This window comes from Nicotiana tabacum, chromosome 19 (genome assembly GCF_000715075.1).
Source record: "Nicotiana tabacum cultivar K326 chromosome 19, ASM71507v2, whole genome shotgun sequence".
Classification (NCBI taxonomy): domain Eukaryota; kingdom Viridiplantae; phylum Streptophyta; class Magnoliopsida; order Solanales; family Solanaceae; genus Nicotiana; species Nicotiana tabacum.
Window position 1 is genome coordinate 96,972,021 of NC_134098.1, and position 71,821 is coordinate 97,043,841.

Genomic DNA, 71,821 nt, shown 5'->3' on the forward strand with positions numbered 1-71,821 from the left:
CTTAGCATAATTTGAACCTTTAGGTTTTCACCTGTTTGGTATTAGGCATTTGTGCATGATAATCTTTGTCAATCCTGCAAACATGTTCTTTCCTTAACTCTGCCAATATGTGACTGCCTATGTGCTAAGTGTCGAACCTGCTTCTAAATCTTTACTAAACTTGCTTTTAAATCCTGTGACCTGTTCGATTATCTACTCTATATGCTCAACTTGGCCATGCCTACTTTAAGTTATAATTGTATCCCTCAATTCATGTCTCTCAACCTTGGTCCACTCTCCTTCACTTGTTACCTATGCTCTCTTAAATTTCTCATTCTTAGTCGGCCGAAAGCCAAGGCTACCTAGGCTTATCGCTGACCTCCCTAGTGTGAGCACTGCTCGGGGTCCATTTGAGGCCCTTGTGAACTCTGACACACTAGGATTTGGGTCCTTAGTAATTTCCTGAAACTTAAACTACCCCTCATTCAACCCCTTTCTTCCTATTATCTGTTGTACATCTAAGTCGGTTGGTTTAAATTATGCAATGCTTGGCAATATGGTTATATGAATTGACTTTGGGCTCCTCTATGGATTCAGGGGTTGTGTTGATGAATACGACTCCTTGTTAGAAGTCTGGGTATGCTGTGTGAGAATTGCTGAAGGCCCAGACAGTGCTGGGTATTTCATTTGGGCCGGATGTGGGCCTATTGTTATTATTTGTATAACATTTGTATCTTACTCATTAATAGGCTTGTAGTAACTTTGTATAAACGATTGGAGTGTTAGTAAAATGGGGAATGGGTAGATTTCTAATATATGCATACCAAATGGGTAGATAATATGCCTATAGGACTCAGTGATTTACTTGCTATATATATTCTATTCCATCACTATGTGCACTATAGAAATCATGCCATTAGGGGAAACACACACACAGAGTCTGCTAGCAAACATGAATTCAAAGTGCTGCAAATTATGCTTACTGCTACGTGCTACTAGAAAACCTGCATATAGGAATAAATGTCATTGATTTCAATTCGCATCAGCATTCACTAGAAATCATGCCTACGGTATTCTGACTATTCCGTTTGCCATTGTCACATAGAAAATATTCCTATAGGATTAAGGTATGACGATAAAATCAGCTCTAAGTGCTGAACGTTAGAGATCCTGCCTATAGGATATAATTACTCGCCATAATTTATTAATGTTAAATCGCTCAAACATTGTTTCACGTATGCTATTGTTAGAAAGCATGGATAATTCTGGGCTTTCCTCCAATAGATTTCATTGTCACTTAGTGATTCACACCTAGACACAGTATCTATAGGTTAAATAACTCGAAATCTGCAATCTCAAATCAGCATGCAATAATAGTATAATTATTTGGAGATAAGCATCGCCTAGCCTTTGAAACCTCTTGTATGTTTTAATGCATAGTTACATAGAAATCATGTCTGTAGGGCTTAAGGTTCTTAATTCTGAAACGGCCTAACATGAAAACCTGTTTCGCGTGGATTTGTTGCTTAAGTGTGGATGTTAACTTGAGCCCTTAACTGCCATATTTGAAGTCCAATATGTGTTTTGTTTGTCGCCTAGTTTTGCATTTTTGAGCAGCCTAAATAAGGTCTAGAACCATCCAAATAGAGGTCCAAAACCTCCTGAACCATAGGTATGGGATGGGTAGTGCACGCGTAGGGTACGGCTTAGAGTTGAATTAGAGTGCTCTTAGGTAAATAACTTTAACATAGTAATCGGGTAGCAGGAGATGATAGTCTGTGCTCGCTGGATAATATGAGTAACACCCTATCTCAAGGGAGTTATGAAATATTATATATGTTGCACGGGGTGATCCTTTAGGCTAAAAAACTTAGGACTCCCCCCCCCCCTTTTTTTCTTTCTTTTCCATTAGAATGAAAAAATAGTTGCACCTCCCTATTCAAGATCTCTTTGTAATAAATTTCATAGATTTTGTACTCTCTTTGCTTACTTGATCACATAGACTAACCCATATAATTTAAGTTCGGCCGGGATCCACAGTTGTGGACCTCGAGGAGTGCCTAACACCTTATCTTTGAGTTAACTTGAGCCCTTACCTAATCTTTGGTGCCATTGACTAGTTAAAACAGAGTTATTTGCAAATAGGTGCCCTAACGTACCTTAAAAATCGTTAGGTGACGACTCTCATATTTTAATACCTCATTTAAAAGAGTTGTCACACGTCGAGGCCCGATTTCGCGAGAAAAAAAGGGCGCGAGAGAGATCTCGATACTTGCCACGATACTCAAAGTACTTATCCTTCAACTTCACAAAGGTGTCTTTACACCTCTTCTCCCTCCGGCGCTCTCGATCTCCAAGATCAACGTCTGCAATCATAAAGAGGAAAGAGAAGAAAGAAGTCAGAACCAAAGACGCCCTGAAAAATAAAAACAAAAAAGAGGTTGAAACACCAACATTCACCTTGAGAGCAAGGCCAACAATGCTCCTCGACAAAGCACCATCGATTATCTCTTTGAGGATCTTACCCTCTATTTCGGAACAAAGAAGGCCAAGGGCAGGGACTACATCCTCGGTGTTCACCAACAAGTCACGATTCTTGGGAATCGTGATAGTCCTCGTAGACCCCTCCAAACTTACCTCAAGCTAGGTAAGCCCCCCTTCCATCATCCTCAGGTCGTCCGCATCAACGTTGGAACCCGATTCATCGCCCTCCTCAATAATGCTTTTGCCCCTCTCATTGGTCGGCAAGGAGATATCTACAGTTGTTCAAGAAGTTGATGCCTCCTCTCGCCGCAAGTGTTAAGAACATCAGCAGCCATCTCTTCAGTTTCCATCACCGTAGAAGGGAGAGACACATCCACATCATCTCTCATCGACCTCAGAACCTCGGGACTCAGCTCAATATCATCTCCCACAATAATGGTCGCCATCTCACACAAAGCCAAAGTCCCCCTCCCCCTCCCCCCCCCCCCACCCGGCGCATCAACGGTCCGGGTGACTCCGTCGCCAACATCCACAGACATCCTCTTTCGAGGCAGGAGATCTCCATCACTAGACAAAGGTTCATCGTCCTCATCAATGAGAAATTATATAGGAGAAGCTGAAGTCTCCACGGCTGAAGCAGGAACAAATTCGGACACGGTGACAGAGGAAACTGGAACGAAGATAGGATCAATCGCGATCGAAACAGGGGCAGAAATTGAGGGCGTATTAGCCTTCCTCTTTTGGAACGAGGGTGTGTGAGCTCTCGACTTCCTCGTAGACCCCCTGGTCGAAGCGAGAGAAAAAAAGGAAAAGGGAAAATCAGCGAAGGAAAATGAGCAAAGAAATCAAGATGCTAATAGTGAAAAGGAAATTACCAGTCGAAGGGAGAGCATGCCCGAATTTCTTGAAAAAACTTGTCCATTCACGAATCCCGACGAAGTGAGGGAGTATCCGCTCGACCCAGTCAGAAATATGAGCGTCCAAAGGATGAGGCGAAGTCTTGGTTCTAAAAGAAGAAGGTGAGAAGTCAAAATTTAGGACCGAACATGGGGGGAAAACCAAAGTATTTACGAGTGTAATTCCAAGCCTCAGGAAAACCGCTGACATTGGCCACAACGTCCTCGGGTCTGACAAAAAAGAAGTTAAACGAGAATTGACGACTTGCATTGTCATCCATCTTCACCACTAAGCATTTTCCCCCTCGGTGGCGAAGGTTTAACATCGTTCCTCTATAAAAGCTATGAGCGAATAGATGAATTAAGTGTCGCAGTGTCAGTTCGACCCCAGTCAACTCAGCAAACTTAGTAAGAATCTTTATAGCTTTATAAACGTACGACGTGAGCTGAGCAGGACAAACGCCATAGTGACGACAGAACTCTTCCACCAGCGGAAGGAGGGGAAAGAAATAGACGACTTGGAATGGGTAGGCGTAGAGGGCGCAATACCCAGGACGGTGGACATGTATCGTATCCCCCTTGGCCGGGATCAACTCGATATGATTGGGAAGGCCTAATTTAGCCTTAAGATCCGCCAATTCCTTCACCGTCATTACTGACCGAAAATCTCTAGGTATGGCCTTTGGTGATTTGGTGAAATCTGATTTGGAATCAGGGTTGCGTGGGATTATCTCCTCAGCCGACGGGAAATTTTCCTCCTCAATGGTGGCAGGAACGCTCTCCCCAAGAGAGAAGAACACCACTGCCAAGAGAGAAACACGACTCCCCTCTCCCATCTCAGAAGGTACGTTAGACATGATTCAACATAAGGAAGGAGAATAACAAACGAGAGGGAATGAAGAACAATGTAAGTCGCCGAAATAGAGAAGAGAAATTTAGAGAAGAAGAGAGCAAGAGAAAAGTATGGGATTTTGAAGCGTTAGAAGATTTAAAACTCCAAAATTGTGTTCAAAGACCTCTATTTATAAAGGTCATGGCACCGAAACCGAAAATGGTTCATCGTGATTGGCACCGGAACAGAAGTGGCAGGTCTAATCAAAGGTCACACATGAAATAAAATGACACATCGGGAATATGCGGCATAATAACGCATGACATCATGATGGCATCCTAACTCATGGACGGCCTAACTCCAGCAAATCGCTCGGGAAATTCGAAGCAGTTGAAATATGTGGACCACAGAGGGCCACGTTTTGTGCTTGCCGCAATAACCACGACCTACGTAGTCTGCTTGATTAATTCGACCACCAACAACACGATCCGCTCATCGAACTCGTCCGCGAAGCCGGCCTCAATAAGCGGAGGGACTAACTGCATGGGTTAAAATATATCTCTAGAATACAAGTCAAAATGATATCGGTAAAGCATCTCAAGTCGAAGTGATCAAATCAACAATGAAGGTCGTAGTCGAAGAGGGAGCAAAGATCGACGTCGAGGAGTTGTCAATAATCGATGCCGAGATCGCATGCCCTTGATAGAGTTATAATGGTTGGCTTTAAGATAGGACCTGAAGGAGAACATTCTCTGCACTTGTACTATTAGGGTTTCTAGAAACATGTTCCCTATAAAAAGAAAGAGACACAATGATAGGGGGACATATGACATTTATTTGTAAAATACACTTTAAAAGAGAGAATCAGATTTTATTGCACGCATACAAAAATAACCTTTACACTAAGATTCTTGTCCACACTTTTCCACTGGATCCGGGAATAGCTCAGATATTCAAAGGCTCATCCATCACACATCATTGTCAGAAAGAACATTCACTGATTCCATCCTTTCTTGTGTGACTCATTCATTCTATTTACATAAGTGTCATTTATTGTTGTTCATCACTATTTGATGTTTCATTATTTCCTTTGACTTCTTAAATGTTGATTGTGTGCCGCCGTTGCTATTGAAGAATATATATATATATATATATATATATATACATATGTTTATTGCACTTGCGAGAATTTTATTTTTGGGATATTATTGTTAACTAAGATTAACCTTTATTTGTATAAATTTAATTAGTTGAACCAAGATCTATATTTTTTTGTCAAACATATATGTGTTATGAATGCCTCACCGTTGCCATTATTTCCTTGCCTAACTTTATTTAGTTTTATAATTACTACGACCTTATTAGTTAATTATAGAGGCTGTATGTCTAGTTTTAAGTGGATATTTATTCAGTTAAATATTCGATTCAATGCGATCAACACTCTGTCCGTCCAAAATTATTTGACATTGTTTGCTTATTGATGTCAAGTGTCAATTTGATCAAATTTTGAAGCTAAATTATTATTGAATATTTTAATTCTTGCATCCTTTCCTTATTGAAATCTCCTTTGATACAATGGAGTGTACTTAATGTCATGGCTTGACTCCTTATGTCAGTGTCAAACAAAATAACTCGTACAATGCTCGCAGTCTCACCTAATTACAAATCAACCTTCTCTTATCTGATATTTCATGGCACGACCATGTGCTCATGGTGAAGCTGCCGCCGAGATTTTAACTTCAATTATGTCGCCCCTTTCATTTTAAGGCTTCAACTTTAATTAATTACATAGCATACTCTTGTAGCTCATTTCTTATGTTGTGTCTTGTCTATGGCACACAAGGGCAAGGCCGGCTCTAACAATATGGTGGGTAAGGCATGTGCCTTGGGCCCCCAATTTTGAGGAGGCCCATTTTTCAGAAATAATATATATTTTATAGGTATTTAAAAAAATAATATATAATAATACTTTGTGTTTTCCATGTAAATGGAAAGAAAACCTTTTAGAGTAAATAAAATAAAAATTTGACTTACTTAAAAATGATAGATGAATAATTTTCAATTTGAGTTGGTTTAATAATTCTATTTTTTACTCCTTTTCCAATGTTTCAATCTTAATCTTCATATTTCAGAACCTACATATGTTCTTCCTTTCTCTTTATTCTTGCTGTCCTTCTTGAATTCTTTCTCCAATATTTTTTTCTTTCTCCAAAATTTTATTTTTCACCTTCTTTCTCCAAAAATTTATTAGTTCAAGTGTTCAATAATATTTTTAAGATTCCAATAGTTCTATACTTCTATTACTTTATAAAAAATGTAGTATAGTTTTCAAGATTTACAGCAAGAATTTTTAAGTAGACAAGCAACAACTAGATATTTTGGACTCAAAGTGTTCATTCTTCAAACTTCCTGAATCAATAATCGGATAATATTTTTCTAGTATTATTTTTATTTGGTATTTTGTATTTCATTAATTTTACTTCATACATATCATTTAAGTTTTTTTTTTTAAATTTAAATACTTAGGCCTCACATTTGAATTTGGCCTTAGACCTCAAATGCCCCGGAGCCGCCCCTGCACAAGGGATAGTTAAGGACATGCTTATCCCTTACCTGGCATTGAGTATTGCTCTCGCGCTCACTAATTCGATGCTCAAGCTTGATATTTGCCTTGTGCATATCATAGTGCGCGTTACTTATACTTTCCGGGAGTAAGGCAACTGTTAAGCTTTATATCATCATGTGCATCTTTCATATGATGCCCACAAGTGTCTTGTGACATTACCCTCACAAAACATGCTTTCGCTCCACACAATGTAGCACCCAACATTAGGTCAAAGGGCCTTGCTTGATATGTCAAAATTCAAGTCATGCTCAAAGTAAGGCATGGGGTTTCTCAAAATTCCTTTAAGAAATAGCATACTAAAGTGTCTATTCATAAGAAAATAAAGCTGATTTATAGCCTGTTTGGCCAAACTTTTTTTGTCAAAAATATTTTTTTGCCAAAAGTACTCTTGGTCAAAAATTGAGGTGTTTGGCTAAACTTTTAGAAGGAAAAAAAAGAGCTTTTTGAGGAGAAACAGAAGCATATTTTGAGAAGCAGAAAAATATAGCTTATCTCCAAAAGCACTTTTGAGAAAAATACATTTAGAAGCAGTTTACAAAACTTGATCAACTGCTCAAAAATATTTTTTAAATTAATTAGCCAATCACAAACTAATTATTACCTAAAGTACTTTTTAAAAAAATACTTTTGAAAAAACACTTTTCAAAATAAACATATTTTAGAATCTTTATTAATTATAATCCTTGAAGCACGAAAATGCAAAAAAATCGAAAAAGGAAAAAAGAATGCCAAAAAGAGAGGAAACGGCATCCAATTGCCTTTGAAAACCCTATAATATAATGCACAAGCAAGAAGTGAAACGGAAATTGAAGAAACAAAGTCATGGATTACTCCGCTCAATACCAGTACCAACAGCCGGGGGTTTCTCAATCTACCGATCCTCCTCAAATCCAAGCATATGCATATGATCAATCAACATATGGTCAATACCAACAGGGAGCATCTCGATCTGCAGACCCTTCTCAATTTCATCAAGCATATGATCAATCAACAACACAAGCTTCTTACTATGCATCATATCAATACAATCAAGATTACAATCAACAACAATACCCATACTCCTATTATCCTCAACAAGACTATTATTCAAATGCTGCCTATCAACAACAACAGCCTGAACCCGAACCCGAACCCACTTCAATTCACCCACCTGGGGTTCCAATTCCACCACCGTCTTCTTCGGATCCTTATGCCTCCACACAGCAGCAGCAGCAACCCCAACCGCAGTATTCGTATTATCCTCAACAACAGCAACAAGGAATTAACTACGGCGAGGTCGCTACTGTGTCAATGCCCATTGTGTCCTACACACCTGCGGTATGAAATTTCTTTTAATGCAATCTGAGTATATTTGATTTTAGGTTTTTCTTATTTTGATTGGTAAACTTTCAATTTAAGTATAGCAAAAAAATAGCCAGATGCCACTTGTGGGATTCCACTGGGTTGTTGTTGTTGTAGCCAGAAAAAAAGGTGTAAGATTGTGCTTGATATGTACAAAAGCTGATTACAATTATATATGAGTCATGTTGCTAGTCCAGTGGTACTTAAAAAATCTAGCATTTTATCAACTTTACAAGATCCAAATGATGCCAAAACGATAATCACGATTTGCTGCTTTTACTAGACATTGACATTGTTTGATCAAATATCAATTAATCGCGCTAGGATAAAACGGTGTTAAGTGTTAATTATGAAAATTGTTTCTTTTGTTGCTTTCTATATGCAAAGAGCCTCTGGAGTTAATTGTATGTATTATCATTTTCAGAGCATGAATTTTCGTTTTAAAATGACTACACTTTGCTGGAGCTCAAGCGCAATACTTTTTGGTCCTGAAATTGGTTCAGAATGTTCATATTTCAAATTAGGAGGTTATATCACTGCTATTTATGTAACAGTTTCAGTTTTGGTTTCATTTGAGTCATTTCATAGTCAGCATAAGGTAATTCTCTTATGCCCCATTTAGAATTTACGCCATAGAAAATGTTATTCAAAAAATTAGGAATTGTTCGAACAAGATAAGGCTAAACAAAACCATGCAGACAGTTGAGTGATGTTACTGATCAATAATTTTTTTCTTGCCAAAATTTTAAATGAAATCACTGCTAATTGAACAAAAAGATTTAATCCCTAGAATTCAAGAAAGAAATTTGAAAATATCACTGCTATTTATGTAACAGTTTCAGTTTTGGTTTCATTTGAGTCATTTCATAGTCAGCATAAGGTAATTCTCTTATGCCCCGTTTAGAATTTACGCCATAGAAAATGTTATTCAAAAAATTAGGAATTGTTCGAACAAGATAAGGCTAAACAAAACCATGCAGACAGTTGAGTGATGTTACTGATCAATAATTTTTTTCTTGCCAAAATTTTAAATGAAATCACTGCTAATTGAACAAAAAGATTTAATCCCTAGAATTCAAGAAAGAAATTTGAAAATATCACTTATGAGAATGGGAACCTTAAGATTTATTGCAAATACATAAATTTTCACGCACCATTGATGACGCTTAAATTACTAATTTTTAAAGTGTTCTTAGCGAATTTGAGGACTATATCGATGAAAGCATTGGCGGCATCATTAACTGGTAAAATTTTCCTTTTCAGTTGGTATGATTGGTTGTCTTTCGAGTTCATTTCTCACCATTAATGTCAAACCCATAGAAGATCTCTAGTACTATGTACGGTACAAGTACTATTGTGGCCGTCATCGTCTAATGTCTATGCACTTGAAAATTCATTTCGTGACTAAGAATCCATCGAAGTGTAAATTGATTGAAGGACTAAAGTTTGTAAGTGATTTATAAGAGGTTGTTGCCTTTATCTCATCATGCAGTTGAGTCAATAAAGTCAACTAATACCTTAAAGGCTTAAACTCCATGAAAAAATAGAATTGTTTACATGAATTAGTACGGAGGGAGCACCTTAACATTGTCTTAAATTTGATATGTCGTTTTTTTTTGCAATTTCCACATTGTCTAATTATTGTTCGCTTATAGCTCGATCAAACTCTGATGTAATAGCTCATCTGGCCTGTTCTCTTTCATTTATATGAATAGTCAACTTGATTGATTAATTTGGGATGATCGGAGTAGTTTACTTGTTGAAATTGTAGCTCTTTTATTTTTATCAAAAAGACAGGGACCGAAGGACAGTAAATCTATATGTGAATTTTCCTCTGTAACATAGTAAACTTCATTTTGTTACTACATTTTTTTGGGTAAAACACAAGCTATACTACGATTCTCTAAGCATTTTTCCCTGCAAGTTTTGCTTAGACCTTCATAGCACCAGCTATTTGGTTACAAATGAAAACACTCTGATTATTTAACTGAACTGCTTGAGCTTGGTATATTTGAAATTGATAACAAGGCTAAGCTTCCTGCCAGAAGAAGCGGAGTGTGAGCAGGTCTGCAATGACTTTCTGCTCAGCTAATTATACATGATCTCTATTGTACTTCACCTGCTTTATACCAGCTTTGTTTAGGAAATGGGTAAGATCATCTCTTGATTGAGAAACAACAGTTTCCTGTCAAAGACTGTATAAACCAGCATCTTTAAAGGATATAATTAGCTGAGCAAACAGCCTGGTCACACTCACCTTCTTTATTAAAAAAAGGTGACCTTGAGCTTCAACTACATGTCATGGAATTAGCTCAAGGTTGCATTTGAGCTCAAACCAGCTTACGGATTGTTACAATGTCAATCAAACCAAGCTCGAACAGCCTGTTATGATGGCTCAATTTAACATGGATCTATCTTTCTACTTAAAGTTACTTTTCTCCTTTGCAGAAATGCTTAGTCACAAGAGTTGGGATCCCCTGAAGATTTTGCTGGTTTTGATATGGTACAAGATCTCTCTAATTCGAGAGAAGTACACATCTCTTTTATTCCTTTGATATTTCCTCCTCCCCAACTCACAATTTTGTTGGGTGCTTTGTGTTTTTGGGTGATTTTCACCTCTAGTTAGATCACTCCTGAACGAGTAAGAGGAGATTTCATTAGGTTAGCCCCTGGATCTTAAAACTTTTAAACTATAATAAAATTTATCATATCTAATATCAAGCACTCTCATAATTTTTATTGCCACCTTTAAATCCATGACAATGAGAAGTTTTAATAACCCTGAACAGTTGATAAAGTACTTTTGGCTTTTCGGTGCAACATACAAGATGTGAAGGATGAAGACAATAACTTAAAGCTCATTAGCTCGCTATAGAAAACGGGGATTTTTGTACAGATGAGGTCCCTTCTTTTTGTTTTTTTATAGGAGGATCAACCTATGTAATTGACAAGCACCACCTTTTTTTGGTTGTTTGTATTAATAATAAAATCCTTACTTACCATTTTAAAAAAAATGTATATCAAACTAATGTACCTGCCTAACTGTATCTATGTTTTCGAAAAGTTGATGCAGCATTTCATAGACAGTTTTCATCTATTTTAACATTTAATAGGCCACAATTCCCTCCAATATAATTATTTTCCACTAGTCAAATGTGACCATCTAGTTTAACAGATCACTTTCTCCTTCCGAAATTGATTGTCGACTGCTCAAAATTTTCTTTCAACTGGTCCCAAGTTTTTGTCCCAAAGTGAAAGGTAAGTTCTATAGAATAATTATAAGATTAACAATATTATATGGGATTGAATGTTGGCGGCTAAATTCTATTTCTAACACAGAGTGTTGCAGAGATGTGGATGCTAAGATTGATGTGTGGTCATACAAGATTAGTAAGATTAAAAATGTCCATATTCGGCAGAAGGTGCAAGTATCACACATTAGGATAAAATAAGAGAAGGTTTCTTGAGATGAGCTGGTCATGTCCTACGTTGACCTTCAGATAAATTGGTGGTAGGTGCGAAACCATGGTTAATAAAGGTGTTTACCATTGCAACTATCCGGTTCAATTCTATCAATAACATCTTTATCTATCATTCCATTTTCTTGAAACAACGAGCCTAGATATCTAAGTTGTTTGTATTTTGGCACCACAATCTGGTCTAATCTCACTTCAACTTTGCTCTTCTCATGCTGACTAAACTTGCGGTGTATGTATTCAGTCTTACTTCTACTTATCTTAAAATCCTTACTCTCTAAAGTGTTTCTCCATAGTTCAGCTTTTGATCGACACCCTTGCTGGTTTTGTCAGTTTATTAGCAGACGTGTTAATTAGTATGGTGGGGAAAATATGCTAACTATTTTTAAGCTCTTAAGAGATTGCCATTTGATATGTTCGTAAACGTATTCTTTTTGGGTCTTTTATCATTTGCAATATGGAGTTAGATATTGTACTTCCACATTCCGTTCACAGAGCAGACGATTTTTTGGGGTGAAATTTAAAAGATTATTCTGATAAAGAGTTGCTTGTTGGTGTAGCCTTAAGTTTTCAATGGATGCTAGTGATGGCTGCTGGAATATGATATGCATATTATATATTAGAGGAATAAGAAAATGGAAGAGAATGTTGCTCTCCATCCTTTACCATGGCGAAATTATCTTGCAATTGCTGGAGATGGCTAGCATTTGGGATCTGGTTTCTGTTTTCTGCTTCCCTTGGCCTTTTAACTCTCATTAGTGATTAGAAACACTTATAGCTATGTTAAATTCCTTTAACTGCAAGTTAGTCCATCATTATCTCTGGATCAGTATTTCATTTTTGTTCATTTTTTTTTTCTGGGGGGCTGGGAAAAAGAAGATGCATGCACAAGCTCATATATTATCAAGGCTCTCTTTGCTTATGCACAACACTATGTCAAGCGTGTAACATCTAGAAATGGTATCTCTCCGGTCGGTCTCATGATCGGGTCAGTCAAAACTTTGTTTGTAATTCCAATGAATTTATACTTTCCATTATTATAGACTTCTTTTTCTGTTCCAGTAATCCACTTGTATTAATTGGTTTTACATCATGGCAGGGCTTGCCTTCTGAGATACTGATTCCAAATATTTATTTTGTCAATTTCTCTACCATTCCTTCAAACAGCTCTTCTTGGTTACTTCATGTCTTCTGCTGCTCATATAATATCATGCTTTTCAATTTGCTTTCGTCTAATTTTGGTGTTTTCTTATTTGAGATGATGAAACTGGTTCTTTTGGTGTATAATGACTGTTTTAACTTACAATCGGCATTGAGCTCTCCATCTGATCCATTGATGTGAAGATACCAAATCTTTGAACATTATTTGTATTCTGCAGATTGTACAATCCCCATATAGAGGTAGAGGTAAAAGGGGTGGCAGATCATATAGAGGAGGTGCCCATGGCCATCTTGGTGGTGGGCAGCTACAACCTAGCTATGACCAACCAAATTCTTTTCAAGGAGCATCACAGATCCAAGGAGACCCATCCCAAGTTAAACCTTCATCATCTGCCTCAGGTAATTCAGGTTCTGTTCAGCCACCTCCACGTATGGCTGTTTGCGAACTCTGTAGGGTAGAATGCAACACGCCTGAAGTTCTTGAACAACATAAGAATGGAAAGAAACATAAAAAGAACCTAAAAGCCAATGGAGGGCAAGGTCACCAGACAGCAAATTTCGACTTTAAGCCAAATGTTTATTACCAGCCTGAAGTTGGGGGGGCTGGGCAGCTGCCACAGGGGCATTTGCCTTCTGAGGTAGTAACTGGAAACAGACAGTCGCAGCCCCAAGAGAATTTTCCGTCTCATGCTGCTATAGAAGATGGTAGTATAACAGGGAAGCAAAAGGTTGAAGAGGCAGCTCTGGTGGAAGAATTAGCAAGAGATTTGGGGATGGATCGTGTTCAAGGTCAAGGGCGTGGACTCAAGCGCATGCTAAAAGGCGGGCGAGACGGTAAATTGATGAAATTGCATAATGGCTCAAGAAAACCTGTTGTGCCTCCTAAGCCCAAAAAAATGGTTCCTTTAATATGTGAACTCTGTAATGTGACGTGTGAATCAGTAGTTGTTTTCCAAAGCCATCTGGCAGGAAAGAAACACCTTTCAAATGTGAAGGACTTCCAAGGCCAACAAGCAATGGTTGGCCAAGCTGCTCTCCAAGCACTATATCCTGCTTTGCAAGCTCTTTACCCAGCACTTCAGGCACTATACCAACCTAATACTGGTGCATCAACTTCCACGGCTCCTCAAGGTCATCAGCCCAACCTTCTTGAAATACTGGGGATGTTGACTCAACAAGCCCTTTCTGCTATACCTCAAGATCAAGTATTAGGTATTGGATTGCCTCCATCTTCAGATTTAGAGGCTCAAGACCACCAAGGTTCCATATTACAAGGTTCAGTATCAGAAGAAACGAGAGAGAATGTTGCTGCGGAGGATGGAAGAAATTGTGACCTTTCTGTTTTACAGAACTCTGGGTCTAAACCAGAAGAGAACACTGATATCAAACATGAAAATGTGAACTTACATTTTGATACAAAAAGTCATGTCGGTTGAAGAACCATTAAGGAATGCTGCTAGCTAGACTGTGCTTTCTACACCAGGAGAAGTGGTTGCATCTGTGTCAGTTTCAAATAGTGAATTAGTGTGATCAGACTGCGCTGCCCATTCTTGTTTAGATGTGAAATTGGTTGACCAGAATCGTTAATTCTTCAATAAGCTAATGAAGGCGGGCAAGACTGCAAGAGAGCTTAATAGATGTAGTTTAAGTTTCTCTTTTGGAGAAAGTGAACAACATTGTGAAACAAATAAGAAATACTGCTTCTGGTGAGGCAGGAGGAGTATCCTAGAATAATATAGTTGAAGCGGTGTTGTTCATTCCTTTTCCTGACTCTTGCCATAAATGAAGATCTAAAAACATTCTGAACCTTTTCAGCCAACCATTACATTTCGTATGATGGCTTTGGATTCGTAACTAGGGCGTGAAGTCTTGCATTTCTTGTTTTTCTATTGATTTTGGGATGTTGATTTATAGTTTCATGTCATCAGGATCTCCATTCTTTAGAAGTCACTTGCACTTTCTCCCAGTTCATCCCTTACCAAATAACACCACTTTCATATTGAGAAGGTAACACTTGCTATGCATGGCTACTTTGTCGAATAACAGTTACTCTTATTTCTTTTTCTTTTTATCGATAACCATGGTGTTGCACATATATGAGTAACTCTACCCACCCATGCTTAGGTTTGGAAAAAAATCACCAAGCGACTGTCTGGATCTGAATCTTGATCTCCTATGGCTTTCACATATTTCATTAACGATACTCCATATCCGCGAGTGCAACTCCTTTTTTTTTCATTGATTAATTGCAGCTGCTCCAGTCAATTGCCAGTTCTGTAAGGTAACACTCATCAGATTGACAATATTCTGGATCAAAGATTTTGGGATTAGGCCAATGGACCAACTCTAGGACATGGAGAAGCTATAATACATTCAAGAATAAAAGCCAGAAGTATCGAGACATTGAAGGTTTATCTTAGGGACTAAAGCAATAAAATACTCTTCCATCTAGTTGATAGGATGGACGTAGATGATGTCCGAAAAGCTGGTCAAGTTTTTGTCATTGGTCTTTTGATTTCCAAATTTTTTTATCGTCAGTAAATTGAGGACATGCAAATTTGGTGGGGGTGGGGGTGGGCCGGGGGGTGACGAGTTTATCCTTCTCTAGTTTGTTCCATTTTTCTGTCTTTTAGTTTCGATTTCCAATACTCAAACATATTGCATCGGTAGTGAGGTAAAAACAGTATTTGTGAATATTGAACTTAAGTATTTCTCTAAGGATTCGTGAAGTTTTTCTATGCAATTGCGGGTCTATTATTAGCTCTTATTTGTGATGCACAACTTTTCGGAATATAGACCGCGATAATGATAATAGTTTCGGATAGAAATGAGGGAGTAATATGTATTTCTCAATCGAGCTTTCAAAGACAAAATCGTTGCATATTCTGCAAATTAACTTCAGTATTTGAAATATTGTTGAAATATTGAAAAACTTGTTTGATGAGTATTTTAAGTAAAATAAATAATTTTCAATCATAAATTTTTAATTTTTTTTCAATTTAAACTTTCAAATGCTATATCTCCAACGTTATCTTCAAATATTCATTTTTTTCTTCAATCTCAAGCAAGTATTTTCCAAACACTTATAAATGCCTAGCTGTTACCTGTTATCCCCTATTATATTTCTTTTAGTTTGCAATGTTCTAGTATATTTGTCATGTATTACAAATATTATATCCTACATAATCTCGCTTTTTTATAAGCTGAATTTCTTTTATAATTTCAATAACATAAAATAATACTGTAATGTTCCTAAGCCGAGGGTCTTACGAAAATAACTTTTTTGCCTTCTTGAATGTAGGGGTAAGGTCTGCGTACATTTAGCCTCCCCAGATCTCACTTGTGAGATTATATTGGGTGTGTTGTTGTTTGTTGAAAATTATACTGTAATGTATTACTAGATTTTTTGACTTTTTCCCACCTAAGGGGATGACTAAGTGATTTGGTCATAAGAGTAACAATCTCAAGATTTTGAGTTTGAATGTTAACTTCAACACAGTGTAAACTAATATATTTCTTTGGATTGATAAATTACTTATTGTGGACTATAGTAGGCTACCTATAAATAAAATGAGGAAGTACAAGTTGATCTAGCCATCAATATCAAAAAAAAAAATTCAACTATCATTCATTAACTTTTCATTTAAATTAAATTTATCTTCACGTAATTAAGAAAAATAAATTTAAAGAATTTTCTTCGTTTGGCTATAACTAATATTATAGTATTTGCAAATACTAGTTTAGTTACTAAACCTTTGTATTCGAAATATTGGAATTATTTAGAAAAAATTAAAAGTATTTCAAGTAAAATAATATTTTTTAGTTAAAATCTTTAACTTCTTGTCAAGTTGAAGTAATTTGTTTTAAATTTCAATATAAAAAAGAAAAGAAAAGCCAGCAAATAAGGAAAAATCTCTTACAGGAACCGCAATTGTTTCCGCTGTGGTCGTCGTCTCTCTCTCTCTCTCTCTCTCCCCCCATGATCACCGCTGCAACTACTACTGCAACCATCTGAGAGAAACTTCACAGAAAAACTCATCTTTTTAAAATAATGATGCACAAATCAAACTATAATTTCCCTTTTCCTCAAAAATCCATCGACAGTTCAAAACAGCAGCTAATTGATTCCCTCACATCCCACATTTCTCTCTACAATTCACAAACCCCTCCATCTCCAAATCATAACCCTAACCCTAGATCATCTATCCTCAAATGGTTCTCTTCCCTTTCAATTCCTCAACGGCAAGCTCATCTCACAATCGTTCACTCCAATTTCCTCCAAGTCCTTCTTCAAATGCTTACTAAAATCCAATCCAACGGTCACGGTTCCTTCATCATCCTCCCCGATATGCCCTCCTCCGACGGCTGTGATCTTCCGAGCATTTGCTTCCGCAAGTCTCACGGGTTATTAGCTCGAGTTGCTGAGTCGAACGAGTCAGAACGGCGAGTTCGTCACTCGGTTCGGCTCTTCAGCTCGAAAGAAGGGGAAAATGGGGTTTCGGGTTTATTGGATTTTGTTGATTCTTTGACTGTAAGTGAGGAATTTGTGGAGAATGTGGATAGTTTTGCGAATGCAATGGATGGCGTTACAAATGGGATGTTTTTGAGGGGGGAAGAAAGTGGTGGGTTGAGCTCAGAATGGGTGGAATTGGGGTGGTTGAAAGCCAAAGGGTATTATAGTATCGAGGCTTTCGTGGCAAATAGGTTGGAGGTGGCATTACGACTGGCGTGGTTGAATCATAATAATAATAATGGGAAGAAGAGAGGTGTGAAATTGAAAGATAAGGTGAATGCTGTAGGTATAGGAGCCAATGCGTTTTGGAGGAAGAAAGGGTGTGTAGATTGGTGGGGAAAGTTGGATGAGACAATGAGGGTGAAGATTTTTCGTCTCGGCTTAGGAAAGGCTGCAAAATCACTGGTACTACTTTTATGTTGAGCCTTTATTTTTCACCTAGCAATTTAGTCTTTGTTTGTTCTTTGGTGCTACATTGTTGTATTCAATGTGCTACGAGTTCATTTAGTGAAATTACAATTTGTTTGAATTTGTATATGTGGTGGCATTTCCATTCATGGATGTCAAAAAGCTGAATTTTCCTCTCCATTCATGGATGTCAAAAAGCTGAATTTTCCTCTCTAATAGGAAAGAGATAATGGCATGGACTTTGGAATAGTATATAGCTTGTTAAATGGAAAGTACGCATTTCAGAGTCCGCAAGAATCTATCTGAACAGTAAGTAGGCTAAGATCTGTATCAAGAAATAAGCTGAGATGTAAAAAAGAAATTCAAAGTAATGCCGGGTATCCCTCTTTGATTTGGAAAAGCAAAAGAGTATAAAAGGCAGGCATTTGTGAGCGAAGAATTAACTAAACTATCAAATCATGCAACTTTTAAACTAAGATGCTTCTCTGTATTTCCATAGAATAGAGTAGGGGTTTATATATGTCCACATCTAAGCATTAGCTTTGGTTCTTTTTTTTTTTTGACAAGAATAAAAAAAATTACTTTTTTGCTGTGTATTTTTTTGCTCGAAAGGACAATTATTTTATATTATCTCAAAGCTGAAGAAGTACAAGGATTTGTTGTACAAGTAGTAGTAGTAGCATCAGTACATGTATATGCTTCTAACAAAAGTAGTTCTTAGTTCGTCTGATCTAGTGTTTTTGAGACAATAAAGGAGGAACTGCAATAACTATTGAACTGCTATATGTCCTTCGTTGCAAGCTGCTTCCATACTTGGCCAGTGCCTCTGGCTACCTTATTTTGTTCTCTATAGCCGTGGTATCTCTGGTTCACGTAGCGCTCAGCGTAGGCAAAATGTATAATATTAGAAAATAATGCATTATAGCTGCAAGTAATTTAATATAACATACCAGTCATATTTGTTTGATTTTGGTTTGATATACTTCCATAAATCATATTTTTTCACAAATGGCAACTATTACATTAATGGTATATCCTTCTAAGTATGTTTCTCATAGCACTCCTATCCTTCCTGACATAGTCAATTAAATGATTGATATGTTAGCAGTTTAGCTATTTAAGCTTCTGATTGTTGGAAGGGTCGTCTATTCTTCCTGCATAGTTTACAGGTGGTCTTCAGAATTTGACACAGGCTTAAGCTGTCCAATCTCCAATTATGTCTTTCAGATTGCTGATACTTTGAAGGGGGCAAGAGGTGTTTCAGCGGATAAAGCTTGCCTATGCAGTTCGGTGCTACAACAACCTCTGGGTAACACTAGTTTGTCTAAACGAAGGAACTTTGTGAATTTCAGAGGGTCAGATGCAGGAGTTTCACAGAACATGTTTCATGCATCAGTGTTTGGAGTTTCATGTTCATTCAACCAGCTACTTGATTGTCTGTTTATGCTTCAGGATTTCTCCACTGTGCTGTTGGCATGTCCGGGTACTGTTGGCGAGTCTCCTGACAGTGGAAAACTATTTTTTAGTTCATTAGAATCTGTTAATACTCTTTCTGATAGTATATTAAGAAAATTACGGGGGTTACTCATGATTATTTCTCTTGACTGTACAAAGTATGAGCTGCTAGAGGACGAAAACTTGAATTCCTTACCAAAGCCAAACAAGGAAATACTTGGTGCTTCTAACCGTAAGAAAAAAGGGAAGAACCGTAAAGTGAAGAAATCAAATCCTTTGCCAAAACCTACTACAGGTGTAAGTCCTGTTAAAAATAGTGAGGTACACTCTGATCTTGAGGACTTTCCATATAAATTCCTTTTAGTAAGAAAAAATTCCTATACCATTTGGTTCTTTACTTTCTTTTAAAAATATATGCAGGATAATGGAGACACATCTGTGTGTGGTGATAATGTGCATAATAGTTCGTCTACTGGTTTGGTAGATAAATTTCGTGGTGATAATGTACATTGTAGTTTGCCTAGTGGATCGGTCGATAGAGTACAACAGAAGGATCTTGATAACGTGAGTCTGCCATCTTTGGTTGATATGGTTGTAATTATCTTTCTACTATGGATCAGATGTCCAATTTATGTTATAAATAGTTTGTAACTGACTGTCTGTCTGTCTGCAGGGACATGGTGAAGGACCAGACAGTCAAACTGTTAGAAGTGCTTCAAGGAAGAAAAGGAAAGAAAGAAACAAGACTAAAAACCCTAGCTTGATAACTTCTGGGGAAGATGGTAAATGTCAGAAAAGAAATTCTCAAAAGTCCTTTGTTTCTGTCAACTCCCAAGATGGGGATCCAAGGTCTGATTGTGTCACTGTAGATTCAGTTGTTCAAAGTGGATCAAAAGATTCTTCTGTTGGCAATGAGGGACGTGAACTGGAAATAAGCATTCTGAGTCGAAACGGTGGGGATTGTGGCTCTGCTGGTTCTTTTGAAGGTTGCAGGAATCCTTGTTTGACAGTCCATTCGCCCACAGAGGGGGTGATCGGAAACGGAATGGTAGCTGTTGCAGTGGAAACTACTAATAGTGATGGCAATTCTGGTGTTTCTTCTAGAATGCCTTTGATTGAATCTGAGCTCACTCATTCAAACTGCAAGGAGTTTAAAACATTGAATAACAGATCAAATTTTCTTGAGAAACAAACTAAAGGTAGTGATTCCAACAAAAAACTTACCTCTTTAAAGGAGCAAGGAAGTGTTGATGTTTATGATACAGGGCCTATGAATTCACCATCTTATGTTTCGTATGAGTGGCCCAGTGTAGCTCCCGTTCATCTTCCATACAGTGATTCACATCTCCCACCTGCTACTGAGAGACTGCACCTTGATGTCAGTCACAACTGGCAAAGTCATTTTCGTCATTCTTTTCTACGCAATGTACGTCATGTGAGAACTTCTTCAATTGAAACAGGGTGCCCTGGAATTATATCTAGACCTTTGTCAATGAGTTTAGATTGGCCCCCAATGGTTCGCAGTATCAATAGACTAGCTCCATCGGTTACATGCAATTATGATGCTGGGTTTATCTCTAGACGAACTTCTTTCCAGCAGGATATAGCACCCCAAAGCATTCACTGCAATGCGGTTAGTACTGAGGATGAAAGGGTGTATTCTGGTGACTTTATTGACTTCTCTGATCTTTCAAATTCACATGAAGTGGGTGAAGACCATGATTATCACTGGATGTCTGAAGAAGAGTTAGAGGTACATGCCGTTCCTGGGGTGGACTATAATCAGTACTTTGGAGGTGGTGTTATGTACTGGAATCCTTCTGATCATCTCGGTACTAATTTTTCACGCCCTCCCTCTCTTAGCTCGGATGATAGCTCATGGGCGTGCAGGGAAGCAGATATGAACAGGGCAGTTGATGATATGGTTGCCTTCTCTTCTTCTTACAGTACAAATGGTTTGACTTCTCCATCTACTGCTTCCTTTTGCTCACCATTCGATCCTTTAGGTTCAGGACATCAGGCTCTTGGTTATGTTATACCAGGAAGTGAGATTACCAGCAAGGTTTTACAGTCCTCATCATCAGCAGATCTAGTGACAATAGAGAATGCTTCAGGATCCTTGTCCAATATTTCTGCTGATGGTGAAGCAAAGTCTGTGGATTCACTTCCATACCCCATTCTACGACCCATTGTCATTCCCAGTATATCTAGGGAGAGATCAAGATCAGATTTTAAGCGAAGTCATGATCATAAAAGTCCTTGTGTTCCTCCCAGCAGGAGGGAGCAACCTAGGATCAAGAGACCTCCATCGCCTGTGGTCCTCTGTGTTCCACGTGCCCCTCGTCCACCTCCTCCTTCTCCCGTTAGTGATTCTAGAAGGCACAGAGGTTTCCCAACTGTTCGGTCTGGTAGCTCCAGCCCCAGGCAATGGGGTGTCAAAGGTTGGTTCCATGATGGAATTAATTTTGAAGAAGCATGTATACGCGTGGATGGTAGTGAAGTAGTTTGGCCTGCTTGGAGAAGTAAAAGTTTCTCAGCCCATCAGTTAACACAACCTCTACCTGGAGCTTTGCTGCAGGATCGCCTCATCGCAATTTCACAGTTAACTCGCGATCAAGAACATGTAAATATACAAATCTGAGAATCCGGTTTACAGTTTCATAACTCCCCTTATTCTCAAGTTTCTGTCTTTCTGGGTGGAAAATATACAAATCCCATTTGTTTTTCTTTCCAGCCAGATGTTGCATTCCCACTTCAACCTACCGAAATGCTGAACTGTACTGCAAAGAAGGCCTGTCTTTCAATGATCCATAGTTGCATTCATGACGAAATCGAGAGCTTCTGCAAACAGGTAGAGTCCCAAGAGAGTAGTAACTTCTCCAGTATCACTTCAGTAATTTAACCAGAGTTTCAGGAAAAACAATTTGGGCAGATAGATATAACCTGATGTTTATTGTTGGTGATCTATGATGATTCTCAAGGTTGCCTCCGAGAATGTGATCAGGAAGCCTTACATTAATTGGGCTGTGAAGCGTGTTGCACGTTCTCTGCAAGTATTATGGCCTAGGTCTCGTACAAACATTTTTGGTTCAAATGCTACTGGGTTGTCACTCCCATCAAGTGATGTGGACCTTGTGGTTTGTCTTCCTCCTGTGAGGAATCTGGTAAGCATGTCTTAGCTAACATGTCTCTTACTTTATATATTTTGGGTAAGGAGAAAAAGAGTTTTGGAGAAAGGAGCACATTATATGCTTTCCTTTTTTTCCCGTAGGAACCAATTAAAGAAGCTGGGATCTTGGAGGGGCGAAATGGGATCAAAGAAACATGCCTTCAGGTATCCAGGATTACATGGAATATTCTTCTCTAATAGTTGGAGGAAATGCTGTGTTTGCTTTGAAAGTGATCTTTTTGTAACTTAAAGCTTTTCATACAACATCAACCTTCTTGCTGATTTAATCAATAACCAATACTTTCCTCATGACCCCTCATACCTCATGACCCCTCATTAACCCGCCCACCAAAAAAAAACCCAAATATAAGAGCAACCTTTTCCTGACTTGTATGTGAATTGACAATTGAGACCCAGACTTGTAGAGTGATTTCTTGTACTCAACATTGAAATTTAGCTCCGACTTACTGAGAGATACCACTATATTTCAAATACAGTAAATATAGATGGTGTGACTTTGCATTGCTAAATATAATTTAATTCTAGAGTTCTCTTTGCGGCCAAACTTTTGCATAGAACTTGAAACTAGTGAAAAACTAAGTTATTCTGGCACTGGGTATTTGGTACAATTGTTTATGCTATGGTCCTTGTTTTGCACGTGAAGACCTAATTAAATTAATAAAGGTATCCACTTGCTAACAACTCAAACTTTTGAAATTGATGGGGACACAATTCAATGTTGATATAAGAGCTGGCACAGGTCTTAGATTCCACTCAAATTTATTGTGGCAGCTGCCCTAAGAAAAATGTGTAATTCATTTTCTGCAAGGGAGAAAATTAAATCTAATTGGGTGCCATTTGTAAGGAATCAAATTCACAAGTTTTTCACTTGTATAATGGAAGCTTTTCCAGATAAATAAAATAAAATGAGTCAGTCAACTATACCTCATTTTTAAATCAACTAGACCTCATTTTAAAATCAACTAGCTACAAAAAGTTGCTCCATCTGTCCCATTTTATGTGAAGGTGTCCGACTAGGTACAAAGTTTTGAGAAATTAAAGAAGACTTTTCACTTGTAAACCAAATATATGCAAAGTACCAGAATTGTCCTTTTAAATGTGGTGGTGAAAGTACCACGTCTTTTTAGTTTCTATCTCCTCATAAAAGAATGAATCTTTATATCAAGTGAGTCCTAGTCATTAAGGGTAATATCAGGATGCAAATATTAAATAGTTTCCACAAGGAGAAATATGTCATTCTTTTTGGAACAAACAAAAGGAAAGTGTGTCAATAAGACGGGACAGAGGGAGTACTGTTTTATTTTTTAAAAAAAGAAAAAGAACTACACAAGAAAATTGTATTTGTTCCCCCCTTGGTAGTCCAATTTGATACAAATATAGCTTATGTTAAATGGAGCTCCTTGTTGCTGACATAGAGAACTTTGCAGCATGCAGCTAGATATCTGGCTAACCAGGAATGGGTAAAAAATGATTCTCTGAAGATCGTGGAAAATACTGCTGTAATGTCTCTGCAATCCAAATTCATTTCCTTCTGGGTTCTCATCAGCTTTGTTTTTTCCTTTATGTTAGCCATGACACCTTTTGCCTTCTTTGACCTCCTTAGTCATGTTATTTCATGCTATGTTGCTGCCATTTCTCTACAGATACCAATTATAATGCTTGTGGTAGAAGTTCCACATGATCTCATTTTGTCGTCTCTATCAAATTTACAAACACCAAAAGCAGAACCAACTCAGTTGACTGTAGAAGAAGGCAATGCAGTATTTCAGGCTGATTCAACTTGTTCAGAGTCCTCATCTTCACCACAGTGGTCCAAGATGAATGAATGTAGAAAGGATGTAAAAGCAGTTCGACTTGATATTAGTTTCAAATCGCCTTCGCATACAGGATTACAGACCACTGAGCTGGTAAGTCTTGAAGAGATGACATCTGAGTACTTGTGGGATCAAATCAGAACTATATTCTCTTAATCTTCATCACTTTGATTTTTTGTTATCTCGAGCCTGTCAGCCGGTTATGATGTAGATTTATCTTATCACGTTTTTCCTTTGTTGATGATAGGTAAAAGAGCTCACTGAACAGTTTCCTGCTTCCACACCTCTTGCTTTGGTGCTAAAACAGTTCCTAGCAGATCGCAGTCTTGACCAGTCATATTCAGGCGGTTTAAGCTCATATTGTCTAGTAAGCTTTTCTATCATCAATATTTCCTAGAGAATTCAGTTTAAGTTTGAAAGGAAGTATTCTGTTTAAAGTGAATGAAGCAATGATTAGTTTAACTTACCTAAAAGTGTTTCGCTTATGTACTTGTGACCTCCCTTCATATTCAAGCGCTCTTCTCTTGGTTATGCTTAAATATATCACTCCTCCACACTGCTCTGTGTTCTTGTTTCAACCCAAACCAAGCAAAGGATGGAGGTTGGCCGGCTACTTTTATGTTTGCTTGGAAGTAGAGGAAGGAAGAGAAGGAAAGGGACAGCTTAAAGAGTTTTCAGGCCTCTTGCTTTGGTGCTGTAACAATTAGGGGATTAAAATAAGAGAGTATCATTTTCTTATTTGCCCAAAACTTAAATCAGTGACAATGAAAAGTCAAACTATTTGCCTTTCCATTCTTGTTTTCAACCCAAACCAAGCATAAAAGAAGATAATTCTGCTTAACTTTCTCCTCTATTTTCACTACCATTTTCCCTTGTTTCTATTCCTTTTCCTATTTTCCCAGCATAGGGTAAATATCTGCTCACATTGATTCATTCTAATAGTTAGATCGTTCAAGGAATGTCCTTTCCTTGATTTTACATGTAATGTTCTCACGGTCCAATTATAAATTTGGGATGGATATTGTGATGTTATCCATTTAGAGATAAGTGACTTTTGCTAACTTCCAGTTTGATGAAGTTCTAGATTATGTTGAACAAAGTACTGAATGGAGTTACCCTAGAGTTCCCATCTTGATTCATTATTTTTCGGTTGTTGAATGATGTCACATTGCGTATCAGTTCCTCCTTTTCAATTCTCCTGCAGTATGTCGCGGAAGACCAGAACAAGTAGGCATCAAGTAAAAGCTGGGTCCTTCATTCAGGCTGCAGAAAACTTTTTACTTCTTTGACTACCATTTGAGCCTCCAAGCACCTTATAATAATGGGGCAAAAAGTGGAAATTAGATAGAGGTCTCCAAGTCTAACACAAGTTTGAGCAGAAATTTTGTGGTTTGTTGGGAAGTGGAAATATCTGGAATGTGGCCATTATCTATTAAAACATTTTTATTTAAAAAACTTTTCACACATTCGTTTCAAGCAAAAGTGAAATAGTTAAGCCTTTTCAGTTCTTGTCTTCCAATTCTTGGCATCCTTATATTAGGTGTTTCGCTCCCTTGATTTCATTCTCTCTTTATGTTAATATGTGTTTGAATGGCTCTTAAATGTCTACATCATTTAATAGGTACTATTGATCACACGATTTTTGCAGCACGAACATCATCACGGTCGACTAATTGACCAAGTATGATTGAATTCTTCCCTTATTAATTTTCAGTTTATTTTTTTGGCGATTTACCCCTGTTTTATGGTTAAATATTATCATCAGTTTCAACGCCCATTGCATGTTCAACGTAGATTGTGATGATGTTTCCAATATTTTTATTATTGGGTTGCACATATTGTGATGACAACATTTATAGGACCTTTCACAGTATAAAGAAGAACCTGCTGAATAACATAGCCTGGATAAACACCAACAACTAAGAATGGAGTAGAGTGAGACATTTCTCAGCATCAGGACAACCTAGCCAGCTGAGTTTCTCATATGAGGGTTTTAGCTTGAAAAGCTTAATTATTTGATATAGTGTGACCGGGTGAATTCCATGTTCTATTTTTTCTGTTTGTGTTTTTTTTCTCTTTAACAATTAGATCATGTAGCTAAGTAAAAAGGTTGACCTTTTTAACTTCAATGAAATACAATGGCATTACTGAAACTGAAAGGGTGGAAATCACACTTAAAGATGTTATCTCCCAGTAAGCATGAGATAAGGATGAGTTTTGGTGCTACATGGTTTCCCTTTTGTGAACTTGGGGCCATAGTTTCAAATAGCAGAAACTACAGGTGCATGTCTGATGCACTACGAGAACCTTGTTGAAGTGACCACCTTCCTAAGTTAGTACATGGAGGTTTTCATCATCTTTGAGCTGGTTGTCTCATTTTAAATCTCTTTCCTTAAAAATCGCATATCAGTGCTTTTGTCTTATTTCAGAAATTAGATGTTAGAGAAAGATGAATGTATGAGCAAGCCTATCTGTTGGCTTACCTATATAACTGTAAAATAATGCATCACATTGTACCTGACAGAACAAGCCCGATCTTTCTTTCAAAAGATGTAGAACTTGATTGCTAGTATACTCAACATAAGATAGAAAAATCCAATCTCATCCTGCTCAATGCTTGTACAGCACTGCTGCAATGCAGGCTTAGCCGGAAGTCTCGCACAGAGGCTCATGCCTTTCCAACTTCATAGCAATATGATAGGTGCCCCTACAATATTATACTTGACAAGCTTGTTAAACGCTGTAGTGCCTCTATGGAAGAAGCTAACTTTGTTTCAATTCATTAAAAGTTAAGCTTCGTTTTCATTTCCTTCTGATGCATCAGAGTTATTGACTGTAACTTTCATTGATCTAATTTTGTAGAACTTGGGGAGCCTCCTGATGGATTTTTTCTACTTCTTTGGGTGAGTTTGATCTGCTTAAAAGACACATTTCCTTGGTTAATTTTTATCTCATGTTTCCCTCCTTACAATTGTAGTTAACTTATACATCTGAAGTCCCAACCACTATGACACCCCTGCTCCCCTCAAAAGGAAAAGGTGCAAAAAGGGTACCATAGAACCTCGGATGTAAAGCTTTTTTTTTTTGTCCCCAGGAATGTGTTTGATCCTCGTCAAATGCGTGTTTCAATACAGGGAAGCGGCTTATACATAAATAGAGAACGAGGGTGCAGGTATGGCTAATTGTTGAACCTCCTGATTTTGTTTGTTGCGAACCTCTTTCTGTTTTTTCATTTTCCCTCCCTTTTTATTCCCTGGTTTTATTTTTGTAGCATTGATCCAATTTGCATTGATGATCCTCTGTACCCAACCAATAATGTGGGGCGGAATTGCTTTCGCATACACCAATGCATCAAGGTTAGTTGGAATGCCTTGTGTTAAATTTTTGAGAAAATATTGGTGTTAGTAGAACTAGGAAAACTTACAAGTCGATAAAAAATGGAAAACATGTGATACTTTAGGTTTCTTACCTTTAAGTTCAATAGCATGCCATGTGTTGAAAGTATCTGAATCTTTTAAGAGGTTGAAAGCAAAGGATTTCTTCCAAGCTGGCTAGCAGACTGGGGGTGTGTTGGTTAATGAATTAACCAGACATATCCCTCAATCACCCCAAGATTTGAGGATAATTTGCTTATGTAAAGACTTGCATGAGAAAGCTCTTGGTACTTCTCTGAAATGGCATGGAATATACAACACCAACATACCTGTGTAAAGCCCACATAGTGGGGTTTGGGGAGGGTAGTGTGTACGCAGATCTTATCACTACCTTGTGGAGGTAGAGAGGCTGTTTCTAATAGACCCTCGGAAGAAATGGCATGGAATATGTTTCTATTAAAAATGTAGCATGTGTTTGTTAAACATGAAAAGTATTATATCCTCTTATGCCCGCCTTCAATGTGTAAAGTTCAGCTCTCTGTTCTTTATAAGTGACAGTGGCTGCTTTTCATTTAGTAATATATAGCTTAAAATAACAACCTTTTGGTATTCTACTATTCTCTAAATTTTTATTGCACCTTGTTTTGACGTATGGAATGAAGTTGGTTCCTAAGTCGCAATTTGTTATTTTGGGACTGAAGGTGCTACTGAATAAATTATGCTTCTCATTAAAAATTATAATCATTGAGTATTGGACTCATATAACTATTATTCTAATAAAAGTTACTTTCTGTAGGCATTTGCAGATGCTTATTCTACTTTGGAAAATGAGATACCTTCTCTTCCTAGCAACGATGAATCAAATTCAGTACCTCAAGTTAAGCTGCTCCCAAGAATTATCCCAAGCATTGGGCTTTCTGTGGGATCTTAATATCAGAAGTTTTGAATCTTGAAGGTATGTTAAGCTCTTATATTTTCTTCAGGTCAACCATAAGATGAAATGATATATGGGTTTTAAGATGGGTTTTAAGATGCCGTTGGTATCTATTTGTATCTTTTTCTATCCTCTTAGATTGAAATGATTGTTTGCATAAAATTAAAGTTTTTAACTGATAATGGCTTGGTTGTATAATAAAAAGCTTTTAAAAAGAATGTTTGTTCATTAAAGTGGTGTTTCATTATCTCCGCGGAAGTATCAAAAGGTAGTAGTAGTTCTTCCTGTATACGGGAAATCTTTGCCTTTTCTTAGTGAAATCTGATTATTTTATGAGAACAAAAGCCATTATGCTAAAAATTGAAGTTTAGTCTGTAATTCTAAATATTACATGGTATTTTGTTTGCTATTGTGCTCTTTACTTTAAAGTATCTCCATTTAATCTTTTCTGTCCTTCTTCAACTTCTTGTTAATATTTATAACTATCAAAGACTTGAAGGTCAGTCTCAATCATTTGTGTCCTCTATTTGATATCAGCTTATTGTTATCACTATCAAAGACTCAAAGGTCAATCTCAACGTGCAACTGCCTCTACCGAGTTGGACTTAATTCTACAGCCGCTGATTCTGGCGTGATTGAGTAGGATCTTCTTCTTTTTACCAACACGTTGCTTGCATTTAAAATTTTTGCATTTGCATTTTGGTATTAAAATTTATGTTGCTATCTTCTAGCAAATTGGGATTAAATGGTTTGGCATTATGAATATAGGTTGGGGTTCTGCCTTTAGAAACTGGAACTTACTTCCACTGGATGTCAGAACAAAGGAATATCTTAAGAGCTCCTCGATTCAATAGAATCAAATCTTCTCTGAACTCGACCATCAGTGTAGCATGACCGCATTGGCATGTTGGAGACAATTTACCATTACCTGGTTCATCTTGAAAGTAATTCCAAGGTTCGAAGTCTCCACTCAGTACAATTTTGATTTTCACCAATCTGGATTTATATATGAAGAACTTCTGATGCCTTGTTGAAATGAAATTGTACATATCATCATTGTGGTATCGAACTGTGCACAGCTAGAGTGAATGAAACTAAATTTGCTATTTAGAAGAGACTTTTGAATACAGAGTAATGGGGAGATCAACGAGGATGTCGCACACCGTATAGGAGCGGGGTGGTTGAAATGGAGGCTTGCTTCTGGTGTTTTGTGTGACTGGAATGTGCCACCTAAACTTAAGGGCAAGTTCTACAAAGCAGTAGTTAGACCGGCCATGTTGTATGAAGCCGAGTGTTGGCCAGTCAAGAAATCCCATGCCCAGAAGATGAAAGTAGCAGAAATGAGGATGTTGCGATGGATGTGTGGGCATACCAGAAAAGATAAGATTAGGAATGAATATATTAGGGACAAAGTGGGTGTGGCCCCTGTGGAAGAGAAGTTGAGGGAATCGAGGCTGAGATGGTTTGGTCATGTGAAGAGGAGAGACGTTGATGCCCCGGTTAGGAGGTACGAGAGTTTGCCAGTGGCGAGTCAGAGGAGCGGTAGAGGGAGGTCTAAGAAGAACTGGGGTGAGGTGATTAGGCAGGACATGGCTTTGCTCCAGCTTACCGAGGACATGTCCCTCGATAGAAAGGTGTAGAGGTCGAAAATTAGGGCGGTGGGTTGATAGACAGTCTAGAGTTTTCCTTGTCTTACTAGTAGTAGTTGTACTAGTCGGGTACCTTCCTATTCCTAGTCCCTTGTTTATTCGTTGTATTATTTGCTTACACTGTCTTATTATATTGTTGTTGCTATTGTTTCTCTATTGCTCCATTATTTTTTAAGTTCTTGAGCCGAGGGTCTTTCGGAAACAGCCTCTCTACCTTCATAGGTAGGGGTAAGGTCTGCGTACACACTAACCTCCCTAGACCCCACTTGTGGGATTTCACTGGGTTGTTGTAGAAGAGACTTTTGAAAAGTCTAGTAACTGTTCTTTCTATTTGCTTTTCTAACAACTTTGTTTCTTCTTTACTTGACGAAATCATGGATCATAAGATTTTGAACTGAAATAACACTGTCATCCTGACTTGCTCATCGAGAATCCCATGGTTCTGAGATGTTTCTATTTTCATGCATCTTTCGAGTGCTGTCTAGATTTGAATGGACAAAACATTCTGAGGCTCTATGCCATTTCTCACACAACTTCCACTTGCAGTTTCTTATCGAATCTCAATTCTTTCTTTGTCCTACTGGTTCCAGGTATCTTCACTTCACTTGCTAGAGTGTAAAGGGCCCCAAACCTTTTGTCATTTGTAGCAGGCCATTACAGGTTCTTCCGGCTTATTTGAGCTTTTAACTTGATTGACCCTGTAATCTAAAAATTCGCAGTAGCCAATTCCTTTTCCTTATTTTCATGTGACTGGAGTTGCAGCCTCAACATAAACATCCTAGAACTCTACAGTGAACTCATGGAGAAGATGGTGGAAGGAAGGGTACACTCAGAGGATCCGATGTAAGAAATACAAGAAGAGAAAAGAAGAGGAGGTATTGCCATATCCCACTTATTATTCGTTCATAACACTTTAATCTTTTGTGAACCTGAGATTCAACAGCTGTAATACCTTTTTAAGACATTTGTTTAGTCTGAAATCATGTCGTGATTGTGTACTAATATGCACAAGTCACAATTGGTGCCAGTGGGGGAGGTAGGTACAGGATGCATATTCACAGATTAGGACAAATATGTGGGTGTAAGATGGATTGCATCGGATAACAAAATGCAGATTTTCCTTGGGGATAAAGTTCAAAGGCAATGAACTATGGCAGCTTATGATTGAGAATTTTGAAAGAAAGTGTAATGGGTAGAAAATCAGTATTTGTCCAAGGGAGGAAAAATTACATTGTTGAAGTCCATTTTCTACTTTCCTAGTATTATGTCTTTATTCTTGTATACCTTCAAATGTGGCAAACAGATAAGGAATAAGTCATGAGATTTTTGCAGGAAAGAAGTAATAAATTCCATTTGGTAGATTAGAGAAAAAAGATGCTCGCACTGGGGAGGGAATGCAAAATTTACCATTCTTCAACATAATGCTTTTGGAGAGTTGCTTGTAGAGATTCAATCAAGAAACTATGCACTGTGGTCAAGGGTATTGGTTTATATATAGAGCTTGAAACAATGTATAACTTTCGGGAGACGTGACATTTTCGCATGGGGTGAGCCTATGGAAGGGATTCTGAAGTGAAGGATGGATTCACTACGTACTGGCTACACTATCGAAAGTGGAGACAGTATGCTTTTGTAAGAATTTGTGGTACGACGGAAAAACTGATTTATATATGCTGCATATGCAGAATTGTAAGACTAGGGTTAAGAATGGAGGACAAGGGAATTATGTGGGACATGAGTGTTTAAAGGAGACTTACTAGATTGCAAGCGAGATGAAGTGGAGGAGTTTCTATGAAAAGATCTGCAGTTATGGGAAATGATGGAGGACAGAGATTGTGTGAAGGAGATTATGGATGACAACATTCATGGTGAAATCACACTCTACCTAGAGCTATTAGAAGGAAGGGAAAGAGGAGATTTGGGAAAAAGCCTTGAAGATGAGGGTACCAAAATAATAAGTTTGTTTTTCAAAAAAAAAAATAGCACGCAATTTGTGATGCATTATATATAGCGGATAAGCTTAAATAGATGAGACAAATAGCTGGCTTTACCTCTCTTCTATGGACCTTGGTCTACTCTGGTGAATAATCTTGATTATCGCTAAGGATGTTCAATGAGACATTGTCAACTGGAGATTAGAGAATATCGGCATTGAGAAGTATGTGATTTGGAGCACAACACTGTTATGTCTCTTCTGGCTTGCGTGGAATGACAGTAGGAGATTGTTCCATAATAGCAGGAACGACGCAAGAAGTGTGAAATGTTCTTTCCTTTTCATGTATATTATTGTTGTAAAAGGAGAGGTCCTTTCTATGTAGGAAGTTGGGCCAACTCAAGGCTTCAGATAATTGTGTTCAACCACAAAATCAGTATGTAAATACTTTAAAGACTAGCTTAATGTACTTAAAATGAGATTTACTTGACTTAAAGGATTCCGAGCCCATAAAGGGGGTCTTACTCCTGAATTGTTCTAATGCACTCTTTTGGTTACTAGATTGGTACTTGTATTAGATCAACACTCATGGGGCTGTAGGCTGAAGTGCTGGGACCATGTCATATGATTTCATCCTATCTAAAGTACTTTGCATAGCCATGTTAAGGTGACTCGATCATAATCGATGTCAGTCATGGTACTCTCCTAGTTTAGACCAGCGGTATAATTAAGGCTTATGTTAACTAATAATCATGTTGATTGATGTTGAACAGAATCTGCAGCGGAGACTGGTGATCCACTTTATTGGAAAGAAAGAGATTTGCATAAACCCATTATACAGATTCTGAGCTTGCAAAGACAACTTGGCCTTCTGATTTATGGGTAGGAACGCATTGTCTGCTCGCTCCATAGAGTAGAGTATTCTCTCTTTCACTGTTTTATTCTTTTCCTCTTGTCTTCGTTTTTTGTTTTCCTCCCTCTCTCCTCCTGGGGCCACCTCCCTGTGTGTTGATATTAAGAGTCCATTTCCTAATTTTCCTTCTTGTTTTTGTTTCACATATGTTTCAGTTTAGAAGATCACAAATAATAGGGTTTTAAAGTGATCTCACTTTGTGGCAATGCAGGTGCAAGAAGGGGATCCTTCATTTATGCATATGATCGGATTAAATATAAATGAAGGGAAAAAAGGAGAGAAATTTCTGTATATACCCATTAATTTTATTGTCTTTATCAGTTTGTGATGATCAGGGGCGGAGCTAGAGTGCCGAAAGCGGGTTCGACCGAACACTTGATGACTGAGCTATATGTCACAATATTCGGGCATATCCCTTTGCGTCTCATACTCCTTAATTTATCAAGTAATAACTCTGGCTTATGAGCCAGACTATAGACATGAAGGAGTACAGAATAATTGGTCACATCCCAGTAGCTTTAGTTCGAACCTTGTATTTGTCTTAAAAATTCTATTGAATACGTATAAATTATTAATTTAAAACTCAGTAACTTCAAACGATTAGAATTCCGAACTCATAAGTTTGAAATCCTGGCTCCGCCTCCGGTGGTAATGATAACAATTAAGCTGAGCTGGTCCTCTTAAAGCTTAAGAGTGGAATTCTTGGTATTCTGTTTGGACTAAGATGAGTCCAACTTGAAGGGAATAGACTTAAAAGATTTATATACCGAGCTCAACTAGTTTGACATTGAGGCAATTGTACTTTTGTTGTGTATTCTCTTCAGTGACAAATAATGTAATAATTGCTTGGTGACTATTAATTACCAGTACTCGTTCAAATCAATAGGATAAAACAATAATTAGATATTTTAACTCTTTTAGGTATGCGATGTTCATCTTATATTTGTGTCCATTTTTCTCACTCGCCTTGAGCTCATTTTCCTATTTGATTTCTTATTATCTATTTGTCTTTCCAAGAATTGAACAGCCACGTTATGCGTAGATTTATTAATATTGCAGGAATTTCATCAACTCCAAAGTTTCTAACTTACATGAATTATCAAAAAAATCTAATTCCTCTAAAATTATTTGATTTTGCACTAAATGATGCGTTTGAAATTTTATCAGATACATTCTTTCAAAAGTTTTTAAAGCCTACAACTCCAGATTGCATTCCTATTTGTCCACTTTTACTTTATTTAAATATTTCATCTCAGATAGTGGAAATTCCTCAACAAGGAAAGCAAGATACATGGCTTCCTTTCTCTCGAATATGATTTACAGGAGGAAGATATTTATCAAACAAAAAAGGGTAAATCATCCATGTCTTCTAAAGGTACAAGTACTATTCTAGTGGCTAGAGTTATGTATAGATCCATTCAACCTTTCCTACGGAAGTTGTGGTTGGGGTTTTGGACATTAACACCTAATCAGATTCATCTGTAAAATAATCAGTACACCTCTTCTTTAGCTTCTCTTGGAGATCCAACTGCTTGGGTAACACTAGCTCGATTCTCCGACCTGACTCTGAAAAGTATCTCTCAAGCACCATCTGCAATACAATAAAGCTCAAATCCTACTTTCAATCTATGTAAAAAAACATGTAAGGGAGAAGTACAAAAAAAGACAGATGAATTCAACTGTATACATACAGCAGCAGCATAGGCATCCTGTTTCCCTTCACGAGCAGATTTTCCGAGGCCCCTAAAACATTGTCACGCTATTCATTTTGGATAACTTCTTATAACAGACTGTATGAAGGATTACCCTATCTTCTCATATGCACTTGACAATCAATTTATTAGCAAGACAGGTGGACAAACACTATTCATTCATTCTGTTACTCACATAACAGAACGAATTGAAAGAGAATTACTTGCTTCTTGATAACTCATTTGATAAATACAGAGACAAGTCGAGAGGAAACCATTACCTATCAACCATGTAGCTCATGGCCTCTATTGTTGTCCCATACTCTTCCTGCAGATATACTCTCCAACCCCTAATCACAAGTAAGGTTCTTATGAACAAAAAAAAGGTCTCCAACACAGCGTAGAATCTCCCTCCCTCACCACTTATAAAATGAATTTAAACATGACACAAGAGAAATGACTATAACAGATGAATTTAGTATCAATAATTTGTAATACAAAAGCATACTAGCTCAAAGGTTTCTGAAAATAGGAAGTCAACTAGTAGTCTAGAGTGTAAAGCATAACAAGCGTTCAACCATTAATCTCCCGCAAGAATTCTTTTGAATATTCATTTTCATGCTCCCTGCCTGAACGCGGGATACTTTGTGCACCGGACTGCCCTTTTTTTTTCTTTTTTTTTTTTCATTTCACGCAACTTGACACATAATCTTCAGGATTTCCATAAGATTACAGTTGATAAAAAGTAAAGGCAGTGACAATAGTAGTGTTTCTGAGATGAATTGGAATAGGTAAAAAGCATATTAAAAATCCTACATAAATTAGTAGTACCTCTCAGCAGCTCGAACAGCAAGCCTACCAGCAACACTTCGAACTTTGTTAGATTGTGGAGTTTCCCTTCCATCACTTGACAAAGGAAGCCCAATTATAAACTCATCCACTTCCTAACTTCCCAAATAGAACCACACTCTCATGAAACTCCAAAATGCTGGGATTAATTCTTAAAAAATTAAAAATGAAAGAAATACTAAACATATATTCAAGAATCACATCAATTATCAATACCCAGTTGATAAATTACCATAAAAATTAAATCTTTCTACATTAGACATAAAAGAGCTGTGTCTTTACCTGTTTTAGGGCAATATCAAGAATTCGAAGTTCAAGCTTTTGTCCTCTCAATTCAAGAACCTAAAAATTCAATCCAAATAAAAATTCCAGTATGTGTTTTTTTTGCTTTGCGGATGAAAGTTGGGGTTGTTACCGTTAAAGGTCGAAAGTTGAAGCCTTTACTAATGGCAAGGCCAGTACGGGCAAGCCCCAAATCCACTCCAAGACTGAAACCTCCTCTCCATGTTGAATCTCGCTTTCGCCGTATCGCATTTGGGGGAATTTCCTCCACCGATAATGCCTGAAATCTTGAAGTTAACCGCACAGAGTTACCGGCGGTCGGCCGAAATGCCACCGGCGGCGAGGCTAATAGATGTCCCATTCGAAGATGTTCTTATTTTCGGGTGGGAAAAAGAAAGATTGTCTACAGCTTATTTTTCTTATTGGGGACTGTATGCTAAGAAATTAATTAAAGTAAAATAAAAATGAAAAAAGAAAATTACTTAAGTAAGGTGCCACATGTTTCTCCCTTTCTTTTTCTCTGGAAAATTACTTAAGGCGCCACATGTTTCTCCCATCTTTTCTCTTAATAATAATGTAGCTAAGGGATAAATTATTGAGATTTTGTTTGGCCAAAGCCAACAATATGTATCATGAGTTAGTGATAATAAACTTCGATATACGACATCTCAACTTAGAAAAATCTCATAAAAATCTCTTTAAAATTTCAAGATACAACTATAAAAAAAAGTGGCAACGTCTATTTAAGTTAAATTAATACTTTAAAATTTAACAGATAGTTTGTAGAAGAATATCTTTTTTATACACCATTCAAGACTCAAACTAAGCATAAAGTCCAACTCTCAATCAAATACAAGCTAGTTAATTCTTCAAAAAAAATCTTCCAAGTTCAATTCAAGTATCAAATTTAATAAATTATAAAACTTGGGCATAAACACCCACAAAATAGTCAATAAGTCAAATAATTCACTAAGATTAAGTTACCAAAATAATAGTGTCATGATTCATATGATACACTTAGATATGCACTCTTGAATTATTAAGTTTATTTCTCACATATAATATCCCAAGACTCTAGTTTTCCAGATACCATCCCAATACAAAAATGATAGAGAAGAGAACCACTTTATTTATAAAAAATGACCATGAATGTTTATTTTATGCATTGTTTGGGTGGTTGTTACATATCGTTTCATAATGTATCGTATTGTATTGTATTATATTGTATTGTATCATTTAATGAATATAATGTTTGGATAGATTGTGTCGTTTGACTTCGTTTTATGATATCATAAACTTGCAATATTCTAAAGAAAAATTATGATGAAAGGTAAAATTACTATATAAAAAGATAGGGTAAATGATAAAATAAAATAATTTAATAATAATAAAGGGTGAGATTGAGAGAAAAAGACAAGGTAACGACGCGACCACACCAAATCGGTCATTACATAAAGTGGCACATTTCGTCGTTATGTAACGACGGATTTAACGATACGATACAATAAAATTTAAGTAGCAATCAAAACAAACATTGTATTTAAAATAATAATACGATATGATACAATGTGTAACGACCATGACTGTTTATTTTAGTCTCGCCATCTTTCATTGTGTATCTTATAGGAGTAATATTTTTCTTTTCTTTTTTGTTTGTATCATTGCGAGAAATTGTTTTTGAAAAGATATCTAATGGCACCAAGTGTGCAGCGGTTAATGAAGTCTACAAAAATCATGTGAAACACGAAATTAGTACCAATAAAGATAAAAGGATTACCCGAATTAAAATATTTCTAAGTTTAATAGGGACGTGAATTTATTTTCTACTTTGTGTTTAATCGCAAATTTTTTCGAAAAGTTTTTATGCGAAAAATGAATTAAAATGTGAATTAGAGCTTTAAATTTAACTGAGTTGACCTTGGTCAATATTTTTAGCAAATGGACTCGGATCACTATTTTGATAATTTTAGTAGGTCCGTATCGTGATTTGGGACTTGGACGTATGCCCGAAATCAAATTTCGAGATCCCTAGCCCGAGATATGGAATTTTGAAGAAAATTTAAAAGTTTAAATTCAAATAGTGACCGGATGTCGAATTATGTGCAAACGACCCCGAAATAAAATTTTGATGATTCCAACATCTCCGTATAGTGATTTCGAACTTAGGAGCGTGATCAGAATTTTATTTGAAAATCCGTAGTGAAATTAGGCTTGAAATGGCTAAAATAGGAATGTAAGTTGGGAAGTTTGACCGAGGAGTTGACTTTTTGATATCGGGGTCGAAATCTACTTCTGAAAATTGTAACAGCTCTGTTATGTCATTTATGACTTGTGTACAAAATTTGAGGTCAATCGGACTTGATTTGATAGGTTTCGACATTGAATGTAGAAGTTGGAAATTTTTAAGATTTATTAGGTTTGAATCTATGTGTGATTCGTGTTTTTAGTATTTTTGGATGTGATTTGAAGACTTGACTAAGTTCGTATGATGATTTAGGACTTGTTGGTATTTTCGGACGGGGTCCCGAGTACCCCGAGTGCGATCCGAATCGAAATCGGATCAATTTTTGGACTTAGGCAAATTCTGAAATTTGCAGCTTCTGATGTCATCGCATCTGCGAAGGGACTGACCGCAGGTGCAGACTCGCACAAGCGAGCTGTGGCTCGCAGAAGCGGATGAAGGGCTGCCCAGTTGGAGCCGCAGATGCGGCTCATGTTGTGCAGAAGTGCTTGCGCAGAAGCGAGAGGAAGGGCGCAGGTACGGGCAGGTCTACAGGTGCGATGGAATTTTCCGCACCTGCGAAGGCGCAGATGCGGTTCAAAGCTCGCAGAAGCGAAGGCAGCTGGGCTAAGCAATTTACGCATATACGATATTTCACCGCAGGTGCGAGTATTTTGTCCGCAGGTGCGAAAGCGCTGACCAGATTACAAAAACAGAGGGGTTCCGATATTTTTGTCATTTGGACATTTTCAACACGGTTTTGGGCAATTTTTCAGAGAGAATTCACGGAAAAACTTGAGGTAAGTCACATGTGATCATTGTTAGTCAATTATATTGGATTATCATTGAATATTTCGAATTTATTACATATTTTTGAGGTGAAATTAGAGGATTTGGGCCTAGGGATTTCAAAATGAGAATTTGAGATTTGGAGGTCAAGTTGATGTCGGATTTTTGTGAAAATGGTATGGTTGGACTCGTAGTTGAATGGGCGTTCATATTTCGTAACTTTCGCCGGATTTCGAGACGTGGGCCCCACTGGCCATTTTTGAGTCAATTTCGGATTTTATTAAAAAATATAATATTTTCTTATGGAATTGATTCTATAATTTTTGTTGACTGTATCGAATTAATTATGACTAGATACGAGTCGATCGGAATAGAAAAATCGAGGAAAAAGCATACTACTTGGTTAAATTGGAGCAAGTCGAGGTAAGTGACTTGTCTAATCTTGTGTGAGGGAAATTTCGCCTAGAATTGATATTAATGTGATTATTGAAATGTGTTGAAAGTCGTGTATACGAGGTGACGAGTGTATACACGGGCTAAATGTGAAAGATTATATTTTTAAATTGTGTAGATCATTGTTGCGCATTTATTAAATTATTTTATCTTGTTATATTCTTCATCATTGATCTGAGATATATACCTTAAATTTGTTTGACCTTTTCCTGCTAATTGTTATACCTGTTTAGTTGAAACTTGATTTCTTTTATTCTGTGCATTATTTGAAGGGTGATTTTCTTTAAATTAAACATTATGAATATGAAGTATTTGACATTTTAAATTTGATATTGAAGAAACATATTAAAGATTTTAAAATATTATTTTTCTGAATTATTTATTCTTGAATATTTTGTAAGATTTTTATACTCATTGTGATCGAGCCGTGAGCTCTTTATTGTGGAAAAATATTGTTGTTGAATTATTTTGGCAAGTTACATTATTTGAGCACTTGAGGTGCAAATTGTGATATATTGTGATATTGATACGCATGCAGTGGTATAAAGTCTAGTTATTGAAACGCATGCGTTGAGATAAGGGTGGCTTGATACGCGTGGCTAGTAGGGAGAACTACTAGAAGTCATGCAGTGTGCTAAGGATGGCTTAAACGCGGGATGCTATTTCGAAAAAAATATTTTCTTTCAAATAAATTGTGAAGGCTCCCGCGGTGAGATAAGGAAATGAGATATTGTGAATTTGTTTATGATTTGGGACTACGAGGCGGTACCTCGAGAGTGCCCTTGTTGATATTGATTTATGGCCGCAGTTGCCTTGATTATTTCTTGTGATTTTCTTAAAGTTGAAAGGAAATTCGGTTTTGTTTCCACGAGATATTATTTGAAATTCTGTTTTGTTTCCACGAGATATTATTTGCCATTATTTTGCTTAATTAAATGGTGACACACTACTTGATTCATTTCCAATGTCATTTTATTTTACTATATTGTTAAACATTTTACCATGCCATTATTATATTCCAGTAGGGCCTCACCTGACCTCGTCACTACTCTACCGAGGTTAGGCTTGGCACTTACTGGGTACCGCTGTGGTGTACTCATACTACGCTTCTGCACATCTTTTTGTGCAGATCCAGGTACATCTTACCAGTCTAGACGTCAGTGAGTTACCTGCGCACGGAGACTTCGAGGTATATCTGCCAGCGTCCGCAGACTTCCGGAGTCCCCTTCTATCATTTTTATGTTGCTTTCTTATTTTTCTTTAGACCTTGATAAATAGAGATATTGAGAATAAATTTTTAGAAACTTGTAACTTATTTCTACCTGGTTTTGGGAGTTGTAATTATTTGAATTGTAGTTTATTTATTTCAGATATTTATGATTATTCCGCATTGATAGGCTTACCTAGTCTTAGAGACTAGGTGCCATCACGACCTCCTACGGAGGGAATTTGGAATCGTGACAGGTACCAATAAAGATAAAAGGATTACCCGAATTAAAATACTTCTAAGTTTAATAGGGACGTGAATTTAATTTCTACTATGTGTTTAATCGTAAATTGCAAACATATGCACAAAAGAGATTTTTGAAAAGAGGAAAAGATCAAGACTTCAACTTCAAGAGAATCAGTTAGGAAGTACGACACACACCAACCTAGCCACCTAAAAATAAATCAAATCAAGTAAGTCGGTTTTAAATATTGGAACCAACCCAAACCAATTAAGTCGATTTTTTATCGATTCAGTTTTTGTCAATTTTTTTGGTTATTTATTAATTTTTTCTTAAATATGAGATATACACTACCAAACGCATATTCTGGTGACTAAATTTTCAACGTAACGCTATCAAACCAATTGCTCTTTGAGAAATCTATCATTTACCAAGATATATTGATGATAATTAACTCAAATAGTGATGAATAATTTAAGTACTCAATTAAAAATTAATTATTTTTAACATAAAATAAATTCTGGTACTTAATAAAAGAAAACTACCAATCAAACTAGAAGGCAAAGAATTAGATTATTATAATAGCAAAGAACTAGACTAAAAATACAAATGACTAATATGTACCATAAAATTTTAGAAACTTTATATAAAAATATACATATATATAGGTGTAATAATAAATTTAAATAGCTACTTTTATAGTCGGTTTGGTTCGGTTTTTTTTTTATTAAAACCAAAACCAAACCAAATTTGATAGTCGGTTTGGTTCTTTTTTTCCTATTATTTTTTTGATTAAAACCAAACCAAATTTGATCGATTTTTAAAATTTAAAACCAAAACCAAACCAAACCTAAAAATATCGGTTTTTTTGGGTCGATTTGGTTTGGTTTTCGGTTTGGTTCGATTTTTCGGACTTTTATGAACACCCCTACCTAAAAATATTTATTTGAATTTCACGATTTCTGGTGAAGCTGGACACCATTAGTATTAATACTACAACTGTTAAGATTTGACAAATCTTGTATTCAATTCTTGAAATATTTAACTTAAATAGTAGTCCCAAAAGTTTGACCAATATAGAGGTAGACCCCACGTCTTACATTTTTAGACTATGATATTAGACTGGATAGCATTTCTTTTGAAGTATAAAGAACCACTCACATCTCAATTTGGTATTCTTTTTTCCCCACACTCCTATAGGAGATTCCAAAGAATCATCCTTTCTCCAATTCCCAATTACATAGCCCCATTGCTAATCTAAAAGACACAAGCCTTGACTAGAGATGATTTGATTTTTTCTTTGCCATAAAATACTCTGTTGATCAAATTAAGTTTCCTTCCATAAAAAGTTAATTTGCTCATCTCCATTCTCCTCCCACCATCTAATTCGATTCCATTATATACTATTTAGTGTAAAGCAATGTCAAAAGGATAGTAAGAGAACGTAGGAATATATCAAACTAACCAACCAAAAGATACCATCTTAAAATGGGAAAAATAGTTTCTGTTAATCAAAGTCACTTATTCTTTCCCCATAAGCTTGGCCAAACACTAACTCTCCAAAATAATCATTTCTTTTCGAAAATTAAGAACTTAATTTTTTTTTAAAATTTGGCCAAACCGTCTAATAAGTACTACCATAGTACCATATTTGTATAGGCATTCTGGTCAGTGTACTAAATTTGTATAGGCATTCTTGTCTCCACGCAAGTGAAAACCTAGTTGAAACAGAACTTTCTAGTTTTTGGCTCGTTAAACTGAATGCGTGTAAACAAGAAATTTCGAACATGGGCATAATTAAACACATGTCGAGAAAGAGAAGAAGACAAGACTCCAAACTTTTAATAGGGTTAGTTAGGATTTAGGACACGCCACCCTTTTTTTTCTTTTCTTAAAATTTATTATACATAGAGGGGCGTGAAATAGGCGGGTTGGGTCGATTTTGGGGGTCAAAATGAGCTGAGTCAATAAATTGGCGGGTCAATAAACATTACTTAGGAGGTGATGAGTTAGGTCAAGATAGGCTAAAATTTGGGTGAAATTCAAAAATAGCTAGATTTACAAGTGGTAATTGAAAAATAGCCACAGTTTCAAAAGTAATAGAAATTTAGCCACTTTTTATGTAAAGATAAATCTAAACGAAAACACTGTTCAAAATTCGAAAAATACTCCAACATAATATACTGGTCCAGCATAACATGCTGAAAGTTCATACACAGGTGCTCCAATCTCCAGTATATTATACTGGAACTTTCCGTGTGCTGAAGTTTCAAGTTCATACACATTTGTACCAATCTCCAGTATATTATGCTGGAACTTTCCGTGTTGCAGCAAAATAGTGGCTATTTTGCAATGACTTTTCAAACGCTGGCTATTTTTCAATTACCAGTCCGAAAATTGGCTAGCCCGTGCTATTTTTACCTAAAATTTGGGTTATAGCCCAACTCACTCAACTCTTACCATGCTTTAATTAATTGGGATCTTTACACAAATAGCCGATCATATTCATTGTTTACTTTTTCTAGTCATAGACATTGATTATACACAATTATACACATATAATACATAAATTATGCATATATAATATTTTCACCAGCTATACTTAATTTAAGTGATTGGATGAGCGGCTATTCAGGTTAATTCTTCTTAATTATATGTTATTTTCTTAAATTATTTAATTACTAAATAACTTTTTTTTTCCTTTTGTTATGGTCATCTATAACATATAAACAAAAAAAAATAAATTTAAAAAGATATTTTGGCAAAGTTACTCATGAATCAATTTGGACTAAAATAAGCCCAACTTTAGGTGTCTGAGATGAGTTGGGTCAAGATGTATTGAGTTTAACAAATTGGTGGCTTAATTACTTGCCCAACCTTGAACGGGTTGGGCGAATCATATTTTTCTGGGCCAATTCCGACACCTCTATACATATGGAGAGGAGAATAAATTATAAGGTGAAAAATTAAACCTTCAATAATTAGGTGAAATTTAGATAATGAATCAATTGTAATATTAACATTTTTCACTAACCTAATATTTAATTTTGATTTTCAAGATTTTCCATGTGGGTGAACAAAATTAGTATATAACTACTACTACTAGAGAATTTGACAAGTCTTGTTTTAAACTGTCCAATTCTTGAAACCCTTGAAGTTGAAGGCAAGAAAAAGTCACCCCAACCAAATAGTCCCAAAAAAAGTTTGAACAGTGTACATATGTATACCCCACTTGTTACATTTTTTAGCCTATACTATTAGACTAATAATGAGCATTTCTAAAAAAATACTCCTTCCGTCTCATATTAAGAGTCATTGTTACTAAAAATAATTATCTTAAATTATTTATCATTTTAAAAGTTTAAGACAAAATTAATTAATTATTTTTTTTATCCTTAATAATAATTATTTTTAAAGATGGAGATAACACATAAGTAAAATAAATATTAAATTATATATTAGAATAAGTGAGTATAAAGAACCCCAAGAAAATATATTCCCAAATTTGGTTTTCTCTTTTCCCCGCACTCCCACGGAAGATTCCAAAATCCAAAGAATCATCCATTCTCCGATTCCCAATAACATAACCCTAATTCTAATCTAACAGTCACAGCTTGACTATAGATGATTTGATCTTTGCCACGTCGCTCCACTTAATTATTCAACGGCCGCGATTTATTCATTTGTATCACTATCATGTGAGAGATGACTCTCACATTAACTATAGTGTTGAAAAAGAAGAGTCATTTACGAATATGCTGAGAATTCTCTTACCTCAGCTACCCCCTTTTAATTTAATTTTTTTGTTTTTCCTTTTTCAAAAACTGTCATTCAACACGCCAAGCATATGCTTTCTAAATATTCTTACTTCCTTCTTTTTTACTTGTTAAAAACCAGCCCCTACTTCTTGTTTTCTTTTGCTTATTACACACACACTATTCTCCTCTTCTCCATCATTTTTGTAGCATTTTTTTCCTAAAATTTAGGCCAAAGGGTATTGCATTTTTTTAAAAAAAATATAGCAATGAAATTTGGGAAGAGGTTGAAGCAACAGATTCAAGAAACAATACCAGGGTGGCGTGACAAGTTCTTGTCATATAAGGACTTGAAAAAATTGGTGAAGTTGATTTCTTCTGCTTCACCAATGATGAGTGGGTCTTTAGAGTATGGTAAGGCAGAGGCTGAGTTTGTGTATTTGTTGAATAATGAGATTGACAAGTTCAATGCTTTCTTTATGGAACAAGAAGAGGATTTCATTATTCGACATAAGGTATGGCACCAATTAACATACTCAAAAACATTATGTACTTCCTCCTTGTGGAGTTTCTGGTTAATCTTCTTGTTTTGTGATTGTAGTGAGGTGAATATAAGGGGGTTTGAGTTAGGTGAGTCAAAATTTGCTAAACTGTTTATTCAGTTAATAATAATAATATTTATTATAGTTCTATATTAATGAGTTGTGGGTCCTGCAACTATCTTATAGTCCTCTGCTTGTTTAGTTTTGCTTATTTTTAATCTTTCTTCATTTATTTCCGATCATTTTGGGCTTCAAATAAGATAAAAGGGAAGCCAAACTATTTGTATAAATTTTATATATAAAGTATATATTTTTTGAGCTACTATTTTAAAAGCGGTTAAACAATATTTTAAGATAAAAACCAATTGTGGGTAACCTAGTACTTAGTCCAAAAGTAGTCACAAGCCACCTACTCTACTTTTTTTTTTCCTTAGAAGGCTTTGTCATATATATATATATATATATACACGAGAGAGGACGAAGCATCTTTATGGAATAAGCTCAAAGATGCCACAATCTTAATGTACTCTGTTTGTTCCGAAACTTTTGCAGAGCTCTTCCCTTTTTAAAAAAAAATAAAAATAACTTTTAAATATTGGCCTCATATACATTTTTTGATGAAAAAGTTGGTCCAATATTGATACATTTTGTATGATGATTTGCAGAAATTCAGAAATGGTCATACATATATGTTTAAATTATTAAATGTCTTGTTTGCTTAAAGTTGTTGCCAGTTGGTAATCAGTTTAGAAATTCACATTATCCTGCATTGATGTCTTCGATTGCTTACTTAAGAATATCTCACCAGATAATACATAAAGCATTCATGTTTGATATATATGCAGGAGTTGCAACAGAGGATAGGGAAAGTAATTGATACTTGGGGACTAAATGGGAGCCAACCCTCTAAGACAGATTACAAAGAGGAAATGGCAATGATCAGAAAAGACATTGTTGATTTTCATGGTGAAATGGTCCTCTTAATGAACTATAGTAACATTAACTACACAGGTAAATTGTAAAGGACACCCCTAATTTTGACAAATTTATGATCTAGCAAGAAATTAAACATCTAATACATGGATGGATATAATTAACTTATGTTTAACTGATAGTGTAAAAAAAAACTAGTATCGTTCAATTTGTTATAGTGTGTTGTCTACCTTGTTTTTCATATAATTAGTTCCACTTATTATTGAAAAAATTACCTTACAGTTATACTTTATATGATCTGATAGTGTAAAAAATCATTAACTATAAATAAATTAAGTCAGTTATTAACCAATAATATGCCTAGAGAATGTGGAAAGGATTCAAGAGTTCTTGATTTCCCTCAAAGCAGAATTCTTGATTTTCCTCCAAGCTGAAAAAATAGAAGAAAATCAAGAATATTTCATCTAATAATGTAACTAATTATAATCACCTTATTTTTATAGGGTTGGCTAAGATATTGAAGAAGTATGACAAGAGAACTGGTGGATTACTGCGCTCGCCCTACATACAGAAGGTGCTGCACCAGCCATTTTTCACAACTGATCTCATTTCAAAGCTGGTAAAAGAGTGTGAAAGCACCATAGACTCAGTATTTCCACCTTGTGAAGAAAAAACAAGTAATCAATTAGGAGAAAGAGAAGCAATAACAGTTGCAGGAGAAGGGATATTTAGGAACACAGTAGCAGCTCTTTTGACTATGCAAGAAATCAGAAAAGGCAGCTCTACTTATGGCCGATTCTCTTTGCCACCTCTCAACTTGCCAGAATCTGATGTTACTCACTCCTTGCAGCTCAATTCTCCCATAGCAATACCCTAGCACGTTTTGATGTATTTTATAGTATTATGTTACACTCATATATCAATCAGTATTTATTAGAAGTAACACCCCTTTTTTCCTTTTTGGAGAAAAACATGTCATTCAGCAATGATCTCTTAGTCTCTTTGTTGGTAGTATATATAAGCAAAATAGAGATGATATATGTAGGCAAGTAATTTTAATGTGGATCCTCACGTGACACGTGAAATGAATGAATTGGTCATATCCTTCAAGCATGAGTTGGTCCTTTCACCTTATTTTTATGTATGCACATGCTATGCTATGATGCAACCATTTCTCGATTTGTGTGTATCGTCCTTTTGCAGGGTCATGATAATCTTCTCTTATCGTTTCAATCTGTCCTTGGACATATGATGCATCTAGTATATTTGTGTTTGTGTGGTGTTGTGATTAAACAAGTTTTAAGTTTAATGTATTGACAAATATTTACATAATGAGGACATTTATAAGGTAACTTTTTATGATAAAACATTAATAGGCGGCTCGATAAAAAATGATAATAACCTATTGTAGTAAGTTAATCTACCTATATTGATTATATATGTAAAAAAAAAATACCGTCAACGTATATATTAACTTATATAATTCCGCCAAATTATAGAATTGCCAATATGATTGAATAAATCATGCTATAAAACGTGATTAGATAAGTTTTAAATAAATAGGTTCAATTTAAAGACGTCCCTTGGCCCTGTTCAACTAGAGCAACTACGTACACCAATTCATATCAATCAAAATCATGCCATCACCCATCATCTTTTACTTTGGCAATTTGAATCACTAATAAGATTAGAATAAGTTCCATTACCTTAAGTAGTTCCCTTTTGAAGTTTTGAAGGCTTACAAGTCACAGAAATGGCTGACGACACTGGCTGAAAGAATTTCCATTAAAACGGAACCAAAGTTTAAAGTTATTCGCAACTAACCTGATGTTTTATACTTCAGTGCCACCAGAGGCAGATTCAGGATTTAAATTCTATAAGTTCAATTTTAAGATTTTTAACATTGAACCTATTATATTTTTAAAGTTATGGATTCATATCTACTATTTTTGCAATTTTAATGAATTTTTACATATAAATTTTTACTCCGCATCAAAAGTTGTGGGTTCAGTTGAACCCGTAGTCAGTACACTACATCTGCCTCTAAGTGCCACACAAGAGGGAGTGATTTGTGTGGTGTCCAATTTTCGCGTGCATTGATTATAGAAGGACCTGATTCTTCTACGTGTTCCTTACACTATAGTTGCGGAATAATAAATGCATAAAGTAAAGAACACAAGTATTTTTACGTGAAAAATACCCGGCTCAAAAGGTGAAAAAACCACGATCTACTACCCAGTAGGATTTTCTCCAAACACTTCACTACAACTCTGAGCCAACAACAAAGTTTACAAACTCTTGCAAACCTAAGGATTAACCCTAACCCTTATAGCAACCAGTCATATGCTGTTGCGACTGTTTCAAGTTAACTCTAACTTGAATAATACAACTCGAGTTTACAACCTCTTGCAAACCTAAGGATTAACTCTAACCCTTATAGCAACACGCCACAGGCTGTTGCGACTACTTCAAGTTAACTCTAACTTGAATGATACAACTCAGGTACCTAGTACAATTTGCTTCTAAGAAAGCTGAAAGGTACAACTCAAAACGCCCACTACACTTTGAACTAGAAATAAAGAAAGACACATAAAACCCTTTATGGAGCTGGTTCTTCAATCTGGTTCGTGTAGCTTCAGGATCGCACTCTTAAATCTCACAGGAATTGCTCACAAAATGCCTTGCTATTTTGCTCTCAATTCGTGCTTAACTTCAGTATGTGTGCATCGCCTGTAAAAGAGAACACAACTGATATATATAGAGTTAGTAAATAAAGATTAACTAGAAGTCTAATGCTTTACTCTTCCTTGGTGGAAGAGTTCTAGTTATCTTCAACTTCTAACTCTTTCCTTATCTTGGATAGAGTTCTTTTCAAGTAAGGAGTCATGCTCCTTATCAAATATGCAACATTTTCGTTCAGGGATTATCAGAAATAATCACTTATACTTATCTCTTTCACGTGCATGCCTTTTGCTTGATTCTGCCCGTCAACTGTGTACACTGTCCATGGACCTGGTTCATGCATGTGTTCCTTTGTCAATCATCAAAACAAACTTACTCATGCCAACATAACCGATTCACCCAGAGAGTTTTAGTGCAGAGAAAGGCCAAAAAGAAAATTTTGGTTATTGCCCTTGCTTTTGCGAGGTTCCTTTTTATGCTTTGTTTACCCAGTCCCTTCTCTCCAACTCTCTGTTTCTGCAACTTTGCTCCACTTTTGCAAGAAAAGGACATGACTAAAGAGCAGTGGAGTTGCAATTTTGCGCTATTTGACTACATAACGTAACACTCGCTGGTTAACTTTGGTACATTAATTGGGAAGAGATGGAAAGTGTTAGTAAATATTATACGTATGAAATTTTTTTACTTTCAGTATATAGAAGGTAAACCATTCCTAGATCAATCTATTGGAATATAGTTGAATGTTAAGGTTTCATGGAATATGTAATAACATAAAGTAGTTTGAACTTTGGTGCGGGGATATTGTTTGCTAATAATGTTTTGAGGAGTAAGAAGTGAAAATGAGACTTAATTACATACTGATAGGAATGAGAACAGAGAAAATTACAGCGAAAAAATAACTTGTAAGTTGCAACTCTTAAAAAACATCTCGATAGTTTTGGCAGAAAACTTATGAGTTGATTCAAATTACCAAATGATGTTTCATAATTAAGTGAAGATATATAATTCTGTATATACAGAATATTTTTGTGTGTTGCATTATCCATTATTTTCTAATGCTTCCCCCAGAACAACTTATGGGGCTTAGGCCTCTTGGCTTTGCTTTCGTCCCATTGCTTTCGTCCCGTTTTAGATGAGTTTAACTACTACGCATATAGTGACAATTTAAAGAAACTTATATTATTGCATCACGTAAAAGAAAACTGTCTATAGTAAATAAAAGTAAGAACCTGAAAATAATGAATAACCTATTATAATAGGATAGTGCATATAAGTTAAATTCATCTCATGTATGCCCTTGTCTTCTGAGACCTAGACCCTAAACCAAACCTTGAAGAATAATGTTATCAAGAAAAAGAGTTTCTTTATATTATAGTACAGAATAGGACCTTTACATATATGGTCAGATACTCTGTAGATCCAAGGCAATTGATCAACCGCTTTCATCGAAAAATTATTATACTACTACTATACAAATACGGTAAAGTATATATAAATTGTTGAATGAATTGAAGATCCTTGATTATCAATGGAGATTTTGGTGCAATGTCAAAGGAAGTTCAAAATTTGCTTTACATCACAGGTTAAAAGACCGATTACTAATTTTTTTCTTTCCCACAGTAGCAATTAAACTCGTTGATAGAGCTCGTAACTCTGGACAACTTATCCTTTTTGTATACTTTTATTTCATATTTCAGGCTCCAATGTTAAAGCCAACGCCACGTGAACTCGAAGTAAATTCAGCTTTGTGTTCATTATCAAAAAGTCACTTTTTTTTGTTACGTAAAAGTCGTTCAACTTTGTGTTCATTATTTAAAAGTTATTTTTCTTTCTTTTGTTGCACAAAAATTATTTTACTTTGCTCTATAGATGAACTGGAATAATAACTTTAAATATCATACTTTTGGACAAGAAATACCCTCTATTAATTTTGTTAAGTCTTAAGTTAGAAAAGGTCCTGAGTTCAATTCTACTTAATCACTTTTTAACCACATAGACTCTCTCAAATATTTGCAAAATAAAATGTACTAGTGGAGGTTCGAACCTTTGACCTCATAGAGCAAAATCAAGCACATAACCAACGTGCTAAGAGACAAGTTATGTCAGGTGGTGTCATTTTCCTACTTATCCGTTTCATCATATATTTAGTAAAGTTTTCCGACGAAGCGGTGTCGCGTGACACCGCTTCATCAAACGTGCATCCGCCCCTGATATCACAAAAGTCATCTTGGCCAAATTTTATAATACTTTTACTTGAAAATTCTATTAAGCCCTTGACATTATAAATGCTCCTATATAATACCTTCTATATTGTATATTGTATATTATATAATATATTTTTACCTAGATATTTTACTTATAATTAAAATAACTTTGTATTATTTTATTTATTATTTTTATGATATATTCGTATATTTAATTTTTCATGGAACTCAATTTCTTTAATCATATTCAAACATATACATATTTGAAAATATAAAAAAGATAAAAATATTTATTTTTTAATATTAATTTGAAATAATAAAAACAGATTTGTCTAACAAATTATAGCTTTTTATAGCTAGTAAAACTTTTACAATTTTTTAAAAGATATTTGTATTTAATATTAAATTTTTAAAGCTTTTTCTGTTAATATTTTTATTTAGAAGTGTTAATCTGACATGTCAGTGTGCTAAATGTGGGTATTTTAGTTATTGGATTAACGTATATGGCTTGGCTGTTAAATCAGTAAGCTTTGATTTTATAATTTTTATTAAAAATATTTTATTAGGCATGTTTACGAACGTTGACTTGAGATTTGTTCACAATAATGTTACTGATAAATTTTAATAATACTACCGATATATCTTCAAAATTAACGTTAATAAAAAAATTAAATGTACGGATATATTATAAAAATAATAAATAAAATAATATTAAATTATTTTAATTATAAGTAAAATACCTAGGTAAAGTATATTATATAGCATATAATATAAAAGGTTGTCACGACCCGAAATTTCCCACCGACGAGATCGTGATGACACCTAATATTTCACTTGCTAGGCAAGCCAACGTTAGAGAATCATTAAACCAATTCCTTATTCCCATTCAGTAATTAACAATAATTAACTAAGATAAAATATAATAAGTGCGGAATATCATAAAAGTGTATTAATTACTACCACCCGGATCTGGAGTCACAATTCACGAGCATTCTAGAATTTACTACAAATAATGGTCTAAAAGAAATACAACTGTCTGAATGAAAGAAATAGTAGAACAGAAAAGATAGACGGGGACTTCAAGGTCTGTGAACGTCGATAGATCTACCTTGAGTCTCCGGACAGCGGACCAATAGCAAAATCTCGATCAACCCGAGCCGGTATCAAAATCTGCACAAAAAGTGCAGAGTGCAGTATCAGTACAACCGACCTCATGTACTGGTAAGTGTCGAGCCTAACCTCGACGAAGTAGTGACAAGGCTAAGGCAAGGCACCTACAAATCAACCTGTACAATTTAACAATGTATACACAAATAACAGAAATGAAGAACTAAACAGGAAATGTCGGGAGGGGAACATACTGAGGGGAATACAAGATAAAGAACTACAACAGAATGATCACCGGAGCAGTCAATATACCATGAATCAACAGGAATAGTGAACACAGTAAAGAAAAAATGCACGGCATCACCCTTCGTGCTTTTACTCTCAATCTCACCATAAAATTAATAGAAACGGCACGGCATTACCCTTTGTGCATTAACTCTCATATCATGGCACGGAATCACCCTTCGTGCATTAACACTCACAATATGGCACGGCATCGCCCTTCGTGCATTAACACTCACAATATGGCACGGCATCACCCTTCGTACATTAACACTCTCCCTTACCATAATACAATGCATAAATAACAACAGGGAGATAGAATAACAAGTACAAACCTTACTTCAACATTTAGTTCCACAATATAAATCTCAACTTTTAAATGAATACTCGATTTTCAACAGAAAATCCGTAACCATGATAATGACGATCAATTTAACAACACTAGTATAAACATGTAGCAATTAGGCATAGGAAAGAGATAATATAAGAAAATGGAAGAAACATGGAATACAGGTAAATTGGCGGCGCATAAGTACTCGTCATCTCACATATACGCCGCTCACATGAATTTCACTTAGCAAATAATCTAAGGTTCTTAATTCCCTCAAGTCAGGGTTAGACACAACACTTAACTTGCTCCGAAGGACACTTAATTCTCAATCACAGCTTTTCCTTTAGAATTCACCTCCAAACCACTCGTATCTATTCAAAAATGACTCAATAATATCAAATATTGCTAAAGGAATCAATTATATTGCATAAATTAAATTTTCCAAAGTTTTCTCCAAAAAGTCGAACAATCGACCTCGGGCCCGCTTGATCAAAACCCGAGGTTCGGACCAAAATCTTTTTACCCATTCACCCCCGAGCCCGAATATGTAATTAGTTTTGGAATCCGACCTCAAATTGAGGTCTAAATTCCCAAATTTCCAAAATCCCTAGTTTTCTACTCTAACCCCTAATTCTACCATGAAAACTCTAGATTTTTGGTTGATAATTCATGAAGTGTAATGGGTAATTGGAAGAAAATGGTTTAGAATCACTTACCAACACTTTGGGGAAGAAAATGACTCTTGAAAATCGCCTCTACCCATTTGGTTCTTGAAAAATATTGAAGAAATGGCTTAAATCCGTGCTTGATTCTGTTTTATGCACTAGGCGACAGTGTTCATCGCGATCGCGTGAACACTGCCGCGTTCGCGAAGAGCACCCTCCTAAGGACTTATGCGATTGCGGGAGGCTTTACGCGTTCGCGAAGGCTTAGCCCGCCTTACCATCGCGTTCGCGTTGAGCTTCCCCATGTCCCCTGCTGAGCATAGCTAGAGCTACGCGTTCGCGTTCGACCTGTCGCGTTCGCGTAGAGTAACTCCCCCCAATGCTCCATATTCGCGACCATGGTCTCGCGTTCGCATAGTGTAAATCCTCCCCCAGCCCAGTTTCCCCTTCACGATCGCGAGAGTGAGTACGCGATCGCGAAGCACAGTATTGCAGACATCAGATACAACAAAAATACCAGATTTTTCTAAGTTCAAAACATCTCGTGGCCTATCTGAAACTCACCCGAGCCCTCGGGGCTCTAAATCAAACATGCACACAAGTCTAAAAACATCATACGAACTTGCTCGTGCAATCAAATCGCCAAAATAACACTTAGAACTACGAATTTAGCACCAAATCAAATGAAATTCTCAAGAACACTTTAAAATTTCTATTTTCTCAACTAGACGTCCGAATCACGTCAAATCAACTTTGTTCCTCACCAAATTTCACAGACAAGTCTTAAATACCATAATGAACCTGTACCGGGCTCTGAAACTAAAATACGGACCCGATACTGACAATGTCACACATCAATCAATTCTTAAAAACAAATAATTTTCAGACTTTTAAATTTCATCAAAAATTCATAACTCAAGTTAGGGACCTCCGAATTCGATTGCGGGCATACGTCTAGGTCCCATAATTCGATACGGACCCACCGAAATCGTCAAAATATGGATCCTGGCCCGTTTACCAAAAGTGTTGACCGAAGTCAAATAAAATCAACTTTTTAAGGCATAAATTCTTGTTTTCATCAATTTTCAACATAAAGCTTTCCGGAAACATGCCACGACTGTACACGCAAATCGAGGAAGGTAAAAATGAGATTTTTAATGCTTAAGAGCGTAGATTCGAATTCTAAAACATAAGATGACATTTTGGGTCATCACAAATGTATTACATAAATGGGAGGATTTATAATATCAAGGGCATAATAGACTTTTCAGATGAAAGTTTTATAAAATCTGAAAAATGATAACTAGAGCATAGTAAAATAATTTTTGTGTAACAAATGAAAGAAAAAATGACTTTTGGGCAAAGAACAATGAATTTAATGACTTTGGCGTGAAAAAAAAAAAAAACTTTCGGGTAAAAACACAAATTTACTCACCAACTCCACTCCCATTCTCTTATCCCTTTAACTTAATTAATTACCAAAATCGAACAAGTAGAATAAAGAGAAACACATCAGCAGCGAGCAGAGCATGAGTAAAAAGTAAAATAGTTAGTACTAATTAACACAGCACAAGCTAGAAACTACTACTATATATATGTTTTCTGGAAACAACAAGATCGTAATGGCAGAACTTGCTATAACTAACACTCACAGTAATAACTATAATTAGACCACCAAATCACAGAACTTCCGGCGACTTGTTTTCCATTATCTGTATATAAAGAACATACAGTGTACGACACAACTTGAAGAGCTTCATTCATGCGTTTCCCTTTGAGATGATATTTCGTAATGGTTTCCTGTTGAAGGTCTTTCTTTAGTAAAGACCATGCAATTATTACAAAGGAAAAGAATGAGCAAAGCAGCAAAAAGGACTAACTAAAGCTGGCAAAGAACTAGATGGGAAGGAAGAGAGAAAGTAGAGAGACTAATGAGAGAGCTCCAAAAGCCAGACGGCAGTAAAACCACAGTTGATTCTTCAGCAACAGTAGCGTTGTTAGACAGTAAAGAGAAATTGATATGAGAAAGCACCACGTCACTATTGGTTTTGTTTCAAAAGGGTCCTTCCCTTGCCCTTGATACTTGATTGCTGCCACTGCCAGAAGTGATGAAATCAATATTTTGAAAACCGAGTGCCATTTTCCTGGAGATTTCAGCTTTTCCTCGCTGCCAAAAAAAAAAAAGAACCAGAACAAATTAAGGGAACACAGAACAAGCAAGAGTTTTCAATGATGAAATTTACACAATCTTCTAGGCAGATATTTTGAAATTTTTTAAAAAAATGTGGTTCTTGCATGTGACAGATAGTACACGTACGTATATATACTAATACTACTACAACCTGAATACATGCATGGATAAGAAATGAAATCAAATTTTATTTGAATTCAGTTACCTGAGGAGAATTAAAATATATAAGATGTGAGATGAAACCTAGCTTGGTGCTGCGCTATCATTATTTGTTTATCATTGGGAGAAGAGGAGGAGACTAATAAAGTTTACAATTGCACTCAAATGATATTCAAAAATGGTGACCTTCTGATCCATTTGATGAAGTTGGAACTGGGAAGATTTGAATGTTCCTTTGCGACAAGATTAATAAAGTCTATAATTGCACTCAAATGATAGTATTCAAAATTCAAAAATGATGGCCCAAGGTCACGTGAAGAGGCCTAATTACAAGTAAAGAGCCCAAGCACCTAAGGAGCAATTGTTTAGGCCTTAATTAGTATAAATAGTGAACATTAGGCGCTCGATAGGTCATCTTTTGTTTAAACTATGTTTTCTTAGAAAGGTATTTTCTGATATATAACCAAACACATGACTGGAAAATATTTTCCTTCATGCCAAGCACATGCAAAGTATAAAACGAAAAATTTGGAAGAAGAAGAATAACAACCAACAGTTGTGATAAGGAAGAAGATCTCCTCTATTTGAAGTACATCTTCTTTTGCTCATTCTCCAGTACCGCGCACTACTCTTTATTCTTTGGGAAGAAGGAAAAACTATACTTCCCTCTCTAACTTCAGCTCTTGCATTAATCTCCATGTTCAGCCTAGCTAGTACTTGTCAACTTCAGTATTGAATATGCCTCCACTTCTATTTACCCTTGCCTTGTTCATTATATATTGAGTGGAAAAAGGACATTCGCCTTGTAGTTATAAGACCCACTAGAGGCAAGTAAAATAAATACTACTAATATTTAAAAAATGACCGATAATCTTTGTGAAAGTTTTATTTATTTTATCCTTTATTTTCATATATTATTTAAACATGAACTAATTAGCAATTCCACCTATGTGGGCTTGCAAAACATAGACAGATCAATCTGGGCAAAGGATTGCCATAGGTGAATGGTCAACTTTAAAATATATTCAATTCGTTATGGGTCTGAAATAGAAAAGAATGGATTCAAAGGATTTAGTAATTGACTTCAACTAATTTAATATTGACGTATAGTTTACGATTCCATTGATAAAGACTGGCTTACCTATGTCTTGTATAAATTAAAAAATTGGAACTCATGATACCTTTTCTTATTAGTTTCGGACTAACATTCACATCTGAATATTTTCTCATTTTAATTAGTATGGAGAACATATATAGATATCCTTTTCTGCCCTTTGGTCTCTATGAGGAGATTTTAGCCATAATTATTTTTACGTTATCATCATAAAACCGAGTGTTCTGTGCCGTTAAAAGTTAAAAGAGAAAACAACAATACAAATCACATTCATGCATGAGGTAACACAGCTTCTCTATTATTTTATTTTATTTTTGGGCGTAAAATTCACACGGAGGCGGAGCCAAGATTTGAAGTTAATGGGTTTGGGATTTTAGTCTTATTAAGTTACTGGGTTCTAAATTTATTTAATTTATACATTCTTAATTGATTTTTTAGACAAATATAAAGTTCGAACCAAAGTTACTGGGTTTGATCGAACCCGTAATTGCCATGTCCGCCACTGAATTCACATGCTCATGTGAAAACTTAATTTGAAAAGAATCTTTCAGATAATTTCATGTTATCTCCTAAATTATTTCTGTTTGTTTTTGAGGATTTAGTCCCGACATATACATTCATGCTTGGTTGAAATGATAACTCTCATATGACGAAGTTGAACATGTTAATACCACGCTAGATACTTTTGGTTTATACAATTCGGTAGTACTACTATCTCGATATGTGTCTCTGTATTTTCTGGCTAACATGTATTCTTTGCATTTATTTGGTTTGTCACGTCAAAAGAGAGTGACATTCACACACTTTGGTTCGTATGGGATTGAAAGATTTCTGTTACTAACACATTAAAGATATGATGCTTTATACTTCAATGGCACAAGGAGGTGATTTGTGTGGAGTTCAATTTTTGCGTGCATTGATTCTAAAAGGACATGGTTCTTCTAAGTGTTCCTTATACTAGTAAATGCAGAAAATAAAGAATATAAGTATTTTTATGTGAAAAATACCCGGCTCAAAAGGTGAAAAAATCATGACCTACTACTCAGTAGGATTTTTCCAACACTTCACTAAATCACTAAGCCAAAACAGCATTTACAAAACTCTTTGTAAAACTAAGGATTAACTCTAATCCCGTTGTGGCAACCAACCTCTAACTGTTGTGACAACTTCAAGTTAATTCTAACTTGAATACTCAGAGTACCTAATACAATTGCTTCTAGATAAAGTTGAAAGGTACAAATTGAAAACACCTACTACAATTGAACTAGAATAAAAGACAAACGCTTGGAACTGGTTCTTCTATCTAGTTCATGTAGCTTCAGGTTTGCACACTTGAATCACACAAGAATTGTATGCAAAATGCCTTGCTATTTTGCTCTCAACTCACATTTAACTCCAGCCTTTGTGCGTACCTGTAGAATGAGAACACCATGCAATATATAAAGTTAGTAGAATAAGAAATAACTAGAGTTCTAATGCTATACTCTTCCATGATGAAAGAGTTCTAGTTATCTTCAACTTCTAACTCCTCCCTTATCTTGTATAAAGTTCTCTTCGAGTAAGGAGTCATTCTCCTTGTCATTTATGCAATCTTTTTCGATCAGGAGATATCATATATAACAACTTAAGCTTATCTCCTTCACTTGCATTCCTTATGCTCGAATCTGCCCGTATCTATGTACACTGTGTATGGACATAGTTCATGCACAAGTTCCTTTGTCAACAATCAAAACAAAACTTCACTTGGACCAATAAATTCCCCATTTTTGATGATGAAAAACTATGTGCATCCCTTATGCTCGAATCTACCCGTGTCTGTGTACAATGTGTATGGACCTGGTTCATGCACAAGTTCCTTTGTCAACCATCAAAACAAAACTTCACTTGGGCCAACAAATTTTTCCTTTTTGATGATGACAAACTCTGTGCTTTTCATAAGCATAGGCCCTGTATCAACTCAGCTCAACACCAACACAAGGTTAGAACACTTTTCATTTTAAAGTCTCTAATCATCAAGGACCAGGTTCATTAGGTTATAAACATCACAGTCCCAATATAAAAAGCACAACCTATCTTTCCCCTTTTGGCATCATCGTAAAGTTGCATAATTATGTTAGATAACCAGATTTTAATAGAAATTACTCATGGCCACTGGGCTACTTCAAATGCAATCATGGAGTCGGGCATCATTTATCAATCTAATGATATTAGCTATCTAAGAAGCATCAACAAATAGTTAGTGCACAAAAATAGTTAATTATCATTGATACTTAATTATCCACAAGCATAAAGAGAAATAAAAACACTGGATCATGAGCAAAAGAAACAAAAAAAATCCTATTTGGGTCACTGGTTGGTCTAACTAGGCTAGAAAGGTCTTAAGGCTGGGAAGGACCAGGTTCTTGGTTCTTGGCTTGAAGCAGTTTCAGCATATCCTGAAGAATGCCATCATTCTTCTCCTTCTCTTTTGCAAGCTCAGCTCTGAGAGCATCTCTCTCAGCTTCTACTTCTGCCAACATCTTCTTCAACCTTTCAATTTCAAAATCCTTAGCCCCACTCTCTTGCACCAAGGCTCGCACTTTGCTGTTCACATGTACCTTTTTGGATGAACCATGTTCTTTGGGAGTAGTGTGGACTTTATAGTCACAAGTAGTCAAAGTGTTTGACTAAAGTGATCCTTGCTTGTACCAACCTCTCATTTCTTAATGAGTACCTTAAAGTATGCGAGTAAAGCCGTGAGAATGAAACCATAGGGTATGACATGAGTTTTGGTGCCAGTCAGAACCCTATCGAGAAGCTGGATGATAAATCCAGGCCAATTGATTTGCCTCTCATTGTGGCAATATGCCTCCTTTCCTGCCTAGGCAACACAATTTTGTTAACAAATTCGAACAACACTTTGTGGGGTGATTTCATCTCACTTTTGTACACAGCCTTGGGCTCAAGCTCTTCATCATTGTCACCAAACTTTAATGATAAGGGCAGTAGGGAGATTCTCTAGGCTTGTCCATTTGAGTTTTTTGTAGTCATTGTACCCTGCAGTGGGGTACACCTAAAATCTCTCCCAGTTCTTTATCATCAAAACTCACTGTCACCCCCTTTACCACACTAGTGACCTTACCATCTTTGATTTCACAATTTACCATAAACTCTACAATCTCAGTTCTCGCAAGCTTTCCATCCATCTGAAGGACCATCTCCTTCCAACCCTACACTTATAACTTCTCCAGCAGCATCAACATACATTCCTCATCTAAGTCCCTGAAGAGTCTACCTTTCAAGATGGTTCTCTACCCAAACTTAACCATATTGTCCTTCTCAGCATCAGATTCTTCTTCTTCTTCTTTTTCTCCACTCCATTCTTCTTCTTCCATTATTTTCACTTTTCTGGACTTCAAGACAGACCTGGTTCTTTTGACTAAGGAAGATGGTCCTGCAGACTTTGTCTTTGAAAGAGACTTCTTTGTAGAAGCCTTGATCTTCTTTGCCTTTTGAGTCACAACCTCCATTTCTTCTACCTCTTCTTCATCCTGACGAACCGGGTCCATATCATCAATTTTAACTGCCTCATCCGGCTCAACCACCTTCTTCTTTCCCTTAGCAGTAGCTTTTCTCTTACTTTTTTCTAAGGCCTTTTCCAGTTTAGCCTCGCTCTGCTTCTTCAGACTCCTTGTAGCTCTTCCTCTTATAGGAGGAGTCTCTACTGGGATAGATGAGGCAACCTTTCTTTTCTTGTTTTCCTTAGCAGTACCAGGTATTCTAGCTCCTGAACTCCTTTTCCTTTTAGGATTGTAACTGTCAGACACCTTTTTCAGTAAGTCTTCAAGGGGTTCCTGCTTAGATGGAACAAGTTCTTGAACCTTATTCCCTACTATAATCAACCCTTCAGCAGCTTTTCTAAACCCACTTTCTCCTTTTTCTTTCACACTTTCTTCTTTTTCGCTCAATTCCTCGGTCCCTCATTCCATAACTCCAAATCTTCAGTCTGACCAACAGGGGTGGATGAAGATTCAGCCACTCCTTGTCCCATTCCCCTCACATCACCTTGAGCTCCCTCACTCTCCTTTTCTTTTCTCCTTTTATTATTACCACCCATTTTCTTAGACTCAACAGTCTCTACCCTAGACACTTTTCCTACCAAAACAAACCTAGTTTCCAGATTTTCAGTAACCTCAGAGGTTACTTCAGATGTAACTTTAGGATCAAATTTTACCTGCTCTATTTCAGATGAAGCAGTTTCTTCCCCCTCAGTTGCAGATTTGAACGAGTTTTCAGATTTTTAGGATTCAACTTCCTGACTTACCCTCAATTGCTTATTGATTTTCTTGATTTGTTCTTTTCCGGCAACAACCTAGCAAGCCAGCATCTTGACCCTTCCTTTCTTAAATATGGGTGTGATTAAGGGTGTGATGGATGATGTGGGTGTTGTTTCCTTGGGTGGTGATGAAAGATTCTTGGAAGGATTTGCCATCGCTGTGTTTGGATATAAAAGAATATAAGGATTTGTGTGTTTGGAAGATTGGAGAAAATTGAGAGAATTTTGCCGGTTTGAAAATTAAGAATTGAAGAAATAATTAAGGCCTAATTAATTTAAAGAGATGGAGTTTAATTGGGTAACAACTACCTTTTCAGAAGTTTAGATATCTAATCAACATGGGAATCAGTTTGAGGAGACGTTTTTGACTTTCCCTAGAATCTAAGCACTTATTGCGTTTTTGGACTCTTTTGAATGAATCTGGTTCATTTCGTAATGGATAATCTCAAAGAGGATAGGATTAAATGGGACTCTCCTCTTGATCAAAATTCAAATATAATTATTTCAAAATATGCATAGTGAAGAATATGTACCAAGTAATCTTGATGAACCAGGTTCTTCACTGAGAAATCTCTTGTGTAAGTCTGAATTTTCCAAGAAAATAGAGATAATATCATTAAATATTAATGAGTTATTTTAGCACATGGCACAAGAGTATACTGATGAAAGTATGAGATTGAGCAAAATCTAATCTAATTATGTACAGAAAATTCACAATTTCTCTAACCAATTTTTGAGTTAGAACTGGTTCCTTTTAGGTGATCTTAATCATCCCTTATTCTAATATGTTCCTTTCATAGTGATCTCTAATTAGAGATTTTGTGAATATGTCAGTCCTTTGCTTGTCAGTAGCACAAAATTCCACAGTGATCAAACCCTTCTCATAGTTGCCCCTTAAAAAATGATGCATAACATCTATGTGCTCCGTTCTCTTGTGATAAATCAGGTTCTTGGTCATACTAATTGCACTGGTGTTGTAATAAAAGATGGGGATACAACTTATATCAATTCCAAAATCCATTAATTGTTGTTTGATCCACAACAATTGAGCACAATATGAGGCAACAACAAAATACTCAGCTTCAGCAGTAGATAAGGCCACTGAATTTTGCTTTTTGGTGGTCCAAGACATAAGACATGAGACAAGAAAGTGTGCCATACCTGATGTGCTCTTTCTATCTACAAGAAAACCTATATAATCAGCATCAGAATATCCAACTAAGTTGAAATTACTACCTTTTGGATACCATAGACAAAGGTCTGTGGTGCCTTTTAGGTATCTCAAGATCCTCTTGACAACAGTCAAGTGAGACTCCTTTAGACTTGCCTGAAATCTAGCACAAAGGCCTACACTAAAAATAATGTCTGGTCTGCAAGTAGTGAGATACAACAAATAGCCAATCATTCCCCTATACAACTTCTAATCAACAGATGAACCAGGTTCATCTACATCCAGTTTTGTGGTTGTTACAATAGGAGTGTCAATTTCTTTAGAATCTTCCATTCTAAACCTTTTAAGCAACTCTTTCACATACTTCTACTAATAGATCATTGATCCATTTGAATTTGTTTAATTTTTAAGCCTAAAAAAAAATTAAGCTCACCCATCATACTCATTTTAAATTTACTCCCCATTAGTTTAGCAAATTCTTTACTTAACTTATCAGTAGTTGCTCCAAAAATTATATCATCGACATATATCCGAACTACCAAGAGATCTTTACTTTTTTCTTTCAGGAATAAAGTATTGTCAATTTTACCTCTCTTGTAGCCATGCTCAAGCAAAAATTTAGATAATCTTTCATACTATGCTCTTGGAGCCTGCTTGAGCCCATAAAGTGCCTTGTCAAGCTTGTACACATGATCAGAACATTCCTTGCTTTAAAAGCCCGGAAGTTGCTTGACAAACACTTCTTCCTTTAGATAGCCATTGAGAAAGGCACTCTTGACATCCATCTGATGGAGAGTGAATTCCATATAAGGAGCAAAGGTAATAAGGAGTCTAATTGCCTCCAATCTTGCAACTAGAGCAAAAGTCTCATCATAGTTTATGCCCTCTTCTTGACTATATCCTTGAACCACCAATCTTGCCTTATTCCATGTAACTGTTCCATCTTCATCAACTTTGTTTCTGAAGACACATTTTGTGCCAATTACTGATCTGTCATTGGATCTTGGTACCAGATGCCAAACTTGACTTCTCTTAAATTGGTTGAGTTCATCTTGCATTACATTCACCCAGTCTGCATCCTGCAAAGCTTCAGCAACATTTTTAGGTTCAATAAGAGATAAAAAAGCATCAAAAGCATAAACATTTTTCAACAAAGATCTGGTTTTGATTCTAGAGGTTGGATCAGTAATTATGTTCTCAATGGGATGAAAACTTTGATACTTGTAAGGTTTCACAACCAACTGGTTTCCCCTAGATGTTCTTTCAATGTTTTGTTGTTGAGGAACAAGTTCATGGACAGGTTCCCTCAAGATTTAAGGATCACTTCATTTTGTCGTGGAGTCCTAGGAGCAGAAAAAAAATATGATTCATGCCATGCTCATCACAGAATTCAGCAAATTTAGCATTCTCAAATTCAGTACCATGATCAGACCTAATTGATGCCAGTTGATTACCTAGTTATTTCTGAGATTTTCTAACAAAAGAAGTGAACATGTCAAATGCTTCATCTTTAGATATTAAAACAATGTCCAAGTAAACCTAGAGTAATCATCAACAAGCACTATCACATATCTCTTACCACTTCTGCTCAATGTTCTCGTTGGTCCACAAAGATTCATATGGACTAGTTCCATCATTCTGGTGGTGCTTACCACTTTCTTGCTTTTGAAATAGGATCTTACATGATTCCCCCTTGCACAAGCCTCACAAACTTGATCCTCCTTGAACTTACTGTTAGGCAGCCCTATCACCAGGTTCTTGGAGACTAGTTTGTTGAGTTGACTTAGACTGGCATGTCCAAGTCTCTTGTGCTAAAGAAGGGGATCATTATCCAACACACTTAAGCAAGTGAGTTCATTTTCTGAAAGTGTGGACATATCTACAACATATATATTGTTCACTCTTTTTCCCTACAAAACTATCTTGTCAGTGGTAAGATTAATCACAAAGCATTTTGTAGAGGTTAATGCTACCATGTTACCTCTATCATACAATTGTGATACACTTATTAGACTGTACTTCAGTCCATCTATCAAGTAGAAATTCTCAATGTAGTGAAAATCAGTCTAACCTACCTTTCCAACCCCAATGATCTCACCTTTCTTTCTATTTCCAAAGGAGGCATTACCTCCTTTAAGGTCCTCAAGTGAAAGGAACTGGTTCTTACTTCCTGTCATGTGCTTTGAGCAGCCACTATCCATGTATCATATTTGGTTGTTCCCCTTCACTTGGACCTGCAAAAAGAAATCAGGGGTTAGTGTTAGGAACCCAAATGAGTTTGGGTCCCTTTCTATAAGCAAAAGGATGAATCAAATTCTTTTTAGCTCAACTTGGTAGCCTATTCTTCCCTTGAACAAATTCTTTGTTCTTTTGACTTGCCTTTTCTTTTGCAGTGCATTCACTTTTATAGTGACCTGTTTTACCACAGAGTGTGCAAATTTTGTTCTCGGGAAGTGTGAGGTACTTGCTTTTGGGATCCCACTTAGGTGCCAGGTTCCCAAAGCCAAGTCCTCTTCTGTTGCTACTATGGTGTTCTTGTAGCCATGAAAGTGCATCGGAGGACCTATTCCATTTACAAGTTCTGTCTAGCTCATGCTTGACCTTGCTTAGATCCTCCTTTAGGATTCCTACCTACTCATCCCTTTTATACAACTCATCTTTTATTTTTCCTACGTTTTCTTCTAGAGTGAGTTGTGTGATCAGTTATCTTTTTACCTGTTCCTAATTCAGTTTTAGATTTTCAGATCTAAGCTCTAGAATAGTTGAGTCAAGTACATGAACTTGGTTCTTCAACACAGTATTTTCATTTATAGTTTCACTAACCTTAAGTTCCAGATTTTTGCACTTAGCCTTCAAAATCACACATTCTTTAGACAATTGTTCCTTTTCATTGTTTACATCCTCAGATTCATCAATTAGTTCTAGAAGTAACTCAGACAACCTTTCTTTAGATAACAATTTAATTTTGTCTTTGAGATAAATTACACTTACCTCGGTTTCTTCATCAGATTCTCCAATGGTTATAAGTGCTTGTTCATCATCATCATCATCATCATCTGAGCTCTCATCTGGGCTTTCTCCCCAAGCAGCGACCATAGCCTTGGTTGATCCTTTGTTGTTGCTTTTCTTAGGTTGAACTTGTTCCTTCTTTCTGTTCCTGCGTTCAGCTCTTTCCTTCTTCCATTCAATCTCCCATAAAGGATAACTTTTGATGTGGTGATCAGTCTTTCCACACTTGTAGAAGCCATCATTGGTTTGTTTCTCATGAGGTTTTGACTTGCTATAGCTTCCACTTCTTGAGGAACCCTTTTCTCTCCTCAAGTACTTCTTGAAGTCCTTGGTGATCATAGCCGTTTTATCATCTTCTAGATCAGGACCTTCAGTGATTCTGAGTGCCAAACTCCTTTTCTTCTTAAGTACATTTATTTTCATGGTTTGTCTCCTAAGTTCATAGGCAGTAAAATTTCCAATTAATTCATCATGTGGTAGAGTGGCAATATTCTTTGATTCCTAAATGGCAGTGATTTTGCTCTCCCAAGTGATAGGCAAAACCCCTGTCAGTATCTTCTCGACTCTATCTTCTTCAGGAATAATCTTTCCAGGAGACTTTAGCTTATTTGTCAGTGTAGTGAACCTTGTGTACATCTCTTGAATGGTTTCTCCTTCCTTCATAGCAAAGGCATCATATTGAGAATATAGTAGAGTTCCTCTAGATCTCTTCACTTGAGGTATTCCTTCATGAGCCACTTGCAATGTGTCCCAAATTTCTTTAGCAGTGGTACATCTTTGGATTCTGCTATACTCATCTGGACCAAGTCCACAAACAAGTCATTTCTTGGCTTTAGCGTTCTTTTCCCATTTTTTCAAGTCTTCAGCAGTGCAATCCGCTCTTGTCTTTGGCACCTCTACTCCTTCAGCACTTATCTTCAAGGTAGCCAGTGGACCATCGGTGACAATGTCGCATAGCTCACAGTCCTATCCTATAATATGATCTCTCATCTTGTTTTTTCCACCAAGAGTAGTATTGGCTGTTAAAGAGTGGTGGCCTAGCAGTGGATTGTCCTTTCCAGTTTCCAGGTGGTGCACTCGTGTTGATCTTCTCCTAAGGTGTAAGCCTCTTCAAGGAGAACCCGCTCTAATATCAATTGATGTTTTATACTTCAATATAACACAAGAGGGGGATGATTTGTGTGGTGTCCAATTTTTGCGTGCATTGATTCTAGAAGGACCTGGTTCTTCTAAGTGTTCCTTATACTACTGTTGCGAAAATAGTAAATACGGAAAGTAAAGAATACAAGTATTTTTATGTGAAAAATACCCGGCTCAAAAGGTAAAAAAAACCATGACCTACTACTCAGTAGGATTTTCCCCAACACTTTACTAAATTACTAAGCCAAAACAATATTTACAAAACTCTTTGTAAACCTAAGGATTAACTCTAATCTCGTTGTGGCAACCAGCCTCTAACTGTTGCGACAACTTCAAGTTAACTCTAACTTGAATACTCAGAATACCTAATACAATTGCTTCTAGATAAAGCTGAAAGGTACAAATTGAAAACACCTACTACAATTGAACTAGAATAAAATACGGACACTTGGAACTGGTTCTTCTATTTGGTTCATGTAGCTTTAGGTTTGCACACTTGAATCACACAAGAATTGTATGCAAAATGCCTTACTATCTTGCTCTCAACTCATGTTTAACTCCATCCTTTGTACATTCCTGTAGAATGAGAATATCCTGCAATATATAGAGTTAGTAGAATAATAAATAACTAGAGTTCTAATGTTATACTCTTCCATGGTGGAAGAGTTCTAGTTATCTTCAACTTCTAACTCCTCCCTTATCTTGGATAAAGTTCACTTCGAGTAAGTAGTCCTTCTCCTTATCATTTACGCAACTTTTTCGATCAGGAAATATCAGATATAACAACTTAAGCTTATCTCTTTCACGTTATGGGTGTTTAACGAGCTGGCTGGAACGGGTTGTACACAAAAAAATAGCCCATCCGTTTAACGTTCCGGGCTAGTTAGCGGGCTGAATTAGCGAGTTGTACATTTTCGGGTTTTTTTGGGCCCGTCCGGGTTCGGGCTTACGGGTCCGGACTGGACCGGGCTATTTTTTTATTTATTTTTTAAGTAAATTTTATTTTTCTTATTCAATGTTATTGATACTTAAGTGTTTGCAAACTTTTAAGGCTTAGAATTAAACTTTGAAGTTTAAAGTTTTAAATTTGAAATTTAAATTTTAAAATTGAAATTTGAAAGTAAGTCGCTACAAAAAATTATTTAATAATACTAATAGGCAATATGTAAGGATCAAGCTCTGAAGGCTTTTATTTGATATTTTTATTGAATAATATATAATACTTCAAATTAATTTGCAAGTTCTTTTTTGATTTTTTTATTTTTGAACTTGCAAATTAAAAGTTTACGACAATTATAAAAAATAAGAAATAGTACATCACATGTTTTGCATCATTTTTGTAAGTTCATTCATGTCAACATGAGGTTTTTGGTTTCCGACATTGGTTGAATCGGAACCATAAACCATTATATCTCCAATTTCTTGGTCCTCCGCTTCATCTACCTCGCCACTCCCTTGATTTTGCCGTTCTAATCTTATCCAATCTCTGAAGCACACTAGAATTTCCAAAGCGTTGATGCCCAATGAATGATGGGTATCTCCTAGTTGCTGCCTTGCTTGGCTAAATGCGCTCTCTGATGCGACTGTTGAAATCGGCATATTTAGCATGTCTCGAGCCATTGCCGAAAGAACAGGAAATTAATTTGAGTTGCTCCTCCACTAACCCAGCGGTAGAAATTCCTTTGTGTGGGGCTCTGCTAACTTTTGCAAGTAGAATTGGAGTTCATCAATATTACTGCTACTTGTTTGTTGATGCTTCCTAGTGTAGACCAAATCAAATAATCTTCAACACTATCATTATCATCCAAAGCACCGGTCCCAGATGTTGAAACTGAACTTGAAGGAATTTTTTCATCTACAGCAGAAGAAGCATCAACAATGTTAGCATAATAATTATATAAAATCTGTAAATGTTTGTATAGATCAGAAATACAAGTGTCAATATCAGGAGTTTCTGTTGGTCCAATAACCATATAAGAATATAAAGCACTCATTAATTGGCGACAAGTGGCCATTTTGATAGAGGGGTTTAAAATAGCACCAATTAGGTAAATAGGGAGAATTGGGTAGAAATATTTTTTAAACTTATCTAGCATAGATTCAACAACAGAAGTATATCCTTCTTTCTTCTTCAAATTATATAGTAAAAGAGAAATTTCAGCAATATAAACTAAACCATTTGCAATAGTAGGATAATAAGCTCCAAAAAACTCAAGTGAAGCTACATAAATTTGTAAAAATTTTACAACATCTTCAATGACATCCCAAGTTCTAGATGTTAACAAACGGTTAGGATCGGTACAATGAGAATTAGCAACTTTAGTTATAGGCATTCTATATTTATAACAACATCTTAAGAAATATACACGCTTTTGGTGAACTTTCAGAAATATGTGTAAAGCTAGAAGAACGAGCACCACTTCTTGATCTTTTGAAAGTTTTCTTACTGCCACTTCTACTAGTGCACGCTTTTTTGGCTGCTCTAAATATAACAATTATGTAAATTAAATTAAGAAATTAAATTAATAATTCTAAATAATAAAATAAGTGTACACCAAAGAAGAGAAAGAGATGGAATGAGTGTACCGAGATTCCGGATGACGCATTAAATTTGATATCAAAAATCAAACTTCAATTGGTAAACCGATACTTGATAGTTGACTTGATACCACACTTCACTTGAATATTTGATATTTGATAATAATAATTTTGCAATGGCTAAACTAAATATTTGATGAAACTTGAAATAATAAGTAATTGAGAATTTAAGAACAATAATCAATATTATCAAGAGAGAATTGAGAGAGAATTAGAGTAGTAAGAGAGTGAATTGTGAGGAAAAATGAAGAAGAAGGGGGGGCTATTTATAATTTTTAAAAGGTTAAAATTATAATTTATCAAATATTAGAGGGGGGTTATTTTCTTAAGGGGTAGGCCGAAATGGCCATTTCTGCAAAAAAGGGTCGTTGGCCAACAGCCTTTTTGAATTTGACCGTTGGCAACGGTCTAGAAAATAAAAAATAAATTATAACAGAAACCGGGATGGACCGGATTGTAGCCCGTTAAAAACACGTTAACGGGTTACCGGACTAAGCGGGTTCCGGTGCACTGGTATCTAAAAAAATTTCGTCTAAAACCCGCTCTCCGCTCAACCTGTCCCAGCCCGCCCCCAAACGCTACAGTATCGGCTGAACCGGGTTGTAAACGGGCCAGCCCGGCCCGATTAACATGTATACTTCACGTGCATCCCTTATGTTCGAATATGCCCGTATCTGTATACACTGTATATAGACCTGGTTCATGCACAAATACATTTGTCAACCATCAAAACAAAACTTCACTTGGCCATATAACAGAAGGTGGTGCTCAAACCTAAAGTTAAAGTATCGAAATAAAATATCTTGTCAAAATCAAAATGCTGTCAATGTATTTTGTCAAATAACATGTTCAAATTCAGAGTTCATGAGAGCTCTACTAAATAAGTTAGTGTGAACAAAGTACAAGAATAACTATCCTTCTAAACGTCACAGCATCACCAAATCTTCGCTTCGATATCTAAATGAATTTAATTAGTGATAGCATATACTTTCTACATTTCAATTTAGACGATATAATTTGACTTGACGTAAAGTTTAAAAAAGAAAAAAAAAAGATTTTTAGAATATATGATCCTAAAAGCTTAAAGTTAAATTGTTTCCAAATATAAAAATGTATAGTACCTTTTAGAACAGATTAATAAAAGTGTGTCATTTAACTAATACTCCACTAAGATGATATATACTCTAATGACTGTTAACTGAGAGTTAATAATCAGAGCACTTTATTACTTTAATTTGACAATTGACAATGGCCACATATAAGTCTTACATTTCTCTTTTTCTTTATGATGTGATGGCTACATACGTTTATTTTTCTTATAACCAAATACCACCCTTCTCATGCAATTGATCCTTTGTTCCCCCATGCATGGTGTTGTTATGAAGTCTTGCTTAGTTAGTCATTTTATATCATTTCACGCTTTTCATATTTTGCATGGATCATGCCACTTTTCCTATTTGGTCGACCTCCCTTTCAAACATTATGTGATAAAATGGAAATTTCTTGCTGTAGGAATTGGCATATATAAACTGCCACGTGTAAGAGTAGATCTCGATATGGGAAAACTGTAAACGATTTCGCGTCAAACTTTGAATAGAGACCATCCTAATTCATATCAACCTCGTAATATCGCAAATGACGATATTATGTGTGACAAGGTCCAATTTCAAAGTTGTCATGGCTCATGCTTTAAGAAGATAATTTCTTCCTTGGAAATTTCATCTTCAATTACACAAAATAAAATGCACCTTACCCATTAATTAACAAGGGGTATCAGAACGAAAATGTGCCATTTGAGCATTTTATATATACATATTGATTAAGGTATTTTGGGGTGTAAAATAGTTCTTCCGTAAAAAAAAATTGATACTATTTGGAATTGAGGTAGATTTTAAAGTTAATGGCGCATTATAGTACATACTGTATGGGTCAAAATCCAGTTATAGTCGAAATCGTGCTAGTGAAACATTCCTGCAAAATCGCGCGTCGAAATAATCTAATTATCAACGAAGGCCGTGGTCGAAGAATTAGCGAAAACGTGGTGAAAGAACCAGCGAGGTCGAAGTCATAGAGTTATCATCAAAGCCGAGGTCGAGCACCCTTGACAGATGACTAGTTTCAAGTAAAGGTGTCAAGGGGTCGGTCTGGTCCGATCCGGGCTAGCGGAAAAGGAGACCGGGCCGGTTACCGGGTTTTTAATACCAGTTTTACCGATTCCTAGCCCCTCCGATGAATTATTGAACCGGAACGGTTCCGGGCTCAAGGGGTCGGGCTGGGCCGGGTTTTTTTATTTTATTTTTTATTTTGTATAACTACCATAATTTATATTAAGATAAAGTAAAAATATAAAACATAAAAATAATCTTATAAAAAGAGTGTTTGAATAAATTTCAAAGGCTTTAAAATCCTTATATTTGAATGCTTCATTAATAATTTAAGATAATAGAATACAATGAAGATGAAAAAAAATTGAACTTATAATTTGCAAGTTCTTTTTTTAATTCAAACTTGCAAATTAAAGTTTACATTTTATAACAACTAAATTAAAGAAAAAGGAGTAAATTCAAAGTTTAATTATTAATTATAAATCAAGAACTTCAAAGGTTTTGCATTGCCTTAGTAAGTTGTTCATAATCAATATGAACTTCTTGGCCATCTTCTGGAATGTTAAATTCAGATGGGTTACCATGTGTTAATATATCTCCAAGTTCCTTGTCTTCTGGTTTATCAACATCTTCACGTCCCTGATTTCTTCGTTCCGATCTAATCCAATCTCTAAAACATACTAAAACTTCCAAAGCATTGCTTCCCAATGAGTGACGGGTGTCTCCTAGTTGTTGTCTTGCTTCACTAAATGTACTCTCTGATGCAACAGTTGAAATTAGCACATTCAGCACGTCCCGAGCCATAGC

General features: G+C 36.1%; 4 protein-coding genes and 1 pseudogene across 19 annotated transcripts; 3 read left to right on the forward strand and 2 right to left on the reverse strand.

Annotated features, from left to right (window-relative positions):
- Positions 1-7,535: 7,535 nt before the first annotated feature.
- On the forward strand, positions 7,536-14,603 carry LOC107760757 (uncharacterized). Its single transcript, XM_016578858.2, has 2 exons — positions 7,536-8,134; positions 13,014-14,603. The coding sequence occupies exons 1-2, from the start codon at positions 7,640-7,642 to the stop codon at positions 14,229-14,231; spliced, it is 1,713 nt and encodes a 570-aa protein (XP_016434344.2). The 5' UTR covers positions 7,536-7,639; the 3' UTR covers positions 14,232-14,603.
- A 2,097-nt stretch (positions 14,604-16,700) lies between these two features.
- Positions 16,701-33,592, forward strand: LOC107762184 (uncharacterized). Of its 13 annotated transcripts, none has more exons than XM_075238209.1 (22): positions 16,701-17,713; positions 18,944-19,492; positions 19,592-19,735; positions 19,845-21,794; positions 21,906-22,022; positions 22,153-22,335; positions 22,443-22,505; positions 23,789-23,860; positions 24,005-24,268; positions 24,423-24,542; positions 25,797-25,856; positions 27,038-27,078; positions 27,270-27,347; positions 27,447-27,531; positions 28,346-28,504; positions 29,021-29,122; positions 29,252-29,438; positions 30,723-30,792; positions 30,895-31,007; positions 32,627-32,752; positions 32,839-32,947; positions 33,190-33,592. In XM_075238209.1, the coding sequence occupies exons 1-15, from the start codon at positions 16,847-16,849 to the stop codon at positions 28,478-28,480; spliced, it is 4,728 nt and encodes a 1,575-aa protein (XP_075094310.1). In that variant the 5' UTR covers positions 16,701-16,846; the 3' UTR covers positions 28,481-28,504; positions 29,021-29,122; positions 29,252-29,438; positions 30,723-30,792; positions 30,895-31,007; positions 32,627-32,752; positions 32,839-32,947; positions 33,190-33,592. The 13 variants fall into 13 exon arrangements, with proteins under 13 accessions (XP_075094310.1, XP_075094309.1, XP_075094314.1 ...); XM_075238208.1 differs by having other exon boundaries at positions 32,627-32,732; XM_075238213.1 differs by having other exon boundaries at positions 30,925-31,007; positions 32,627-32,732.
- Positions 33,593-34,248: 656 nt separating this feature from the next.
- On the reverse strand, positions 34,249-36,413 carry LOC107762186 (uncharacterized). 4 transcript variants are annotated; one of them, XM_016580522.2, is made up of 6 exons: positions 35,934-36,413; positions 35,801-35,860; positions 35,501-35,613; positions 34,951-35,019; positions 34,670-34,721; positions 34,249-34,569 (listed from the first exon to the last, which is right to left on the reverse strand). In XM_016580522.2, the coding sequence occupies exons 1-6, from the start codon at positions 36,159-36,161 to the stop codon at positions 34,444-34,446; spliced, it is 648 nt and encodes a 215-aa protein (XP_016436008.1). In that variant the 5' UTR covers positions 36,162-36,413; the 3' UTR covers positions 34,249-34,443. The 4 variants fall into 4 exon arrangements, with proteins under 4 accessions (XP_016436008.1, XP_075094321.1, XP_016436009.1 ...); XM_075238220.1 differs by lacking the exon at positions 34,951-35,019 and having other exon boundaries at positions 35,934-36,254; XM_016580523.2 differs by lacking the exon at positions 35,801-35,860 and having other exon boundaries at positions 35,934-36,253.
- Positions 36,414-44,559: 8,146 nt separating this feature from the next.
- Positions 44,560-47,054, forward strand: LOC107826444 (SPX domain-containing protein 3). The gene is made up of 3 exons (XM_016653423.2): positions 44,560-44,981; positions 45,854-46,019; positions 46,445-47,054. Exons 1-3 carry the CDS (start codon positions 44,736-44,738, stop codon positions 46,816-46,818), a joined length of 786 nt encoding a protein of 261 aa, XP_016508909.1. The 5' UTR covers positions 44,560-44,735; the 3' UTR covers positions 46,819-47,054.
- A 44-nt stretch (positions 47,055-47,098) lies between these two features.
- Positions 47,099-47,207, reverse strand: LOC142174059 (U6 spliceosomal RNA; annotated as a pseudogene).
- Positions 47,208-71,821: the final 24,614 nt, after the last annotated feature.

Excerpts from the sequence above, each read along its gene's own strand:
- LOC107760757 (XM_016578858.2), top strand. The coding sequence starts at position 7,640 with ATGGATTACTCCGCTCAATACCAGTACCAACAGCCGGGGGTTTCTCAA. Across the intron at positions 8,135-13,013 it reads TTGTGTCCTACACACCTGCG|ATTGTACAATCCCCATATAG; the intron begins GTATGAAATTTC and ends TGTATTCTGCAG.
- LOC107762184 (XM_075238209.1), top strand. The coding sequence starts at position 16,847 with ATGATGCACAAATCAAACTATAATTTCCCTTTTCCTCAAAAATCCATC. Across the intron at positions 24,269-24,422 it reads GATTACAGACCACTGAGCTG|GTAAAAGAGCTCACTGAACA; the intron begins GTAAGTCTTGAA and ends TGTTGATGATAG. Across the intron at positions 25,857-27,037 it reads ACGGTCGACTAATTGACCAA|AACTTGGGGAGCCTCCTGAT; the intron begins GTATGATTGAAT and ends CTAATTTTGTAG.
- LOC107762186 (XM_016580522.2), bottom strand. The coding sequence starts at position 36,161 with ATGGGACATCTATTAGCCTCGCCGCCGGTGGCATTTCGGCCGACCGCC. Across the intron at positions 35,861-35,933 it reads TCAACTTTCGACCTTTAACG|GTTCTTGAATTGAGAGGACA; the intron begins GTAACAACCCCA and ends TTGAATTTTTAG. Across the intron at positions 35,020-35,500 it reads GCTGTTCGAGCTGCTGAGAG|GGGTTGGAGAGTATATCTGC; the intron begins GTACTACTAATT and ends ACTTGTGATTAG.
- LOC107826444 (XM_016653423.2), top strand. The coding sequence starts at position 44,736 with ATGAAATTTGGGAAGAGGTTGAAGCAACAGATTCAAGAAACAATACCA. Across the intron at positions 44,982-45,853 it reads ATTTCATTATTCGACATAAG|GAGTTGCAACAGAGGATAGG; the intron begins GTATGGCACCAA and ends ATATATATGCAG. Across the intron at positions 46,020-46,444 it reads TAGTAACATTAACTACACAG|GGTTGGCTAAGATATTGAAG; the intron begins GTAAATTGTAAA and ends TTATTTTTATAG.